The 72,089-nt window shown below is 38.2% G+C and overlaps 3 long non-coding RNA genes across 6 annotated transcripts; all 3 read left to right on the top strand.

The window, feature by feature from the left end:
- The first annotated feature begins 6,247 nt into the window (after positions 1-6,247).
- On the top strand, positions 6,248-8,244 carry LOC145822448 (uncharacterized). Its single transcript, XR_014363740.1, has 2 exons — positions 6,248-6,465; positions 7,783-8,244. It is a non-coding gene; the product is annotated as an uncharacterized LOC145822448 (long non-coding RNA).
- Positions 8,245-14,759: 6,515 nt separating this feature from the next.
- On the top strand, positions 14,760-30,248 carry LOC145820951 (uncharacterized). The gene is made up of 3 exons (XR_014362994.1): positions 14,760-14,945; positions 28,956-29,458; positions 30,123-30,248. It is a non-coding gene; the product is annotated as an uncharacterized LOC145820951 (long non-coding RNA).
- Positions 30,249-45,654: 15,406 nt separating this feature from the next.
- Positions 45,655-52,704, top strand: LOC145789412 (uncharacterized). Of its 4 annotated transcripts, none has more exons than XR_014363737.1 (7): positions 45,655-45,896; positions 45,983-46,132; positions 50,040-50,115; positions 50,231-50,308; positions 50,950-51,189; positions 51,277-51,398; positions 52,375-52,704. It is a non-coding gene; the product is annotated as an uncharacterized LOC145789412 (long non-coding RNA). The 4 variants fall into 4 exon arrangements; XR_014363736.1 differs by having other exon boundaries at positions 51,269-51,398; XR_014363739.1 differs by lacking the exon at positions 45,983-46,132 and having other exon boundaries at positions 45,673-45,896.
- The last annotated feature ends 19,385 nt before the right edge of the window (positions 52,705-72,089 follow it).

The following is a 72,089-nucleotide window of genomic DNA, read 5'->3' as shown; positions in this document are numbered from 1 at the left end:
CAAAATGTGTAAATTTTATAAAATAAATTATTTCATAAAAGGTGTAACTTTTCACAAAAGGTATAAGTATTTTCACGAAAAGGTGTAAGTTTTCACAAAAAGTGTAAGTTTTAACAAAATATGTAAACTCTATGAAAGAAATTTTTTAACAAAAGGTGTAACATTTTAGAAAATGTGTAAATTTTTTCACAAAAGGTGTAAGTAATTTCACAAAAGGTGTAAGTTTTGTTTTCACAAAAGGTGTAAGTTCCAACAAAATGTGTAAATTTTATGAAAAAAATTATTTCACAAAAGGTGTAAATTGTTTCACAAAAGGTGTAAGTAATTTCAAAAATTACACTTTTCGTGACTAAATTTGGTGACCAAAAGGAATTTAGTCGCCAAAAGTTATATTTTTTGTGACTAAAAAATTTATTAGTCGGCGTTGGTTCAATGTTTTACTACTATATTATTTTAGTTGATATATATTATTTATTGGCGACTAAAAAATGATTTTAGTTGCTATATATGATGTAAATAGGCGACTAAAAAATTTTTAGTGAGCATAAGTCAAAATTTTAGGCTACTAATTCTTATTTGCCAACAAAAGGAAGTTAAGTTGCCAAATAACAAGCTTATATTTTTCGGTTACTCTTTGCTGACCAAATAATTTTGTTAGCAAATATAAATTTTTGGTGACTAAGAAAATTTAGTCGTTGTATGTTCAATTTTTGCCGACGACAAAAAAATTTAATAGCCAAATTATACTTTTAGCTACACAAGATTAGTTATTATTGATTAATATTTATCGACAAATAATAGTTTAGTCGCTAAAGATTGAAAATTTTATTACCACTGGCGCCCCTCTTCTCTGGTTCACACCAACACTTTCTCTGTTCTCTCATATACACACACAGAACAGTCACCACCAAACCTCGAGTCCAGATCCTCTACCATAGTTTGCTGACGTGGTCCCTGCCGTGGTTCCAAAACGATGTCGTTTTGGCGTTAAATTCAATTTTTTTGTTTTTGTTTTTTTTTTCCCCCTCAATCGTTAAGATTGTAACGCCCTCAAAATAATACATAATTCCAACACCCAATAGTTCTATGTACATGATAGATAGATCACATTTCCAAACTTACATCAGAGTTAATATTACAAAATGGGTCTTTCATATAAATTACAAATGTTTACAAACAAAGTAAAATGCCCTGTGGGCTTACATCTTTCCAAGTTATTACTTGGTTACACAAAAGAGGAGTTCTAACTCTATTAAAAGTAAAGCTGTAATAATCCTCACCACTGTTTACCGCTAAACATTGATTACCGTTAAACTGAACTGATCATGACTGATAACTGAACTGATTAAAGTACTGAACTGACTGACTAAAAATTGGAACTGAATTGACTGAGTATGTATGTTAATCTGTAATCCATCTGTTTGACTGTTTGACTATTTGTTCATGTTTTAGTGTTTAACCTGCTAATTGAAGGCCTTATCGGCGGCCGAATCCGAAATTGATTAGTGTGCCTTGATCAGTAGAATTAATGTGAATTTATGGTATATTTATCTGAAAACTGATTAGGTATGATTAAATTAGATTGAAATGCGTCTAATTGCAATAGTCGGCTTAATTACAACCTTGCCATCCCTAGTGGATCACTTAGGCAACATTTGAGACTTGTGTTTATACATTGAATCAACATTTCTTCTCCCATTTCTTGTGCACAACCGACCTTGAGAGAGAGAGAGAGTTAGTTTCATCTCATTTGGTTTGGTTTGCTTGGAGATTGAGTAGATTGGGAGGAACCTTGCATAATTGAAGTTCTAGACTTGCCTTTCAAGCTTTAGGTAAGGAATTCAACCTTTTGATTGTGGAATTTAAGTTCATTCTTGCATGATTCATGATTAATTGTAGAGTTGAGTCAAGTTTTGATCTTAAAGTATGGTATTAGAGCTCATTCTTTGCATGCATGTTAGTATTGTTGGATTTTGAGTTGAGTTCTTGGCAATCGTCACATGCATGTCCATGTTTTGAGTGTAGGCCATGTTTTCATCATGTTTGTGAACCAATTGGCTCATTAGAGCATGTTTTGAAGCTTGAAAGTTATTTAAAGATCATGCATGTCATGTTTGAGGATTGTTCTTGGAAAATGGTTTGAAATTGGATTTGAATTAAACACCCTTGGGCTTTGATTTCTCAAATTGAGCTTTGAACCATGTTATTCTATGTGTTTACAAATGTTTTCTGGAAATTCAGCCCAAGAGGTCGAGTTTTGAGTTATTAAAACTTGGTTTGAGCTTGGAGGTGCAATCTGGGTTTTCCAGATTCTGCACTCCCGCTTGAGTGGGGGCTAGTGACGCTCGAGCGTGGAATCCGAGCATCCAGTATCTCTGCACTGTTTTACAGTCCGCTCGAGCGGAGGATTGGGCGCTCGAGTGGAGTCATGTGTCTCAAGCTCAAGTGGGCGTCGAGCGTCCGTCGAGCGGAGATTTCACCCATCCAGTACTTTTACATTACGCTCGAGCGGGATATTTGACGCTCGAGCGTGTACCTTTGTTTCATGACCGCTCGAGCGGGGAAACCTGAGCTCGAGCGGGACTCTGTTTTTCTGAAAACTCCTGAAACTGTTTTCTGATCACATCTTTGCATCCTCATCTCATCCTAGGCATTCTTAGGCCTAGTTTAAGACATCTTATTGAGGGCATAGATGGAGAACACACCGAGGCAAACTAGGGATTAAGTTATTATCTTTCCCAGCTGTGTAGCTTAGTGTGTTCAATCTGTTAACTGTGTAGGGTTGGCGACTGGGGAGACATGCTCTAGCATACTATAGCCCAAACTCTGTGAGTAACGATTGTGTAAAGATATGTTCAAAATGATTATCTTTTGACAATTGAACTGTACTGCTTTCTGAACTAATTACTGTTAACTGAATGAATGTATGTCCTATATTCTGAACTGTATTGTGGCATCCTTAGCACCTACTATTTACTGTTACTGTGACAGAAATCTCTGTCGGTTCCCTTGTTGGAACCACTACTGTTTACTGACTGATGGCCATCATTTACTGCTCGGTCTTTTAAGACCTACTGTTTACTGTACTGTTATGCTAATGGGTGTACCACATATGACTGTACTGACTGAATGACTGAAATACTGTTTAAATGAACTGTTTTCATACTGTAAGGACATTCATTCTTAACCTCTTTACGCATTATGTTATTCACTGGGCTTTAGCTCACTGCTCATATATATATGTAGGTGTGCAGGCACCAGACCGCGGCTAGGAGCGTCAGGGTTACTCCAGTTTTGTCAAGCCAACTACCGTGCCTCACTGCGAGGTTCCAAGCCTATCATGCTAAGGCTTAGGGGTGTTTTAGGACTCCCCCTTCTGTACTGTCTTGCTGTTTTGTAATAACCAATGGATTGTATAGACTGAATGTTTACTGCACCGTTACATAGGGATTGAGTCCCTATTCCGAATGATTGTATATATTGTGTATACCTTTCCACTGAATGTATATATGTTTGGAAAGTCCTTTTGCATTCAGACTGTCACAGCTCATTGGGCATTATTTAATTACTGTATTGGCTTCCGCCAGGCCCTGTACTCTGTTTTACTGTACTACTATTAAGCAGGCCTTCGGTAATCTCGGATTACTGGCCGGTTACGGTGCTAAACCCATAGGGCCGGGTTTGGGTCGTGACAAAAGCCCTCGGCTTGTGTTTACATGTGATCAATAAAACAAATGACAAAGTAGAGTCTTCAACTCCGAAAACCCCCGAAGCAAAGATCTGGAACTTAATACGCCTCCTGTACCTGAAAATGGTGTCCCAAGTAGGGTGAGCCAAAGCCCAGTAGAGATATACTAAACCCCGTATGAGAAATAACTAAAACATTAACATTCGACAAATGAATAACATATGTACACCGATTAACGTCCTTCTCATAATCCGACAACAATTACAGCCATGCTACCACCCACTTCTCTTAGTTAGCTGATTCAATTTCTAAACATGGTTCATTATCTAACCAAACAATTTAAGTGAGATAGCGCTCGGCCTACTAACACATCCGTTATCCTTAATTCAACATGGGACTACAACTTATGTAACTAATACTCCACTTGACAACTTTGTTCATGCATCTAAATTCATAAGGTTTCAGAACTCTCACCCCGGACAATCCGGCCCGCTTAATTATCTATGGAGCCCATCCCCAACCTATTCCCAAACCAGGATACATAAATAATGTGTTAAAGTAAATGAACACATACGGAGTACATGCCCTATCTCCTCCCAAACAAAGATACATAAATAATGTGTTAAAGTATATGAACACATATGGAGTACATCCCCTATCTCCTCCCAAACAAAGATACATAGATAATGTGTTAAAGTATATGAACACATATGGAGTACATCCCCTATCTCCTCCCAAACAAAGATACATAGATAATGTGTTAAAGTATGTGAACACATATGGAGTACATCCCTTATCTCCTCCCAAACAAAGGTACATAGATAATGTGTTAAAGTATATGAACACATATGTGTGTGTATGGAGTACATCCCCTATCTCCTCCAACACACTGGAGTACATCCCCTATCTCCTCCCTAACAAATATACATAAATAATGTATTTAAGCGCTTCATCACATACAATGATCAATCAATGCACTTATTTGCTGTATTATTCCAACCATCACATTCAATGACATAACCCGTTCGATTAGTTTCAGTTTTCCCTAATCAACATACAGTGTCTACAACAATCAAGACTATGCTCCACCGATAGCCCAAAGCAGTTATCTCTAAACGGATAATAAATTCATCAACAGATAAAATATTGACAATCTCATAGGTGAGTGATTAAATTATCCAACTACACCATTTACTCCCACAATTTCCCAAATTAATTATTCAACATAAATAGGGCATTTTCCCCCTTTTCTCATTATCAACCCTAAGGTTCAATTTCATCAATTTGACAATAATAATACCATTTTCCAAGGTCTCTCATACACATAGAGTTTAACATTTGAAAACTCCCTTTTTATAACCACCAAACAAACCCCAACTTTTCCTAAAATTACCCAAGAACACCAATTAATCAAAATGAATAACATTTATGTCAAAACCCATAAGGTGGAGTAGGATATCCCTATCTCAAAAGATGAGACCAAAAAAATGATGAAGAAAATCGAAAATGCTCCAAACTTCAAGATTCTCAGATGGAAAGGTAACCCAAGCCAAGCTCTACACTTTTTACAAGGGGGCAAGGGTGGAAGATCACTCAAACTAGATCAAACCCTAGAGAGAAGTTGAAACCTAGAGAGAGGAGCTCTCAAAATAGGGTTTTGAAAAGTAAGGGAGAGAAAAAAAGAGTGAAAAGTGATTTAAAATAACACAGTCCGGATCTGATATACGACTAGTCCGCTCGAGCGTCAAGCACAAAAACATGACCCACTCGAGCGCAATAATACCCGCTCGAGCGCCAAGACACAACTGCAAAACGCACCCGCTCGAGCGTAAAGGGAAACCCGCTCGAGCGTAGATTAACCTCTTCCAGTATTTTTTTCAAACATTGAACACCTGCTCGAGCGCAACCCGCTCAAGCGTAAGAAAATCCGCTCGAGCGTGAAAAACACATCTGCAGTACTTTTGCAGATGAACAAACTACCGAAGGTATGCAAACTCCGCTCGAGCGCAAGAAGACCCGCTCGAGCAGATCACCAAAAACCTGGGCAACAAGAATGGGGACCAAAGCTTAACCAACCTGTTTCAAACTTGCCCAACACAACCTAAAACTCAAATACCAAGAGTAAAGGATGGGAATAAGAATACGACGACAACACAATCACGGAACCGAGTCCGGAATACAATAAACAAAGATAGGGAAAACCGGGATCGCTATAAAGATAGCCCTAACCCTTCAAGAGAGAGCCGACTCGAATGGTTCCTCTGACGCAGAGGAGGGTGGGCAACGATGACTCCGGAGGCGACAGCGGCTGCAGCTGGGCGAGGTGAGGCGACTGTGAGGTCTCCTCTTCTATCTTCATTCTCATGTGGTGCTTAAATATGTATGTATATATATATATGGTTTATATGTATATATATGTATATGATTTCTTTATTTGAATTTCTTTTTGATTTCTTAAATGGGTTTTGTTTAAGTGGTTTGATTTCTAAGATTTTATGGGTTTGTTTTCTAGGGGTTTTTTCCCCTATTTTCCCCTTTACAATTTCTCCTTCCAAAAAATAGGAATCCAAAGATCAAATTGTATGTATGATTTTTCATTTGAGCATCTTCCTAATTACATTTTGCTGGTATATTTTTATTGCAGGAAACACCTTTTTAACATGATAAATGATCTTCCAACAATATTTGAAGTTGTGACAGGGACGACCAAGAAACAAGTGAAGGAGAAGTCATCAATCTCAAATCACAACAATAACAAATCTAAGTCAAATTCTAAGGTAATAAAGTATTTCTACTTTTCTAATTTTTCAATCCCACTGCATAAACTGAAGTTGTTGGTTAGATAATTTTGGTTTGTTGTGCATTACTTAAACAAGATATGGTTTGTGTTGTCAAAATGGCACATATGATGTGTATGTAGTTAGGCCTCAATGAATTGTGTTAGTATAATATTGATTTCTTAGTTCACTGTTTGATTGAGCTGATTCACAATTGTTGTTTTTAATGAATGAAATTGTTATATGTCTCAAAACAGAGCAGTTCAATTTTTTCCACTTCACATAAGTGTGTGTGTGTGTCATTGGAAATTAATTTTGTTAATTCTATAATCATGGACATTTGGGTTGAAGCCATAGACACAATATTGATGAGTTTACTGTGATGTGTAAATTTGAGCTTTTTTTTTTTTTTCTTCTTTTTGTTCTTTTTGCGAAAAATTTTGTTAAATTTTCGTGGACATCTTTCTAGGACATTTTGTTAAATTTTCGTGGACATTTTGTTAAATTTGAGCTTGTTCTTTTTGCGAAAGATGTGTAAACTAGGAAGCCATGGACATCTTCCTAGTTGTTTAGGGCAAAAGATTTTGTCCCTAAATTTTCATGCCCCTATCCTAAAACACTAATAATTGTTAAATTATGTTAAAAATTATTGATATATGATTTATTGGTTAAAATTTTGGGAGGAAAGATCCCGTGCTGATTTTAAGAATTTTTTTATGCAAAGCCATGAAATTCTTAGACTAATTCAAACGAAAGGGATTTTTTTTTTTTTTTTTTTTTTGTAAGTTTTCTATTTGTCACACAATTGGATCTAAGCATGGGAAATAATATGCCATACACAAATATATTTATAAGCCATAAGTTTTCTATTTGGTTCTATTTGTCACACAAAAAAAAACTAAACTAAACTAAACTCTTAATAAATATGCAAGTGAAATAATAAGCCATACACAAATAGAGAGATTTTGTGGAAAAATATATGTAAAATAAGACATACACACAGAGAAATTCGAAAAAAATCTAGCCAACTTTAATTACATTGTTAACATTAGGTGAACCTCACGTGTACGACTTATCATTTATTTTATTTTTATGTTTTATTTTGTTAAAATGTTATGTGTTTATATCAAGCTGACTTTGATTTGGAAAAAATAAAAAAGTTTGGTTAGATGAATTAATGAATGAACATGATAAATTAGGTAGATGGGATAGATGTGTTTATATTAATTGATTGACTAAGAGACGGGTATGATTCGATATAAACCCGCTGAAAATTTTCATTTTTTGACTCATCTTCACTTCTATCATTGAATACAGGTGCCCAACCAAGGTAATTTGACAGTGGAACATACTCTATGCGGCCATGAAAACCCTGTTTCTTTTCTCTCTAGGGTCTTGACGACTCCGTGATAGCAACGAAATAGAGCATCTGCATATGGATTGCTGCTTCTCATATCAACTACGATTCATCGTCATCAATTCATTTCATGATCAAGCGTCGTCGTTGTTGATCTCCGAGCATGTTTCGTTCAAGTTACTAATGCTAACTAGTTGAAACAATCTTCTGATGATATTCATGTGAAACGAAGCAATTTTGGAAAATATCATTTTCATAGTTTTTATTTTTCTCATTTTTCTGCTTCTATTGTATTAATGGAATTGCAAATTTGAGTATGGTTATATTATATAGATCTAATCAGTCTTTTAAGAGATTGATAAAGTCATTTTGTATAGATCAAATGAATCCTAGGAAATTGTTTAATAAAAAAAAATTTAGTCTATCATATATTTTTATGCAATTTTGATTATGACTGAATGAGATTTGTAGAACAGGTTTGTTATATATCATTGTTTTATTAAAAAATTTAGTCTATCATATATCTTTGGCCTTTGCTTTATCTTTCTATCTTCATCTTTGCCTTGATATGAACAATTAATCGATTGAATGTTAATTAATTTCAGCCTTATTATGTTAATTGACAGAATGTTTCGGTTTAATTGCCTTGATGTTAATTGATTTCGACATTGTGTTAATTGACTGAATGATAAACTAAGGATGTAGAGTGCTCAAGTTTTCCAACATTAAACTGGACTGTTTGTTTTTTTCATTAAAATTCTCACCTGGAGTGAGCTTGGTTGTTTCTATAGCATTTCATCTATGTATTGGACAATCATCAAAAAGACTTAATATTTGTCAAGATGGCAAGAACAACACTGACATATATTCCCAACCATTTCAATAATAGCAACAACAACATTTCAAAATTAACAATTTTCAAAATTTCTAAATTCCCAACTGTTTCAATAATAGCAACAACATTTCAAATTTCACAATCTTCGAAAGTTCTACATTCCCAACCATTTCAAAAATCAAACTAGTCAATTACAACATTGAAACATAGTTACTTCATAATTAAAATAATAGCAATTACAAGTAACACCAATTACACATTCAAAGGTTTATTGCTTGTTGCATCTTCGCGGTCAAAAATCAAAGTTGTCCACTAACACTCTTCGTTTCTTACAAGTTCACTTTGCAATAGCACAACTCTTTCTCCTATAATTCCATCACTTCTTTGTGTTGCATTTGTAGGACACATTACTCATTGCTGGTACAGAAGGATCTCCACATTGATAAATAGTACACTTTGTTAGGCTGCAACCCTGCAAAAAGAAAAAGAAAAAAAAGAAAAAAAAAAGCTCAAATTTACACATCAGAGCAAACTCATCAGTATTGTCAAGTAATCTCCCCTTTCTTTCTGGAAAAGTTAAATGTCTTCCGAAAACAGAATCAATTTGTTGCAAGTTCTAGGTAAAGTTTCAATCTCAAAATACAGATTTGTTAATGTAATTGGCAATGAATTCCCAGATCTGTCGGTTCACAAAGCAATAATGTGAACACACATGCTTTATCATGTTTTATGCAAGGTAGTTAAGAAACAAAAAATTCATAAGTTCAGCCATCACTAAAATGGACCTAGAGATTGATAAGTGAATAGACAAGAAAGGAAATAATTACAAAAAATAAATAGATAAGAAGGTAAAAAAAAGCATCAGTTGGTACAAGAGTTTTATGCAAGCTGCATAGAAGACCAAATTTGTTGCCCATGTATTGAGAAATTAATTCAGCTGAAGGTGCTATGAGATATGTTGGGCCCCTTCATAGAGTGGAATGAGAACAAGAAGTTGTAGCCAAAGACAATTTTCAGGACAAGACTATAAATTTTGTATATACAATCTATTTTCATAGAGTGGAATGACAACAAGAAGTTGTAGCCAAAGAGAAATCTCACTAATATTTTGTATATACAATCTATTTTGTATAATATATCTCCTATGTATTGATTCCATTTCTCAAAGCTTCCACCCAAACCCAATTTCAATTCATATTCCACATCTTCTATATTTATCTCAACAAATTCAATCAGATGAAGATACACAAATAAATAAATAAATAAAAAAGAATACCAGTGATCCAAGAGGATCAAACCCTTTAAAATAAAACAAATCAAAACAAGCAATTAAACAATACCCACAAGTCAACGAGTGGCACAAATAAAAAAAACCAACATATACACAAATGGGTTTGAAGCTTCCTTGAGCGGAGTTGACATAACCCATTTTTGGGTGAGAGACAAGATCAACCCCATTAAGAGCTTGTTTTCTGATTGCTGATAACTCTTCTTTGAACAGGGCATTTTAGAGCTTGTTTTCTATGAGCAAAATCTGATTAGACTGTTTATACAAAGCATCGTGGTTCATACACTTGAAGCTATCAGAGTGGGTACCATTGGAACAATCAGTGCTCTGATTACCCATGAACTAGATGATTCATACACTTGATGATTCAGAGTGGGTACCATTCATACACTTAATGATTCATAGGCTTGAAATACCAATCTTAAAAGTCATGAATATTCCTTTTTCCAAACAATTTCATACCTATGTTATAGTTCAGTGCTTAAAATTGACTGCTTTAAATTGATTGTTGCAATATTATAACAAAAACTACTACTCTTTTTATCAACTAAGCATGATGATGGTGCTCCCGAACTAATGAGAGCACTAGTAATGGGGTTCAGTTCAGACCATTCTTCTGTTCTTGGAAATTGATTAGGGCTTTGAAACTGATGAGAGAGAAGGGAAAACCTCTAAAAATCAAACCCATTTACGAAATCAAGAAGAAATCAAACCTTAGAAATCAAGCCCATAAAACCCTAGAAATCAAACCACTTAACAAAACCCATTTAAGAAATCAACAAGAAATTCAAATCAAGAAATCATATATATACATACATATTTAAACACCACATGAGAATGAAGATGGAAAAGGAGACCTCACGGCCGCCTCACCTTGCCTAGCTGGAGCCGCTGTTGCCTTTGGAGTCGCCATTGCCCACTCTTCTCTGCGTCGGAAGAACCGTTCGAGTTCGCCTCTCTTTGAGAGTTATTGCTGTCTCAACGATTGAGAGAGAAAAGGAAAAAAAAAATTTGAATTTAACGCCAAAACGATGTCGTTTGGGCACCACGGCAGGAAACTATGGTAGAGGATCTGGACTCCCAAAGATCACCCCTGCTCACCACCCAACCGTCGTTGGCCACCATTGCTTACCGCCGTCGCTCGCCACCGTCGCACATCGCCACCCCCACCGCAGCAAATCACCACCGCCGTTGCCGCAAATCACAGTTTTTTTCTCTCTATCGATCTTGGTCTCTTCTCTGTCGATCCGTCTTTTCTTTATCGATCTCAGTCTCTCTCTGTCGATCTCTATTGATCTCGGTCTCTCGTTGTCGATCTCGGTCTTTCTCTCTCTCTGCCGATCTCTCTCTGTCGATCCCTGTCTATCTCGGTCTCTCTGTCTCTGTCTCTGTCGATCTCGGTCTCTCTCTCCCTTTCTCTATATTAAAAACAAGTTCTCTCTTACATTGAGATACTTGGTTGGATTTGGACTTGGACTGGTTATTCCAAGCCCTCCCAAACGCCTTTTCTCTCTCACATTGCCATTATTTGAACAATACAAATATAGTTTGATTCAATTTTAGGAGCTCTTCGCAATTTTTTCTCTTCTCTCTCTACCCGAAAGCATCAACAGATCTGGGCTTGGGTACCTTTTTGGCTCCAATTCGGTCAAGTTTGATATCTTCTTTTCTCTTTTAGATCTGGGTTTGCTTCAATTCCGAATTGTGGTGATTGATCGATTGTTTCAGATCTGGGTTTGATTCGTTCTTGGGTTTTGGATCTCAATTTTGTTGTTTTAACACAGATTGAGCTCCGAATCTATCTGAATTAGGGTCTTATGTTGTTTGATTCGTTCAAGAGGTTCGGCGGCAGTGCGTAGAGCCGCCTACAGTCTACCATTGCTAATCCTCTTGCATCAGGTAAACACGCTTTCTCTCTTTTTATCTCTCTCTCTCTCTCTCTCTCTCTCTCATTCCCCCAATTCCAAACCCTAACTATGATTTTCAACTTGTCAGATCTTTGCCCCTTCGTTGTTCAACCTCTCAAGAGTTTTTTCACCTTGAATTTGCTAAACTTGTAGTTGTTGCCTCCTGTAATTAATTTGATTGACGTGGATTGAAGAAAACCCCATTTCTTTATATAATTGAAATATGAAAACCCCCAAAAATGTGCTTAAAAATAAATAAATACATCAGTTTACACAAACCTAAGCCCATTGTTATTTGCTTTCTGTGTTTCATGAAAACCCAGAGACCACACATCTATTTTTTTCTTTATTATATTTTTTTAGTTTCCTTCTAATCTGATTTACTCTTTCATACAGAGGTTCTACAAGTCACCTAACTCAGTCGTGAACAAGGGAAGGACTCAAATCAGGAACAAACAGTGAATTTTGTCCCAGGTAATCTATTTTCAACCAAGATTAAATTCAACATATCTTTCACCTGCAGTTTTATAAATTATTTACCTGTTCAATGTACGAACGGAGGTATCTATATCAATTAAATGTGGTTTCTCTGTAAAATGTTACAGTTTGTCATATCATGCTATGCAAGACTTTTTGACAAATGGTTACTTTTTCTTAAATTTCTGTCAATGATATGGGTTCCCATACATTTGACCTCATCTTTATGGTGTTTGGAACCTATTTTTGTGGGCTGGTTATTTTTTATCCTATTTTCTAGTTCAAGGTGGCTTGATTGTCAACCGAGCTACCCATTGGCTAGCTTCTGCTCAATTTAAGGGAGTTTTACCTTTAGATTGGGTTCAGAATCCCCCTGCCTATCTTAAGGACTCGTTACTTTTTTATTTTCCTTTGTAGCTTGAGGGCATTTTCTAGTTCAAAAAAAAAAAAAAAAGTGGCTTGATTGGTAGAAATCTTCATGTCAACAATTTTTGGAGTAAAAGAAACAGCAACCCAAAAACAAATGCTTCCATTCTCTGCAACACTAACTACTGACATTGCCAGAATACTGTTGATTCCCATCTATTAAATCCATGCAATGTGTTGGTTTTCTAGTGCAAGGTAGGAACATTGGATTTGGTTGTTTGTCACATATCTTAAGGTCAAGTGGCAACTAAATTTGGTTGTTGAATGAAGCAGTGTGATTGGTTTTGATCCCTATTTACTGCTCTGGGACATTCCTTGTTGAATGCCCTTATGTTGTACTTTGTTGGTTGCAGGGGACTCATAGCTCATATTCATTGTATTTTGAGACTGAAAGAATATCCTGAGATGCTACTAACATGGTTTACTAACTAGATATTCGCATTCTTACAGTTTTCAAAGGAGAAAACAAATATATATATGAATGTTTGTTTTCCTTTTTTCCCCATTCTAGTAGTAACTGGAGAATTAATAATTAAAATTCAGAAAATATGTGTGCCCAAATTATAAGCCTGGAGGTGATAGGAAAAGATTTGAAATGCTTTTTTCTAGGTCTCAACCTGTTAATGGATTCCCAGTTCTCATGTATTATAAAAGTGGCATACCATTATTCACCTATTGTCATTGACAGAAAACAAAAAAAACCTAGTTCACTGAATTTTCTAGCACTCCGTGATGTTATTACACACTTCCCGTATGTAAATGAATCTTTAAGTTTGATCATTGTTGTTAACATAATTTGCTCTTGACAGAATGAATTACCTATCTCTTTATAAACAGAGTGTATGAATTATTTGTATGTAAATTTGATATGCAGATTGTTATATTTGTATTGTCATAATTGTTTACTTTATGTGGATATCCTTAGATCATATATCCTTGAGTTAACTTTTGATTCCAATTACAGATCCAAGCCAGATCTATTCCGCCACTTTTGGAAGGCAAAGATGTTCTTGGAGCTGCAAGGACAGGTTTTGGAAAGACCCTTGCTTTTCTGATACCTGCTGTGGAGTAGTTACATCAAATTCGAACAGGGGTAATTGTCATTTGCCCAACTAGGGAACTTGCCATACAGGTAAATATTCTGGTTTTTATTTTATTTTTATTTTTTTTACCAATGTCAATCTTTTCCCAAGATAGCCTGTGATGTTATTCCAATTATTAATCCTACACTCTAATCCTCTAAATTACAACTCTTTTTGTGATATATGTACTTTCTAAAAAAGCAAATTGAAATGACAAAATCATTATAGAATAAAGCCATCCCTATTGTATCCTTTTTTCTGCAAACATAATAAATCTAGAAGGTTAATATTGATTATAGAAGTATTTTTCCTTCATCATTTCAACTCTTCCTCAATCTTAGAGTGCATTTAGAATATTATTTTGTGGAAGTTACTTCTTGTTGTCTGTGTTAGATCATCTTCTAAGCTCTTCTCAAAAAATTTTTTTCATCATTTTCTACTAATTTTGGAAATCGTGTTTTACCTTCCATTGATTTAATTTCATTTGGTTTGAATCGTTAAGAAAAGAAAGATAAACCACTTCATCTTTTCTAATAACACTTCATTTGTTTTGGGGGTCTTGTTGCTTTCTATCTATACCCATCTGCCAAATTAGCTGCATTCAATTATAATGGATTGTCATTTTTCTAAGTAACGACCTGGACTAATCTTCCAATGGCCCTGTTTGGTAGAGCTGTGGGAAAGTGCTCATAGCTTATGCCTTAACAGCTTATAGCTTATAACTATAAACATAAGCTGATTTCTGACTTATAAATTAAGCATCTCCTGCCCCACTCAAGGAATAAGCTGATTTCTGACTTACAAAAAGCTATAAGCTGCATTGTTAAGCTAAACCAAACACATCAAAATGGCTTAAATTAAGCTGAAAGCTGAAATAAGCAGCTTTTAAGCTGCACCAAACAGACACAATGAAATGATGCAGACACATGTAGTGGCAAAGGACCTTCTTAATCATCATTCATAGACTCTTGGCTTGGTTATTGGTGGTGCAGCTCGCAGGGGAGAAGCAGAGCATATTGTGAAAGGAGTAAATCTATTAGTAGCAACCCCTGGCCAACTTCTTGACCACCTACAGAACACTAAGGGATTCATATATAAAAATCTAAAGGTATTTTTATTCACTTATACGTGTCTTCAATTTCTTCTATGCTCACCAATTATGTTTGCACAAACTTTATGTGGGACTTATGTAAAATGTACCTCCAACTGAACTTTCTTGATTGTTTTGTTACATATTCTAATGCAGTTAGTTGTGTTATTATCCCATGAATTTAAGTTGAAAGTCTAATTGAAATCAAGGTTGTTAAATTTATGTTCTGTCATTATTTGTTAAAGTGATTTCATATTGCATGTACTGTGGAGATGAATAACTATTGCAGGCTTTCTTGTAGGAAAAGAAGAGACTCGAAACCGATTGCCAGTTTTGAATCTAGAGTCTAATTCCCATTTGTGAAAATTTGTCATTTAGAAACTATTTTTCCGAACTGGTTGACACACTAAAATGGTCAAACGGCGTCGGATGTCAACGAAACTTGACACACACGATTAACTAGGCACAAATAACATGTAGGAAAAGACGGGACTTGAAATCAGTTCCCGATTTTGAATCTAGAGCATAATTCCCATTTGTGAAAACTTGTAATTTAAAAACTCTTTTTCGGAATCGGTTGACACACTAAATTGGTCAAAAGGCATCGAATGTCAACGAAACAAGACACACATGACCAACTAGGCACAAATGACTTGTAGGAAAAGACGGGACCGAAATCGATTTCCGATTTTGAATCTAGAGCCTAGTTCCCATTTGTGAAAACTTGTTTACAAACTATATTTTGAACCGGTTGACATACTAAAATGGTCAAACGGCGTCAGATGTCATCGAAACTTGACACACACGACTAACGATGTGACTCCTAGAGCCTAATCAAGGTTTTTTTCTTCCTGTAAACCTCTATTCAGATGTTACAAATACTTAACCTGTTGATGCCTTTATTTCAGCTATTTTTATTTTTTATTTTATTTTATAAACCAGTGTATTTTTTCTGATTTGTTGATCAGCTCACGTTGTAACTCCTATGTGTGTGTTGTTGTGGTTTTTGTTAAGAACAAAATACTTGTAATGTTGAAATTTTTTTCTTCCTTTAAACCTCTATTCAGATGTTACAAATACTTAACCTCTTGATGCCTTAATTTCAGTTGTTCTTATTTTTTATTTATTATCTATTTTATAAACCAGTGTATTGAACAAATTAAACCTTCATATGTAACAAATAGAATTCAAAATAAACATGAAATGGAAATTGGCTTATGATGATGATAATAGTACTACTTGCATCAAGTCCAAATCATGGTTAAAGTATCAAGACTTGCCACAAAGAATTATAATACAAAATAAAAATAAAACCAGGAACAAGAAGGGAAAAAAGAAAAAAAGAAAAACTAAGAAATGTTAGGTTAGGGTTTAGTTTCCTTTATTTATTTTGGGATTAATTTTGGTTATTTTATTTTCTAGCATATGATGTGGTGCTTAATGGACATGAGCTAGTCACAAGACCATTTAAGTGACTTAACAGATGGTAACGCTTTTCAAACTAATTCTATAAATATAGCGACCCCGGTCTTTTCCCATTTGATTATTGTATCCGGACTTAGGTTCCGTAGATTCTGTCATTATATAATTGTTGTTGTTGTCCCATATTTTCTTATTTGGAGTTATAGGATGTGTTGGGCAGGTTTGTTTCAGGTTGGTTGGGTTTAGAAACCAAGTGTTGCTGTCCAGAATTTTGGTTCTTCGCTCGAGCGAGGAGTTGGTCGCTCGAGCGAGCTGTTGTTTTTGGTTCTTCGCTCGAGCTGGGGTTTGGTCGCTCGAGCGAGAGATTGCATCCAGTATGGACCTGTAGCATTGCATTCTTGGCTCGAGCGAGATTTTCTTTGCTCGAGCGAGGATTTCTTGTTTCTGGTCGCTCGAGCGACCAAGTCTTCGCTTGAGCGAGCCTGTCCAGTTTATATACGCAGCAGCGGGTTTTGATCAGTCTTTTTCATCTTCTTTTTGATTCCAAACCCTAGGTCCGACTTCTCTCTCTCCCTACTCACTTTCTCTCTTAGGTTTGATCTATTTAGAGTGTGTTTCTACCCTAGTTGCTTAATTAAAAAGATAGAGGGAGTCGAGGGCTTTCATTTAATCTGAACATTTGGCGATTTGGAGCACATTGGTATTTGGGTATTCATCTCTGTCTTCTCCATTTGGGTTGTTTTCTTCGAGGTAGGGATTTCCTACTCCATTTTATAGGCTTTGTTCTAAGTTTTGGTATATTGATATGTTGGGGTTACTTTGATAATTTTGGGAAAAACTCTAGTTGTATTAATTAATTAATTTGTATAATTAATTTAAGGGAATTGGGGAATTTGGTTAAATTCATGAAATTGAGGAATTCATTGATTAAATGGTGTAGTTGGATAATTTAAATCACTCGCCTATTGAATTGTTGATATATTTATTTCCAAATCTAGAAATAATTGTTTTGGGCTTTCGGTGGAGGATAGTCGTGATTGTTGTAGACATTGCATGTGGATTAGGGATAACTAAAACTAATCACATTGGTTGAGTCATTCATTTTGATTGCTGAATTAATACAGACATTATGTGTATTGATTGTGTGTTATATGTTATGTGTTTACATACATTCTTTTGTGTGGGAGGAGATAGGGGATGTACTCCACGGTTTAGGGGAAGATAGGGGATGGACCTCTAAACCGGATTTTGTTTGGGAGGAGATAGGGGATGGACTCCATTAGCATCACTTTTATGTGTGCTTATTTATATTGAAGTGTTTTTATTGATACAGCACTAAAATGTGTATCAAACTGGAAGTATGAAGTGTTTTGATTTGAGCTTAAGTCTCATTTGTTTGTTGACATTGGAAGAATGTGAATTTGATATATATATATAGTTCACTGTTGTAAGTTTGGCCAGGTTCTGAGTCATATTGATAATGTTGGAAAGTAAAACGTGTCTTAGACATTAATGTCATGAAACTGTATAATGATGTAATTGATTATCTTGGTTAACCATCTATTGAATGCTATTGCTTTAATCAATGCTTATATTTGGTTTAGTATATTTCTACTGGGCTGTGGCTCACCCTATATGGGAACATCATTTTCAGGTTCAGGTGATAAGCTACCTCTAAGGACTTAGCTTGGAAGGGACTTGGATTTTGAAGACTATTTTCAGTTGTTTGTTTTTATTCGTTAGTACATGTAAACACTCAAGCCTAGGGCTTTATTTGGATTTGAGTTAGAACTCATACTTTGTTGTCCAAGTGTTGGCTTGGAAAGATGTAAGCCTGTAGGGCATTTAATTTGAGGTTACATGTAATGCTTTTATTTAGTAAGACTCTGATGAATATTATAATGAAATGTTTCATCTCTAACATTGCATGTTTATAGCGATCCCGAGTTTACCCTTGTTGTACAGTGATCCGGACATGTGTCCGTGGATGTTGGTAGTTGTTTATTATTTTGTTTACATCCTTTTTACTTCATAATTGAGTTATAGGATGTGTTGGGCAGGTTTGTTACAGGTTGGTTGAGTTTAGAAACCAAAACTAGTTGCCCAGGTTTTGGCCTGTACGCTCGAGCGGGGGTTTGGGCGCTCGAGCGGAGATTACACCCATCCAGTTTTTTTTCCTGTGCAGCGTTGTACGCTCGAGCGTGGTATTGGTCGCTCGAGCGAGGTTGTCTGAGTGACGCTCGAGCGTAGAGTTGGAAGCTCGAGCGGAGGCCTGGTTCTGTATAAATGCTGGGAGAGTGCATCCGGCGCTCGAGCGGGAGGTTGGCCGCTCGAGCGGAAGTCTGTGAGTGGCCGCTCGAGCGGGGTGTTTTACGCTCGAGCGGGAGACTGGGTTTAAGTCCCGAAATTTGTGACTTTTCAAATCACTTTTTACTTTCTCTTCTCTCTCTTACTTTTCCAAAATCACCATTGTTGAGCCTCTCACTCTAGACTCTACCTTCTCTCTAGGTTTTGATCTAGTAGGAGTGATTTGCTCACCTTTGGCCTTTACAAAAAAGTTGTTGATCGTCGAGGGCTTCATTTTAATCTGAAAATCTTGGGTTTTGGAGCACGTTGGGTTTTGTCGTCTTCTCCTTTGGGGCTCCGAATTTGAGGTAGGGATATCCTACTCCTCTCTATGGGTTTTGTCTTTAAATTTTGGTATTTTGAGATGTTGGGCTTGGTTTGGTAATTTTGTGAAAGTTTGGGGCTTTTGTGTAATTTTACAAAAGTTGGGGTTTTATTCATAATGAACCTAGACTGCATGTTTGGCATAGAAAAATGGAATGATTGTTGTATCATTGATGAAAATGGGACCTAAGGGTTGAAATGGTAATTATGGAAAATGGCCTAATTACATTGATTGATTAATTGGGATAATTAATGGTGAGGAAAAGAAATGTTGATTGAATATCCATTTGTGCATTTATTTTCTGTTTAGAAATAACTGCTTGGGCTATCGGTGGAGGATAGTCGTGAATGTTGTAGACAATGCATGATGATTAGGTAAACTGAAACTAATCAATGAAATGTGTCATGGAACTTGACGGTTAATTGAATACATTAATTGTATGTATTGTGTGATTGTATATAGAACCAATGTGTTTATATACGTTGTGTGTAAAGGAGGAGATAGGGGATGTACTCCGCGGTTTAGGGGAAGATAGGGGATGTACCTCTAAACCGGTTAATGTTGGGAGGAGATAGGGGATGAACTCCGTAGATACAGCTCATATGCTTGTCTAAAGAAGTGAAGATAGAGCTTATATGCTTATCTTTGTGATGTGTGGATATAGCTTTTATGCTTATCTGTGGATATTGTGGTTATACATATCTGTTGTAGAATGTGGATATAGCTTATTTGCTTATCTGAGAATGTAGATATTGTTGTTATACATATCTGTTGAGAATGTGGATATAGCTTTTATGCTTATCTGAATGTGAGATATAGTTTTTTATACATATCTGTGAAAATGATGATAGAGCTAGCATGCTTATCTGCTGAAAAAGAGAAAATGAAAGGTAACTTAGACTCATAAGTTGTATGACATAAATATGTGATTTATGTGGATGTATCAGTGTTGACCATCTATCAATTGCTAATATTTTAGTCATTGTCCATGGTTGGTTTAGTGTATTTCTACTGGGCTGTGGCTCACCCTATATGGGAATATCATTTTCAGGTGCAGGAAGCATGCCACCTCCAAGGACATAGCTGGGAGGCTAGTGGCGGACATACTTTTGTCGCTTAACTTTTGATGTATTACATGTAACTTCAAGCCTAGGGCTTAATGTGTAAACGAGTTAGTACTCTTTTGTTGTAACCAAGTGTTAACTTGGAAAGCTGTAAGCCCGTAGGGCATTTTGTTTATGATGTTAACATGTAATACTTATGTAATGGAACTCTAATGAATAAAGGAATGTGGTTAGTTTATATGTAAATGCATGTCTTATTTGATGGGTTTAATGTTATTATTTTGAGGGCGTTACAACTTGGTATCAGAGCGTACCGGGTTCGAATACTTTGGGTACGTGGGAAGTGATTAGGATCACAATGGGTTTGTCTCGCTTGATAGAGACTTAAATGTAGTATCATATGCTATGTGCTTAAGTGATAACATGCTTATGTGACTATGTGGGTATGGGATTTAATTTCTAGGATGTTGATTGGATCCTTGGGTTTCTGGGAGTCTTGTTGGAAAAGCACTTGATCAATGCTGTTTCTAACCGGAACTCTAGTAACGCCTCGGGACTATTATTATCCGGAAATGAAATTCGTATGTGCTTATGTGTTTATGTGTTTATGTGGAGTGAATTACAGTTGTCCATGTATTAGGACGTGAGTGTTTAGTTTCGGCACATTTATGAATGTGCTAACGTTCTGTGTTACCTTTATTAGGATGTCAGGACGAGGAAGAGGTGCTAGGCGTGGTAGGCCTGCGAGGCAGGGAGTACCGTTACAGGGAGAGATTCCGGCAGTACAGGAGGGAGTTGGTCAGGCCAATGTGGCCGAGCCAGTGGGTCAGCAGGCCATGGGTGCCTTGGCCAGAGAGATAGCAGGAGCTTTGGGTATTCTTAGAGCTGGGAATCAGGCAGCTGAGACGGGGCCTTCTTTCTTGAAGAGGGAGTTCTTCCGGTCTAATCCGGATGAGTTTATCGGGGATCCGAAGGAGCCACTGAAGGCTGATGAGTGGCTAGAACAGATGAGTAAGACGTTCGAGATGCTTGGCATTGAGGACGGAGCACTGAAAGTGACCTTGGCATCCTTCCAACTGAAGGGAGATGCGGGTCAATGGTGGAAGTACGAGAAGGCTCGTGTTGGTGGTACTTGGGAGGCGTTTATAAATGCTTTTCAGGAGAGGTTTTTGTCTGCAGCAGCTAGGGAGAAGCTGAGGGATCGGTTTAGCCGGCTTAAACAGCAGGGCTTGTCAGTGGCCGAGTTTGAGGCTACTTTTACCAGTCTGTCCAGGTTTGCACCGGAACTAGTGGCGTCTGAGGAACGCCGTTGCTATGAGTTTGAGCGAAAGTTGAGGCGAGGCCTCAAGTTGAGAGTTGGTGGGTCTTACATCCGAGAGTATAGACACCTAGTTGATGCTGCTGCTCATATGGAGATTACGATGCAGGAGGAGGAGGAAGAACAGAGGGGCTCCAAGAGGAGTCAGGATAGTCAGAATGATGGCAGGAGACAGAAGGGTTATAACCCTCAGCAGTCTCAGGGTGCAGTCTCTAGATCGACCTTTCCAGTGCCGAGTGTAGGCTCGGGGAGAGGCAGTCAGGGGGAGTTCACTTGTTACAAGTGTGGCCAGCTGGGTCACAAGGTTTCAGTTTGCCCGCAGAAGGGTGGGGGTCAGAAAGCTGCTTCTTCTTCAGCTAGACCGCAGAGTCAGAGTTTGGGCAGGGGGCAGCTCTTGACTTGTTATCAGTGTGGACAACCTGGGCACATGAAGAGGTTTTGCCTACAGTTGAGTGCCACTTCGGGAGCGTCTGGTTCTAGGCAGACGCAAGGTTTTCAGCCAGCTCAGTCTGTGTAGGCCTCGAGGGCTAATCCGGGAGTTTCGTCATCCCAGTCTGTGCAGCAGTCTTTTGCTCCGAGAGGTGAGCAGGTAGACCAGGGGCCTACAGGGCGCGTGTATGCTGTTACCGCGCAGGATTTAGTACCGGCTCCATCAGTAGTGAGAGGTACTTTTCTGTTTTGCAACTCAGTTGCTAATGTGTTGATAGACACGGGTGCATCTCATTCTTTTGTATCTGCTGCATTTGCATCTGTTTTGGAATTGGAGTTAGCACAGTTAGCATCTCCTATTTGTGTGGTATCGCCTTTGGGTGGTGAGTTGATTCTGAAACAGGGTGTCAGAGGATGTGATATAGAGGTCGCCGACTATAGGCTTCCTTTTCCGTTTGTTGTCATGCCCATGAAGGGCTTTGATGTTATTTTGGGTATGGACTGGCTATCGTCATACCGGGCTGTTATTGATTGCTACCGCCAGAGGGTTACGTTATGTACCTTGAGTGGGGAGTGGTTCCATTTCTTGGGAGACCGGATTGGTAGTGTTTTGCCACCGGGGTATGATTCGCGAGGGCGAAGTGAGCTTAGTAGTCTACTTGCTAGCTTTGAGAGTGGTGAGAGTGGTGAGACCCAGCATGTATTGCCGAGGGTGGTTTGTGAGTATTCGGATGTTTTTCCCGAAGATCTCGTTAGTTTGCCACCTCACCGAGAGATAGAGTTCTCTATTGATTTAGTGCCTGGTACGGCGCCGATTTCTATGGCACCTTACCGTTTTGCTCCAGCAGAGTTGGTTGAGTTGAAAGTTCAGCTCCAGGAATTGCTAGATAAGGGTTTTGTTCGCCCTAGTGTTTCACCGTGGGGAGCACCGGCTCTCTTTGTTAAAAAGAAAGATGGTGCCTTGAGATTGTGTATTGACTACCGGAAGTTGAATCGGGCTACGGTTAAGAATAAGTATCCTATGCCCTGTATAGATGATTTGTTTGACCAATTGAAGGGTTCCCGTTGTTTCTCTAAGATAGGCTTGAGATCGGGTTACCACCAGTTGAGGGTCAGGGATGAGGATATTCCGAAGACGGCATTCCGTACGCGGTATGGCCATTATGAGTTTCTGGTGATGCCATTTGGGCTTACCAATGCACCGGCAGTCTTTATGGACTTGATAAACCGGATTTTCCGGGAGTTCTTAGACCGATTTGTGGTCGTCTTCGTGGACGACATTCTTATCTATTCGTCTTCTGAGGAGGAGCACGAGGCACACTTGAGAGTGGTGCTTGAGTTGCTTAGAACCCATAGGCTGTATGCCAAGTTTGGGAAGTGTGAGTTCTGGCTGAGGGAAGTCAAATTCTTAGGCCATGTGGTTTCCGGGGAAGGGGTGTCTGTTGATACATCCAAGATTGAGGCAGTGCAGGATTGGGCACAGCCTAAGAGTGTGTTTGAGATCCGCAGTTTTCTGGGATTAGCTGGGTATTACCGTCGGTTTGTGAAAGATTTCTCCAGGTTAGCGTCACCGTTGACTAGACTGACTCGGAAGGGAGTTAAGTTTGTGTGGAGTGAGACTTGTGAAAAGTCGTTCCAAGAATTGAAAGTTAGATTGACCACCGCTCCGGTTTTGAGTATTCCGGAGAGAGGGTTGGGTTATGCTGTTTATTGTGATGCCTCACGAGAGGGTTTGGGTTGTGTGTTGATGCAAGAGGGGAAAGTGGTAGCTTATGGCTCACGTCAGTTGAAAATACACGAGAAGAATTACCCCACACACGACCTAGAGTTGGCAGCAGTGATCTTTGCCTTGAAAATCTGGGGCACTACCTTTATGGTGAGAGGTTCGAGGTATTCTCGGATCATAAGAGTTTGAAGTATCTGTTTACACAGAGAGACTTGAATTTGAGGCAGAGGAGGTGGATGGAGTTCATCGAAGATTATGATTTTGAGTTGCACTATCATCCGGGAAAGGCCAATGTTGTGGCCGATGCCCTTAGTAGGAAAACCATTAGTGATATAGCTTGTATAGCCATCCGGGAATGGGAGATGTTGGGAGCACTTGGCGAGTTTGATTTGCTACTGGGCGAATCTGTTGAGGCTGCGGCCTTGTTTTCTGTTGTTGCGCAGCCTATACTTGTGATTAGAGTGTTAGAGGCACAGAGAGGTGACCTTGAGGTAGAATCCCTCCGAGAGAAGATCTCCAGTGGGAAAGTTGAGAAGGGTTTGACGGTGTATCCCGACCTGAGTGTGAGATACCGAGACCGTTTGTTTGTACCGGAGTCTTGCCGAGAGGAAGTACTCCGAGAGTTTCACCATTCGCGCCTTGCGGTGCATCCGGGAGGTACTAAGATGTATCAGGATTGGGTCGCCAATTTTGGTGGCGGGGTATGAAGAGAGATGTGGCGGTTTTCGTATCGAAGTGCCTTACTTGCCAGCAAGTGAAGGCCGAGCATCAGAGGCCAGCGGGTTTGTTGCAACCCTTGCCTATTGCCGAGTGGAAGTGGGAGCATGTCACTATGGACTTCGTTGTAGGTCTTCCAAGGACTCAGCGGGGTAGTGATGCTATTTGGGTGGTTGTAGACCGGTTGACTAAGTCGGCGCACTTTATTCCTATGCGCGTGAGAGATTCGGTAGATCATCTCGCCGATTTGTATATTCGGGACGTAGTGAGATTGCACGGGGTCCCAGTGACGATCGTCTCAGATAGAGATCCTCGTTTTACTGCTAGGTTGTGGCAGAGTTTGCAGAGTGCCTTGGGCACTAAGTTGACCTTTAGTACGGCTTATCATCCTCAGACTGACGGGCAGTCCGAGCGTACTATTCAGATCCTCGAGGATATGCTTCGGGGTTGTGTCATGGACTTCAGTGGGACGTGGGAGAGGCACTTGCCGTTGGTAGAGTTTGCCTACAACAACAGTTTTCAGTCTAGCATCGGTATGGCACCGTTTGAGGCCTTGTATGGCCGACCGTGTAGGTCTCCAGTTTGTTGGGCCGAGGTGGGTGATGCACCTTTGTTGGGTCCGGAGTTGGTTAGGGAGACGACGGAGAAAGTTGAGCTTATCCGTAGGAGGCTTGTTACAGCCAAGAGTCGACAAAAGAGTTATGCCGACCGTAGGAGGAGGCCTTTGGCGTTTGAGGTAGGTGATCATGTCTTTTTGAAGATATCACCTAGACGAGGCCTGATGAGGTTTGGAAAGAGTGGGAAGTTATCCCCTCGGTTTATTGGTCCTTTTGAGATTCTTGAGAGGATAGGTGTGGTTACCTATCGGTTAGCCTTACCGCCGCAGTTGTCCGGCGTGCATGACGTGTTTCATGTGAGTATGCTTCGGAAGTATGAGCCAGATCCATCACATGTGCTGGATTGGACCGATTTAGAGGTAGATGAGGATGCCTCGTATGAGGAGAGACCGGTTCGGGTCTTGGATAGGCGGGATCAGGTCCTGCGTGGCAAGACCATTCCTTTGGTGAAAATCTTGTGGAAACATCACGGAGTGGAGGAGGCCACTTGGGAACGTGAGTTGGAAGTCCGAGAGAAATATCCGGACTTGTTTGTTGATATGTTATTTTGTGTTTAAATTTTGAACAATTGTTGAACTTAAGAGCTTTCATATATGTCTTAAGTTGTGAAACATTGAAAATGTTTTGGTTTATTGGATGTATGTTTTGGAACTTGCCTCGTATGGAAGTTGAATGTGACATTGTATATGTTGAATATACTGTTGAAATTAGAAAGATAATGCATAATGTTGATGCATGTTGAACATACATATGTGATTTACATATTGTGAGATGCCTCTTGTTAAAAGGAGGGGATGACCGGTAATGGGTCGAATTGTTGAATGTTAATATAACATTGATTAAAATGGAGGAAAACTTGTTTTTGAAAACTTGTGCTTAATTTCGAGGACGAAATTCTTTAAGGGGGGGAGGTTATAGCGATCCCGGGTTTACCCTTGTTGTACAGTGATCCGGACATGTGTCCGTGGATGTTGGTAGTTGTTTATTATTTTGTTTACATCATTTTTACTTCATAATTGAATTATAGGATGTGTTGGGCAGGTTTGTTACAGGTTGGTTGAGTTTAGAAACCAAAACTAGTTGCCCAGGTTTTGGCCTGTACGCTCGAGCGGGGGTTTGGGCGCTCGAGCGGAGATTACACCCATCCAGTTTTTTTTCCTGTGCAGCGTTGTACGCTCGAGCGTGGTATTGGTCGCTCGAGCGGGGTTGTCTGAGTGACGCTCGAGCGTAGAGTTGGAAGCTCGAGCGGAGGCCTGGTTCTGTATAAATGCTGGGAGAGTGCATCCGGCGCTCGAGCGGGAGGTTGGCCGCTCGAGCGGAAGTCTGTGAGTGGCCGCTCGAGCGGGGTGTTTTACGCTCGAGCGGGAGACTGGGTTTAAGTCCCGAAATTTGTGACTTTTCAAATCACTTTTTACTTTCTCTTCTCTCTCTTACTTTTCCAAAATCACCATTGTTGAGCCTCTCACTCTAGACTCTACCTTCTCTCTAGGTTTTGATCTAGTAGGAGTGATTTGCTCACCTTTGGCCTTTACAAAAAAGTTGTTGATCGTCGAGGGCTTCATTTTAATCTGAAAATCTTGGGTTTTGGAGCACGTTGGGTTTTGTCGTCTTCTCCTTTGGGGCTCCGAATTTGAGGTAGGGATATCCTACTCCTCTCTATGGGTTTTGTCTTTAAATTTTGGTATTTTGAGATGTTGGGCTTGGTTTGGTAATTTTGTGAAAGTTTGGGGCTTTTGTGTAATTTTACAAAAGTTGGGGTTTTATTCATAATGAACCTAGACTGCATGTTTGGCATAGAAAAATGGAATGATTGTTGTATCATTGATGAAAATGGGACCTAAGGGTTGAAATGGTAATTATGGAAAATGGCCTAATTACATTGATTGATTAATTGGGATAATTAATGGTGAGGAAAAGAAATGTTGATTGAATATCCATTTGTGCATTTATTTTCTGTTTAGAAATAACTGCTTGGGCTATCGGTGGAGGATAGTCGTGAATGTTGTAGACAATGCATGATGATTAGGTAAACTGAAACTAATCAATGAAATGTGTCATGGAACTTGACGGTTAATTGAATACATTAATTGTATGTATTGTGTGATTGTATATAGAACCAATGTGTTTATATACGTTGTGTGTAAAGGAGGAGATAGGGGATGTACTCCGCGGTTTAGGGGAAGATAGGGGATGTACCTCTAAACCGGTTAATGTTGGGAGGAGATAGGGGATGAACTCCGTAGATACAGCTCATATGCTTGTCTAAAGAAGTGAAGATAGAGCTTATATGCTTATCTTTGTGATGTGTGGATATAGCTTTTATGCTTATCTGTGGATATTGTGGTTATACATATCTGTTGTAGAATGTGGATATAGCTTATTTGCTTATCTGAGAATGTAGATATTGTTGTTATACATATCTGTTGAGAATGTGGATATAGCTTTTATGCTTATCTGAATGTGAGATATAGTTTTTTATACATATCTGTGAAAATGATGATAGAGCTAGCATGCTTATCTGCTGAAAAAGAGAAAATGAAAGGTAACTTAGACTCATAAGTTGTATGACATAAATATGTGATTTATGTGGATGTATCAGTGTTGACCATCTATCAATTGCTAATATTTTAGTCATTGTCCATGGTTGGTTTAGTGTATTTCTACTGGGCTGTGGCTCACCCTATATGGGAATATCATTTTCAGGTGCAGGAAGCATGCCACCTCCAAGGACATAGCTGGGAGGCTAGTGGCGGACATACTTTTGTCGCTTAACTTTTGATGTATTACATGTAACTTCAAGCCTAGGGCTTAATGTGTAAACGAGTTAGTACTCTTTTGTTGTAACCAAGTGTTAACTTGGAAAGCTGTAAGCCCGTAGGGCATTTTGTTTATGATGTTAACATGTAATACTTATGTAATGGAACTCTAATGAATAAAGGAATGTGGTTAGTTTATATGTAAATGCATGTCTTATTTGATGGGTTTAATGTTATTATTTTGAGGGCGTTACAATGTTAATGATACATATAATTAATGGGTTTATTTTTGAGGACGTTACAATAAACATTTCTCTATGGAGGTTGGCTGTTGTCCAACAAATGGTCTTATGAATTGTCCAGCTTCTCCTTAGAGTATCTTTTATCCTTCACATTTTCTATTCCTTTCATCAAATCAAGGGAATCATTTTTTTAATCAAATTAAAATAAAAGTTGGAAATGGTCTTATGAAATGTCCATCCCCTTAATTTACAATGTATTTTCCATTAGTAGCGTGAATTCACCTCTGCAACTTACGAACGTTGTGCTGAATCGGCAACGTTTTCTATTTCTCTTACTACTTTCTTTCTCTATTATGTCATATATGTAGAGTGTTGTTGTTGGAAATCTAAAGGTGCAATATAGAGGGCAGGTAGAAAGAATGGATGCATTAGGGTTCTTTGGATTTTTATATTTAACAATAAAAAAATATATGTAAAAGAGTTTCGTATTGTTAAGTGATAGAGTTAGGTTTGGTTTCAATAGGCGACATGGTGAGAGAAGAGGCACGGTATACTAAGTCAGGATAGAGAATTGGTACAGGGGATCCGCAGCTAATATTTTAAACATTAGACCGTTATTCAACAATAAAATGATTACAATCAAGAACTTTGTCAAAACATATCTTCATAGAGACAGAGCCTATGAAAACCCCAAGGGGTTGATTTCAAAATGGTATGAATGCAATAAATGAACATAAGAGTTGTGGTGGTGTTTGGCTACAAGTACTCCTGAATCATAAGTATTGCCAGGGCTCTGTAAACATTCTTTAATTACGATTATAGGGTTTGTTGTTCATGTTGTATTTGATCATTAGTATTGCCAAAAGGTATTTTCATTATTATGGACAATTGCTACGTCAGCAAAATATGCTATAGGATTATGTGAGGACAGTTATATCACTGAGCTTTGATTTGTTGTTTCCTGATCTTGTTGTAGGTGTTCGTCTTGTCAAATGCATGTCTATACTGAGTAGTTATAGATCACAAGGTGCATGTGTGAGTGACATGATAAACATGCTTGTTTCAGGAACTTATTATGCTGCAGTCATTGAGAATTGCACTGATTTTGTTGGTCGTGTGGTTGTGGATGTTGGTGCTGGTAGTGGTATTCTGCCATTATTTGTAGCTCAGGTTGTCTAAGTTTTATCTGTGTTTGCGCATGAAAATATACTGACATAATGGATTTATCTTTGTCTGTTGGTCTTCTAGAATTCTATCCCACCTTCACCCTCTCCTTTTCTCTGCCTCACTTTTTTTCGCTTATCAGGTTGGTGCTAAACATGTTTATGTAGTGGAAGCATCTGAAATGGCAGGATATGCCCGCAGACTTATTGCTGGGAACCCATTGTTGGCTCAAAGAATTATGGCGCAATTTTTTGTTTTCTTACATTTCAGTTTTAATGTTAACGGAGCTAGTACACTGTTTCTTATTCTTTTTGGGGCAAGTTTTCACCTAAATTACCGCCAAGGGTAAAATTGAAGAAGTTGAATTGCCTGAGAAAGCAGATATTTTGATCTCGGAGCCAATGGGTAAGCTTATCATGGCATGTGTGTTATTGATAAATACTAGTTAACTATGCATTTTCTGTGATATTATTACTATGCAATTTAGTCACACCATCAATGTTATGTTATCAAGTGTTTGTTTTTTAACCCTCTTTTCTGGTTAAGTAATGGAGACACTTTTGTAACATTATAGAATTGGCATGAAATTAGTATATGCTTGGACACAAGTGAAAATTGGGAAAGATAACTTTTAAAATAGTGACAATCAGCATTTTAGAATGGCCCTCCGCCTAGTCTGTATTTTAGAATGGCACTCCGCCCAGTCTGCATGTTGGACAATCTATTATTGTATATGTTTTTTTTTAAATAATTTTAAATATGCCAATATTTAGTCAATAGTAATGATTAATTTTATTTGTACACATGGTTTTTGGCGTGGAATTGTGGATACGACTTTCTTTGATAAGTACGAAAGACATTGTTTTTAGTCTATGGATTAGTATTGTTCGTACATATTAGTTTTAAACTACTAGAAAAGTGGCCTTTTGCGACTAATTTTTTTGCGACTAATTATTTAACCGTCGCAAAAAATAATATTTGCAACAACCTTAATATTTTTTTCTTTTATTTATTTTGCCCTTGCCCTTTTCTTATACCTATGCCCTAACAGTGACTGATTTCCCCTTAGACTCTCATTTCCCCTAAATCAAATTTCGCTCGATCATGTCTGAGTAAGAGAATCTGATTTCACTCGATCGTGTCTCGATTTCGCTCTATAGATCACCATGGCCGTCTGAAGAAGAGACCTCCAACGGTATGAACTCTCTCTCTCTCTCTGTGAGTCTCCTTGAATCATTCATTCGTATTTCAACTTCTTCGTCTCTCTACTTCGATCATTTGTTTCTTATCATCTGAACTCACTGTAGTGACAACCATAGATCACCTTTCGACGAAGCTTTGGTTTGAATCAATCCTTCCTCATCTGCTACAGGTACAAGCTGAACCATTCAATTCTTAATTGTGTATTTTGTGTGCTGCGAAAATGATGAACTTGCTCTGTACTTGCTTGATTTTAGTTCTGAATTCGAATTATTATTATTATTTTCTGTCATGTTAGATTGGAGCATGTGTGTGGATTTTAGCTTGTCGTATTTTGGTGAATTTCAGATGTGCTTTGTAAAAGACTAGAATTTGATCCAAGCATTGGTTTTTCTGTGCTGCGAAAATGAAGAATGTGTATTTTCTATATCCAAATTTTTGTCATCTCTTATGTAATTTGTGAAAGAACAACTTCTACTGATAGAAAACCAGGAAGCAGAGAAGAATAAGAAAGATAGAAAAATGAAGAACTAGATTTTATTACTAATTTCTTGAGAGAGAAAACAATACAACTCAAGTTTTATATATTCTGAGCCATATTGTGTTGATTTTGTGGAAACATATACAGTTGGATCCTGTTGGTTTTAAGAAAAAGATCTAAATAATACGAGAAGAAAAATTCTCGGACTAATTGTTACCTGAAATTGAGAAATGTAGAACCCATCTCCAAATTTTTTGGTGAAGAATTCAATTGGTTTCATAGGGAAATTTGGTCTGTAAGGAACACTCAAGTTAACAAGAGCTTTGACTCTCTCTGGTCTGAATAAGCAAAGGTACTAAGCAACTTGAGCACCCTAGTCATATCCTACCATAAATGCCTATATAAGAGCACAACAACACTCTGTTACATAAACTTCATATCCCAAATGATGTGCTTGTAGCACTGAACTGAACGTGAACTATATGACAACTAATCTAGATTTTTATGCCTTTAGTTGAACTATGGGGTCTGATTGTAGTACCCAATTTTGCATGGTGATAGAACTAGGGTCAGACTTCTCTATAATTACTTGACCACCTGCTATGAAAATTACGTTTTCTCTTACAAGTTACAAGTCCGTGGTAGATTGGATGATCACATAGATTGGACTGGATGATTCTGTGATTTAAAAAAAGTTGAACTCTGAAACTATTTCTTGTTCCAATTGGCCTGATTTGGTTTGAGTTGAAATAGTCTCTTTTTTTTTTTTTTTTTTTTTTTTTGGAGAAGGAGGCAGTGATTACTAAAAAAATCATTTGTCAAACCTCGCCTCATAGTATCAAAAGAAATTTATGGGAAAACATGAAGATATCATTATTATTTTACTTTTTGAATTCTATGCCAGAACATTTATTGTAACTTGTAAGTTAGAGTTTGTGAGAAAAATAACTTAAATAAATTAGTTATTCTAAAATTAGCAAATGGATACTTTGCTCAATTTAAACAAAGGTCTCATCTTGATTTTAGTTACATGAAACATTTTTATTCTTGGGTGAAGCATCATATTTGTGTTACCATTAGTTATGATTTTGTGACACTCAACCCCCATACGCCTATTAGATTACTGTATATGCATTTATCCTTGTGACATTTGCTAGATGATACCTTGAATTTAGCATTGCGTCATAGGCGCTTCAAGAAATTACAAGCAAATTGAATAGATTATTGCGTCATAGGCGTTATTAGTTTTTTTCTGTCACTTAGCTTTTTGACCTTAGGCTTTTTCACTAGATAACTAGTTCATGCAAGCTTTTGGTGGCTCCTAGGTGCAGTTTGGGTTCTTGTGTTGCAGTGTATTAAAAATAAAAATAAAAACTTACATTTTGTGGTTCTATTATATGACTAATTTGTTAGGGAAAGTCAAAGTTAATATTTAGAATACCCCTCAAGACATGATAGTTTATTGATAATTCTACCAGAATGCTTGAGGATTTTTTTATTTTAAATTTTTGCTAGGTAATGTAATGGGAACAACCGTTAGACCATATTTTGGGGAGTACTATTGACCAGTGGCTCCTTCATCAACCCTTTAGACCATATTGTATCTTGTGCACACACATGTAACACCCGCTAGGCAGAGTTGGTACTTTTGGTTTTGGGCGGGATTCTCTTGCTTTTTTTATTTCTTATGCGATCTAACTAATTCCATTGTGACAAGCCATGGAACTTTAGTTTGGTTATTGATGGATGCCATTTTCACATGCCATTTTGATATATAAAAGTTTGAGTCATTGAATGCTTTTAGTTTCCATTCCTTTCTTTCCATATTTTTGTGAGGCTACTCAAGGCTGAGAAACGGGTCATGAATGAGTTCATGAAGCAATCAAAGGTACTATTGTGTTACCATCTAGTTTTTGCTTCTATATGGTGTGATGTGATGGTTAGACTCACAAATTTTCCTTAATGAACATCTTACATACAAAGCAGGTCCAACAGTTTCTTGGTATTGTAAATTATATGGCCAATTTTCTTCCTAATATGTCCAAATACAGGACTCCTTTGCAGCCCAATTAAGGAAGAATGCTCCCTAGTGGGATGGAATATAAATTAACAATATTTTATGTGTCTATACGATCATTTATTTGTTGTGCATTTAATTATATGATCATTTTATGTGTCTAAATGATTATTTATCTGTTATGTATGGAATTATATTTTTGATGTTGGATTATACTTTGGTTTGTATGGAATTTGTATTTCATTTATAATTTGCCGTTAAATATTAATTTTTTTGATAGTTAAAAGTGAAATGTGTGTATGTTGTGGAATGGTTGCTAATTTGATCAATATATGGATTATTTTATTTATATACAGGGTACAGAGTGCACTAACAATGGAATAAATACAGGTGGTTGATAAATTAATTAAAAAAAAAATTATAAAGTTTTTGGCGACTAAATATTTTGATAGCAAAAAATGCAAACAATGGTTTCTCGTGTCTAAATATTTAGTAGTAAAGAAGATGGCACAAAAGACTTTCGGCGAAAATTTCTTGGTACTATGTGTTTGTGCGTGCAATTGTAACTAGTTTATTACTCTAATTAATTTCAATAGACTTGATTAACTAATAGTAATTTTAAAATTGAGTGGGAAAAAAATTTCATAATTCAGTAATTACTCCGTACGGGTATGACATGTTTGTCGACATACCTTGCTTTATAGTCTCGAGATAATTCTAAATGAGAATTTTTATATTTATTTGCAAAGTATATATTATTTAAAATCATTTTCATAATTTGGTAGTGTTGGTGTAAGAGGCGGTACCTTTTGTCCAATCCATTTGGATCCAATTATAATTGAGTTTGTATGATAAAAGTCATTCAAATTATGACGAATTTCTCACATAAAATTACATAATTATTTAATGCTAATTGAATTTATAAATATTTATACACAAGCATCAACATAAACCATTATAACCTTACAATTGCTACAATTATCACTAATATTGTTGCAACCATCATCACTGTCACCACCAACACCACCACTACCCCACCACCACCACCATTATGAAACCACCATTGCTATTACCACCACCTTCATCATTTTCATTGTTATCATAAAACATACCATTATTTCAACTAGTGAAATTTCATTCTCTTTAAATACTGGAATTTAACCTTAATATTTAGGTGAAATTATTAAAAAAATGAAATTTCTAGTAAAGAAGTAAAAATTATAAAATTAAAGGCAAAGATGTACTAGCGAGTAAATAGAAAACTTATGAGTTAGAGAGAGATGTTACTAGTGGTTTCGTCGGAGCAACAAGTGATTGTCACTATATTTTTTAATTAGCTAATGATAATTTATTTTTCTTAATTAATTTGTTGGCTAATTAATTCTATAATGTGTAATTAATTTTTTTTAATATTGTTTAATTAAAACTTGGTAGTAATAATTATTTCATTATCTTCAACTAGTGAAATTTCATTCTCTTCAAATAGTTAAATTTAGCCTTGATGTTTAGTTGTAATTTAACTATTAGCAAAGTGAAATTTCTAGTAAATGAGTAGAACTTATAAAATTAAATGCCAAAGATGGAATAATGAGTAAATTAGTATATTTATTGAACGGTTTAATTGTATCATTTTATAGTTTAGGTAGTCAAGTAATAGTTCGTGACAGTTTCAGAGAAGGGGATGTAAAGTGAGACTTTATGGTAGTTTCAGTGGAGATGAATAAATTGATACCTCATGAAAACTTTAGGAAGGTCAAATACTAAAGGGGGTATGGGACATTTTCATATGGCAGAAGAGAGGCCTACAAAGATGTAGAATTGCAAAAGAATCACAAGTTCAATTAGAAAAAAGTTATGTTTTGAACCCTTTGACAATTGCTTCTACAAATTGTAATTTTTTTATCGACAAAATAGAGAAAGAGAGATATAACGAGAAAGGTAGAAAAAATAAATAAATAAAGGCTTGTGATGGATCTACATGAGTGTCAGTAGATCTAAAATCTGATTGCCGCAATAGTGGTGATGGACAATCATAAGACAGAGTTTGTATGGTTACGGATAATCGTTATGGATATTCAATTATTTATTTATGACAATAAAAAATAATATATCTTTTTTGGGCTTGGCTTCTCTCTAGTCCGTGATCAAGCTGGAGGCAGCATTGGGCTCGTGAGGGCCTATCACGGGTCCCGTTTTGATAATTTGAGCCGTTCAATGTGTAGAATGTTTGTAAAAAATTACATTGATCGGATATCGATAGTTATCTCATCGGATCAAATTTATGTTAATCGTTTATTTTTTGACCTTTTATTTATTTTTATACAAAACTAATTTGATCACATAATTATCGATATCTGATTAATGTGATGTTTTACAAGCATATAGTACTTATAGCGACCCCGGTCTTCTCCCATTTGATTATTGTATCCGGACTTAGGTTCCGTAGATTCTGTCATTGTATAACGGTTGTTGTTGTCCTTTATTTCTCATTTGGAATTATAGGATGTGTTTGGCAGGTTTATTTCAGGTTGGTTGGGTTTAGAAATCATGTGTTGCTGTCCAGTATTTTGGATCTTCGCTCGAGCGAGGCGTTTGTCGCTCGAGCGAGCTGTTGTTTTTGGTTCTTCGCTCGAGCCGGGGTTTGGCAGCTCGAGCGAGAGTTTGTTTCTGGTTTGGACCTGTAGCTTTGCATTCTTGGCTCGAGCGAGCTTTTATTCGCTCGAGCGAGTTAGTTCGTTCTTCGCTCGAGCAATTGTTCTTTCGCTCGAGCGTGTGTCTGGTTACAGACCTGAGGGTTTGAGTTCTTCGCTCGATCGAGCTTTCTTTCGCTCGAGCGAGCTTTTGGCTTGTTGGCTCGAGCAAGGCTTCCTTGGCTCGAGCGTAGTTTCTCTGTGTCTGGTCGCTCGAGCGACCAAGTCTTCGCTCGAGCGAGCCTGTCCAGTTTATATACGCAACAGCGGGTTTTGATCAGTCTTTTTCACATTCTTTTTGATTCCAAACCCTAGGTCCGACTTCTCTCTCTCCCTATTCACCTTCTCTCTTAGATTTGATCCACTTAGGGTGTGTTTCTACCCTAGATCCTTCATTAGAAAGATAGAGGACGACTTGGGCTTCATTCTAATCTGAACATTTGGTGATTTGGAGCACATTGGAATTTGGGCATTTATCTCTATCTTCTCCATTCGGGTTATTTTCTTTGAGGTAGGGATTTCCTACTCCATTTTATAGGTTTTGTTCTAAGTTTTGGTATTTTGATATGTTGGGAATACTTGGGTAAATTTTGGGAAAAACCCTAGTTGTATTATTGAATTAATTTGTATAAGTAATTCATGGAATTGGGAAAAGAGGGTTAAATTCATGGAATTGGGGAATTTATTGATTAAATGGCATAATTGGGTAATTGGTATCATTTGTCCATTGAATTGTTGACATGGTTATTTTCAGTTTAGAAATAACTGTTTTGGGCTATCGGTGGAGGATAGTCGTGATTGTTGTAGACATTGCATGTGGATTAGGAATAACTGAAACTAATCACATTGGTTAAATCATTAATTTTGACTATGGCATTAATACAGAAAATATGTGTATTGATTGAGCATTGCATTTGCATACATTGTTTTGTGTGTGGGAGGAGATAGGGGATGTACTCCACGGTTTAGAGGAAGATAGGGGATGGACCTCTAAACCGGATTTTGTTTGGGAGGAGATAGGGGATGGACTCCATTAGCATCACTTTTATGTGTGCTTATTTATATAGAAGTGTTTTATTGATACAACACTAAAATGTGTATCAATCTGGAAGTATGAAGTGTTTGATATGAGCTTGAGTCTCATTTGTTGTTGATAATGGAAGAATGTGAATATGATATATGTGATTCACTGTTGTAAGTTTGGCCAGGTTCTGAGCCATATGGATAAAATTGGAAAGTAAAACGTATCTTTGTCAATAGTGTCATGAGACTGTAAAATGAAGTAATTGATTATTTTGGTTGACCATCTGTTGAATGCTATTGCTTTATTCATTGCTTATATGTGGTTTAGTATATCTCTACTGGGCTGTGGCTCACCCTTTATGGGAACATCATTTTCAGGTTCAGGCGATAAACTACCTCCAAGAACTTAGCTTGGGAGGGTTTGGCATCTGGATTGAAGAAGACTATCTTTAGTTAATAGTTGATATTTATTTGTACATGTAAACATTCAAGCCTAGGGCTTTTCTTGTATTGAGATTAGAACTCATATTTTTGAATCCAAGTGTTGGCTTGGAAAGATGTAAGCCTGTAGGGCATTTTATTCGATGTTACATGTAATGCTATATTTAGTAATACTCTGATGAATGAATTAATCAATTGTCTTCTTTAAATAAAGCATGTTTATGATATATATAATGGGTTAATTTTGAGGGCGTGACAACTTGGTATCAGAGCGTACCGGGTTTGAATACTTTGGGTACGTGGGACGTGATTAGTATCACATTGGGTTCGTCTCGTTTGATAGAGACTTAGTGTAATGTTATATGCTTATGTGTTAACATGTTTATGTGATTATATGGGTATGGAATGTAGTTTCTAGGATGTTGATTGGACCCTTGAGTTTCTAGTAGTCTTGTTGGAAAGGCACTTGATCACTGCTGCTTCCAACTGGAACTATAGTAACGCATTGGGACTATCATTATCCGGGAATGAAATTCGTAGGTGCTTATGTGATTATGTGCTTACGTGGAATGAATTATTGTTGTCCATTGCATTAGGACGCGAGTGTTTAGCTTCGGCACATTTATTAATGTGCTAATGTCTTTGTTTCCTTTATTAGGATGTCAGGACGAGGACGAGGACGCGGTAGGCGTGGTAGGCCGGGCAGGCAGGAGGTGCCTGTGCCAGAGGAGATTCCGGCAGTTGAAGAGGGAATTGGCCAGGCCAATGTGGCCGAGCCAGTAGGCCAGCAGGCTATGGGCGCTCTAGCCCGAGAGATAGCAGGGGCATTCAGGGAGTCAGTAGGCATTCTCAGAGCTGAGAATCAAGCTCAGGCTGGTATTGCGGATGCAGGACCTTCCTTTCTGAAGAGGGAGTTCTTCCGGTCTAACACGGATGAATTTGTGGGTGATCCTAAAGAGCCGCTTAAGGCAGATGAATGGCTCGAACAGACAACGAAGACGTTTGAGATGCTTGGCATCGAAGACGAGGGGTTGAAAGTGACCTTGGCATCTTTCCAGTTGAAGGGGGATGCAGGTCAGTGGTGGAAGTTTACTAAGGGGCGTATAGGAGGTACATGGGAGGCTTTTGTGAATGCTTTCCAGGAGAAGTTCTTATCTCCAGCAGTCAGGGAGAAGCTGCGAGACCAGTTTTGTCAGCTTAAGCAGGCGAGTTCTTCAGTGGCCGAATTTGAGGCTGCATTTACTAGTTTGTCCAGGTTTGCACCTGAGTTGGTGGCGTCTGAGGAACGCCGTTGTATTGAGTTTGAGAAGAAGTTGAGGCGTGGCCTCAAGCTGAGAGTTGGGGGAACTATGATTCGGGAGTATGGGCGTATGGTTGATGCTGCAGCCCACATGGAAATCATGATGCAGGAGGAGGAGGAAGGGCAGAAGGGCTCCAAGAGGAGTCAGGATGGTCAGAATGATGGTAGGAGACAGAAGGGTTTTAATCCCCAGCAGTCTCAGGGTAGCTTTTCTCGATCGACTTTTCCTGTACCGAGTGTTAGTTCGGGGAAAGGCAGCCAGGGAGACATTACCTGTTTCAAGTGTGGCCAGTTGGGCCACAAGTCTCCAGTTTGTCCTCAGAGGGGAGGAGTTCAGAGAGCAGCATCTTCTTTGGCTCGATCTCAGAGCCAGGGTCAGGGTAGAGGTCAGCCACTCTCGTGTTATCAGTGTGGTCAGCCAGGGCATATGAAGAGGTATTGCCCACAGTTGGGCGGCACACCTGGTGCATCTGGTTTGAGGCCGATTCAGGGTCAGCAGCCAGCTCAGTCGGGTCAGGCCTCGAGGGCCAATCAGGGGGCTTCATCGTCTCAGTCGGTGCAGCAATCTTATGCTCCTAGGGTTGAGCCGGTTGATCAGAGGTCGTCTGGGCGCGTGTATGCTGTTACCGCGCAGGATCTTGTGCCAGCACCATCAGTTGTGAGAGGTACCTTCTTGTTTTGCAACTCGGTTGCTAATGTTTTGATTGATACGGGTGCATCTCATTCCTTTGTGTCTGCTGCATTTGCATCTGTTTTGGAGTTGGAGTTAGCACAGTTAGCATCTCCTATTTGTGTAGTGTCACCTCTTGGGGGTGAATTGATCTTGAAACAAGGTCTTAGGGGTTGTGATATAGAGGTTGATTATCATAGAATCCCATTTTCCTTTGTAGTTATGCCTATGAGGGGTTTTGATGTTATTTTGGGTATGGACTGGTTATCGTCATACCGGGCAGTTATTGATTGCTACCGCCAGAGGGTCACTTGTTGTACTGTGAGCGGAGAGTATTTTCATTTTCTGGGGGACCGGGTTGGTGATGTGTTGCCACCGGGGTATGTTCCGCGAGGACGGAGTGAGCTTAGTGGTCTACTTGCTAACCTTTCGAATAGTGAGGATGTTGAGACTCAGATAGAGTTGCCAAGGGTGGTTTGTGAGTACTCGGACGTTTTTCCCGAGGATCTTGTTGGTTTGCCACCGCATCGAGAGATTGAGTTCTCTATTGACCTAGTGCCCGGCACGGCGCCGATTTCTATGGCACCTTATCGTTTTGCCCCAGCCGAGTTAGTTGAGTTGAAGATTCAGCTCCAGGAGTTGTTAGACAAGGGTTTTATACGTCCTAGTGTTTCGCCGTGGGGAGCACCAGCTCTCTTTGTTAAAAAGAAAGGTGGTGCTTTGAGACTGTGTATAGATTACCGAAAATTGAATCGGGCTACGGTTAAGAATAAGTACCCTATGCCTCGTATAGATGATCTGTTTGACCAGTTGAAGGGTTCCCGTTGTTTCTCTAAGATAGACTTGAGATCGGGTTACCACCAGTTGAGGGTCAGGGAAGAGGATATTCCGAAGACGGCATTCCGTACGCGGTATGGCCATTATGAGTTTTTGGTGATGCCATTCGGGCTCACCAATGCACCGGCAGTTTTTATGGATTTGATGAACCGGATCTTCCGGGAATTCTTGGATCGGTTTGTAGTCGTTTTTGTGGACGACATCCTTATCTATTCGTCTTCTGAGGAGGAGCACGAGGCACACTTGAGGGTGGTGCTTGAGTTACTTAGAGCCCATAGGCTGTATGCCAAGTTTGGGAAGTGTGAGTTCTGGCTGAGGGAAGTCAAATTCTTAGGCCATGTGGTATCCGGTGAAGGAGTGTCTGTTGATACATCCAAAGTAAAGGCAGTGCAGGATTGGGCACAGCCTAAGAGTGTATTTGAGATCCGCAGTTTTCTGGGATTAGCTGGGTATTACCATCGGTTTGTGAAAGATTTCTCCAGGTTAGCATCACCGTTGACTAGACTGACTCGGAAGGGAGTCAAATTTGTATGGAGTGAGTCTTGTGAAAAGTCGTTTCAGGAGTTGAAAGTTAGACTGACTACTGCCCCAGTACTGATTATTCCAGAGAGAGGGTTGGGTTATACAGTCTATTGTGACGCCTCACGAGAGGGTCTGTGTTGTGTGTTAATGCAAGAAGGGAAAGTGGTTGCCTTTGGCTCACGTCAGTTGAAAATTCACGAGCAGAATTATCCTACGCATGATCTAGAGTTAGCAGCTGTGATATTTGCCTTGAAGATTTGGAGGCATTATCTTTATGGTGAGAGGTTCGAGGTGTTCTCGGATCATAAGAGTCTGAAATATTTGTTTACACAGAAAGATTTGAACTTGAGGCAGAGGAGGTGGATGGAATTTATAGAGGATTATGACTTTGAGTTGCATTATCATCCGGGAAAGGCCAATGTGGTGGCCGATGCCCTTAGCAGGAAACCTGTTGGTGACATAGCTAGTATAGCCATTCGAGAATGGGAGATGTTGGGTGCACTTGGGGAGTTTGATTTATTTCTGGGCGAATCCGTTGAGGCTGCGGCCTTGTTTTCTGTTGTTGTTCAGCCTACGCTTGTGACTCAAGTGTTAGAGGCTCAGAGAGGTGACCTTGAGGTAGAATCTCTCCGCGAGAAGATTTCCGGTGGAAAGGTTGAGAAAGGTTTGGCGGTGTATCCCGACCTTAGTGTGAGATACCGAGACCGTCTGTTTGTGCCGGAGTCTTGCCGAGAGGAAGTACTCCGAGAGTTCCACCATTCACGCCTTGCGGTGCATCCGGGAGGCACTAAGATGTATCGGGATTTGGGTCGCCAGTTTTGGTGGCAGGGTATGAAGAGAGATGTGGCAGCTTTCGTATCTAAGTGCCTTACTTGCCAGCAAGTGAAGGCCGAGCATCAGAGGCCAGCGGGTTTGTTGCAACCCTTGCCTATTGCCGAGTGGAAGTGGGAGCATGTCACTATGGACTTCGTTGTAGGTCTTCCGAGGACTCAGCGGGGAAGTGATGCTATATGGGTGGTTGTAGACCGGTTGACTAAGTCGGCGCACTTTATTTCTATGCGCGTGAGAGATACGGTAGATCATCTTGCCGACTTGTATATTCGGGACATAGTGAGATTGCACGGGGTCCCAGTGACGATCGTCTCAGATAGAGATCCTCGTTTTACTGCCAGGTTGTGGCAGAGTTTGCAGAGTGCCTTAGGCACTAAGTTGACCTTTAGCACGGCTTATCATCCTCAGACTGATGGACAGTCCGAGCGTACTATTCAGATACTTGAGGATATGCTTCGGGGTTGTGTTCTAGACTTTAGTGGGTCGTGGGAGAGGCACTTGCCGTTGGTGGAGTTTGCCTACAATAACAGTTTCCAGTCTAGTATCGGGATGGCACCATTTGAGGCCTTGTATGGCCGACCGTGTAGATCTCCTGTGTGTTGGGCCGAGGTGGGTGATGCACCTCTGTTGGGTCCAGAGTTGGTGAGAGAAACAACGGAGAAAGTTAAGCTTATCCGTAAGAGGCTTGTTACAGCACAGAGTCGTCAGAAATCGTATGCCGACCGTAGGAGGAGACCTTTGGTGTTTGAGGTGGGTGATCATGTCTTTCTGAAGATATCACCTAGACGGGGTTTAATGAGGTTTGGGAAGAGTGGGAAGTTGTCCCCTCGGTTTATTGGTCCGTTTGAGATCCTTGAGAGGATTGGAGAGGCTGCTTATCGTTTAGCTTTGCCGCCGCAGTTGTCTGGAGTACATGACGTGTTTCATGTGAGTATGCTTCGGAAGTATGAGCCGGATCCATCACATGTGTTGGATTGGACCGATTTAGTGGTTGATGTGGACGTCTCGTATGAGGAGAGACCGGTTCGGGTATTGGATAGGCGGGATCAAGTTTTGCGAGGCAAGACCATTCCTTTGGTAAAAGTGTTGTGGAAACATCATGGAGTGGAGGAAGCCACTTGGGAGCGTGAATTGGAAGTCCGCGAAAAATACGCGGACATGTTTATTCATTTGTAATCTTGTATTTAGATTTTGTAATATTGTTGAACTTAAGGGCTTTACATATATCTTAAGTTGTAAAATGTTGAGTATGTTTTGGTGAATGGGTGTATCTTGAAACTTGCTTCTTTATAGAAGTTTAGTATAGCATTGCATATGTTGATTACATTGCTGAGTGTATTATATATATCATGCAATTGAATATGATATGGGGATTGTTAACATTGAAAGGAATAATGCATAATAATGATACAGGTTGAGATATATGTTGTGTTATATATTTAATGTGAGATGCCTCTTGATAAAGAGATGAGATGACCAGTTTTGGGTCAAGATGTTTACTAATGAATTGTTAAAAAAAAGGGAATCTGTTTTCAAAAAAAAAAAAAAACTTATGCTTAATTTCGGGGACGAAATTCTTTGAAGGGGGGGAGGTTATAGCGACCCCGGTCTTCTCCCATTTGATTATTGTATCCGAACTTAGGTTCCGTAGATTCTGTCATTGTATAACGGTTGTTGTTGTCCTTTATTTCTCATTTGGAATTATAGGATGTGTTGGGCAGGTTTATTTCAGGTTGGTTGGGTTTAGAAATCATGTGTTGCTGTCCAGTATTTTGGATCTTCGCTCGAGCGAGGCGTTTGTCGCTCGAGCGAGCTGTTGTTTTTGGTTCTTCGCTCGAGCCGGGGTTTGGTAGCTCGAGCGAGAGTTTGTTTCTGGTTTGGACCTGTAGCTTTGCATTCTTGGCTCGAGCGAGCTTTTATTCGCTCGAGCGAGTTAGTTCGTTCTTCGCTCGAGCAATTGTTCTTTCGCTCGAGCGTGTGTCTGGTTACAGACCTGAGGGTTTGAGTTCTTCGCTCGATCGAGCTTTCTTTCGCTCGAGCGAGTTTTTGGCTTGTTGGCTCGAGCAAGGCTTCCTTGGCTCGAGCGTAGTTTCTCTGTGTCTGGTCGCTCGAGCGACCAAGTCTTCGCTCGAGCGAGCCTGTCCAGTTTATATACGCAACAGCGGGTTTTGATCAGTCTTTTTCACATTCTTTTTGATTCCAAACCCTAGGTCCGACTTCTCTCTCTCCCTATTCACCTTCTCTCTTAGATTTGATCCACTTAGGGTGTGTTTCTACCCTAGATCCTTCATTAGAAAGATAGAGGACGGCTTGGGCTTCATTCTAATCTGAACATTTGGTGATTTTGAGCACATTGGAATTTGGGCATTTATCTCTATCTTCTCCATTCGGGTTATTTTCTTTGAGGTAGGGATTTCCTACTCCATTTTATAGGTTTTGTTATAAGTTTTGGTATTTTGATATGTTGGGAATACTTGGGTAAATTTTGGGAAAAACCCTAGTTGTATTATTGAATTAATTTGTATAAGTAATTCATGGAATTGGGAAAAGAGGGTTAAATTCATGGAATTGGGGAATTTATTGATTAAATGGCATAATTGGGTAATTGGTATTATTTGTCCATTGAATTGTTGACATGGTTATTTTCAGTTTAGAAATAACTGTTTTGGGCTATCGGTGGAGGATAGTCGTGATTGTTGTAGACATTGCATGTGGATTAGGAATAACTGAAACTAATCACATTGGTTAAATCATTAATTTTGACTATGGCATTAATACAGAAAATATGTGTATTGATTGAGCATTGCATTTGCATACATTGTTTTGTGTGTGGGAGGAGATAGGGGATGTACTCCACGGTTTAGGGGAAGATAGGGGATGGACCTCTAAACCGGATTTTGTTTGGGAGGAGATAGGGGATGGACTCCATTAGCATCACTTTTATGTGTGCTTATTTATATAGAAGTGTTTTATTGATACAACACTAAAATGTGTATCAATCTGGAAGTATGAAGTGTTTGATATGAGCTTGAGTCTCATTTGTTGTTGATAATGGAAGAATGTGAATATGATATATGTGATTCACTGTTGTAAGTTTGGCCAGGTTCTGAGCCATATGGATAAAATTGGAAAGTAAAACGTATCTTTGTCAATAGTGTCATGAGACTGTAAAATGAAGTAATTGATTATTTTGGTTGACCATCTGTTGAATGCTATTGCTTTATTCATTGCTTATATGTGGTTTAGTATATCTCTACTGGGCTGTGGCTCACCCTTTATAGGAACATCATTTTCAAGTTCAGGCGATAAACTACCTCCAAGAACTTAGCTTGGGAGGGTTTGGCATCTGGATTGAAGAAGACTATCTTTAGTTAATAGTTGATATTTATTTGTACATGTAAACATTCAAGCCTAGGGCTTTTCTTGTATTGAGATTAGAACTCATATTTTTGAATCCAAGTGTTGGCTTGGAAAGATGTAAGCCTGTAGGGCATTTTATTCGATGTTACATGTAATGCTATATTTAGTAATACTCTGATGAATGAATTAATCAATTGTCTTCTTTAAATAAAGCATGTTTATGATATATATAATAGGTTAATTTTGAGGGCGTGACAGTACTCGACGATTTCTAATGCCTCTTTCTCTCCCTCTCTCTCATGTCGTCGCAGCCGTAAATCACCACCGTATCTCTTGCAATTGGTTAGGCACGTAACTAACATGATATTTCTTTAATGTTAATATTACCAAGTTTTAATTTAATTTTATAATTATTAAATAAACAAAAAAAATTAAGATAAATTACTAATAGGTCTTACTTTTGGGACTTATTACCCATTAAGTCTTATTGATAAATTTATTAGTCTTGTAGGTGAACAAATCTAGTTAACAGGACTATTGGTAAGTCGGCTAAAAAAATTATTAACTAACTATAACAGTTCAAATAATTATTTTATTAAATTATTAATTTAAAATGTTAAATTACTTTAATGTTAATATTAATTAAATTTGTTACTATTTGTAATAACTATTAATTATTAAATAATAAATTATTAAGAACATAATACTAATTATTTTTAATATAATTATTATTTATGGATTAAAATCATAAAATTCCCTAAATTTATTTTTGCATTTAGAATATTAATTAAACTTTAATAAAAGTAAAATTACAAACATAAATAATAAAACTTAAAAAAAATGTATAATTAAGACCAATTTTGTTCTAAATTCAAATTTCTTCTTAATATTTGAAAGGGCAAATTACAAACACCCCCCTCGAGGTTTGGTGAAAATAAAAATTCCCCCCTGAGGTTTGAGAAATTACAAATTGCCCCCTGAGAGTCAAATTTTCATAACAAATTAGAAAAAATTAGGGGGGAATCTGTATGAAAATAAAAATCTCAGGGGGCAATTTGTTATGAAAATATAAACCTCAGGGGGTGGGATGTAATTTCTCAAACGTCAGGGGGGAATCTGTATTTTTACAAAACCTCGAGGGAGGTGTTTGTAATTTGCCCTATTTGGAACAAATCCTCCGAAATTTTACCTACATTCAAATTCCCTCCTAAAATTTGGCCTAAATTTCTACTCCCTCCCAACCAAAAAAAAAAAAATGAAGCAAAAACTAGCTGGAGAGAGAGACAGAGAGAGATGCGTTCGAGAGAGAAAGAGCGAAGACGAAGAAGAGAACACGAAGAGAAGATGGAGGGAAGAGGAGTCATTCGGAGCGACAGCTTTGCTTGCGACGGCCATTGCTCCATCCGGTCGATGAAGACCCACCCCTCCGGCCGGAGCTCTCGTACCTCTTCCTCGCACCGCCCAATTTCAGGTACATGTTCAGATATTACGGTTTTGAGTTATTATTTGAGGCTTTTCAATTTCAAAATTAGGGTTTAGGGTTTTTCAATTTCACAGGTCCCTCTCTGTCGGTCTTTCTCCTTCTCTGTCCATCTTAGTCTCTCTCTGTCGATCTCGGCCGCAAATCACAGGTTTCTCTCTCTTGGTCTTTATCCCTCTCTGTCGATCTCGGCCACAAATCACAGGCTTTTCTCTCTTTCTCTCTAGGTCTTTCTCACTCTCTGTCGATTTTTAGTAATTTATAGGGAAATTGTGATTTTTGCTTTTGGCTTAATTTGAAATTGACACTTTGAACAAATGAGTAAGGGCTTCAAGCTGATATGTGTACTCCCTAATGACTAAGCTTGTGGATTTGTATAAGGTTTTTTCACAAAACAGAACAAACTGAAAAGACTAAAATGCTTCGTTTAAGAAAATTACTCCTTTTTGTTAATGTAAATTGTAAATTGTGTAAATTACCACACCACCAACTCCACCTACCATCTCCACTACCACCCACCACCTCCACTACCATCCACTACCACCACTCACTTACCTCACCTACTCCCAAATCCTCTCCTATATAATAGCTTGTAATATACAAAATATAGACAACAATCTTGTAATCAACATCAATCAATAATACATACAATTTTTCTCTCTCTTTCAATTTATCTTACATGGTATCAGAGCTAAGTTAACAACCTAATCATTCTGCTTCACCGGCGGGCGGCAACCTCGCCTTGGCCGCCCGCCGGACCTCTACACATACCTTCATTCCGCTGCCACATTTCTTGCTGCCGTGAACCACCTCTTTCCCTCTCCCTCTCTCCTTCCGGCGACTTTTCCGACCCAACTCCAGCGGAGGAGAGGGGTTTCCGGTCTCTCTTCAACTTTCTCTCTCTAGAAATATTCAAAGAGTTACTTTAGGTGAAGGGATCTCAGCCTCCATTTCAGATTTCTCCAAAGTAAATGGAACATTCATCAAAGACCTCACGGATTTCTCAACTGGGCATCGATAAAACCCATTGCTCTGATCAATGGTGTCGTAAAGAATCTGAGCTTTCTTCATGTTCTTCTTCTCAACTTCCACCAATCCACCCTGAGCCAAGAGATCTTCAAACACCAATCCACACATGTAAATCCCATAACAAGGAGGGGTATTGTAGAGCGAATTGTTCTCAGCATGGATCTTGTAATCCAGCATCACTGGAGTAATTTCCTGAGCATTCCCAATCAAATCTTTCCTGATAATCACAATTGTAACCCCAGATGGACCAACGTTTTTCTGGGCACCCGCGTAGATCCGGCTTTGAGCAGAAATTGGAAGACATGTCGGCAATCAAAAGACTCTCTTTGTTATTGGGAATGGGGTGATTGATGATCTCTCTCTCCCTTCGGTTTACATCTCTCTTTCTCTCTTCGCCATTGTTGCCACAAGCTCCACCTCCCTCCCTCTCGGCATGCACACCCACACACTCCACACAGACACACGACTGCTACACAGGTTAACACACCCACACACCTACACACACCATTAACACTGATCTCTCTCTCTATCTGTGTTCCACCAAACACACCACAATTCTAAAATATTATCCCCACTCATCCATATCTGTGTTCCACCAAACACACCACAATTCTAAAATATTATCCCCACTTAAAATATTATCTCCACTCATCCACACCCCACTTTCCTTTGCTTTATTTTATTTTATTTTTCGTCATCAACCACCCCACACCAGCACTCACTTCCCTCTTTTATTTATTTGTTTTCCACCATTTTCCACGGAACGTGAGCCAGCTCTTTTCACTTACTTTTCCCTTACATTTTTTATTTTCCACCCATTTTTAATTTTCCACCCATTTAAAAAAAAAAAAAAAAAAAAAAAAACATTTCAAATTTGCACAACAACCCATATTTTATTTATCTCAGGGATCGCCTCGAGCACAATTTTACACAAAAAAAAAAAAAAAAAAAAAAAAAAAAAAAAAAAACAACAACAACAACAACAACAACAATCAACCAACCAAAACAGTGGCATTTTTTTCTTCTCTACTCTGCTGCCGGTCTTTTCTTCTTGCCTCCGTCCTGGACGGCCCTTGACCGTGCTGCCTCCGTATTTCCCACTCCACTGGGCACGATCACTACTCCCTGCTCCTCCACTGCAGCATATGGCGGCCCTCCAAATCGGAACATTACGGTGGCCTTCCGCTTCAGCTCCTTGTTTTCTGCCCTTAGCACGCTTATCTCTGCTCGCGCATCCTTATACATGCGTTGGAGCAGAGCCAGCTGGGCGTTTAATTGCTGCACCTCATTTGTCCTACTCTGCAGCCGGTGCGACAAGTTTGTGACCGCCGTCATGGACTCCACACATGCCTTCAAAGTATACTGATTCGCCTCCACATCCGTTTGCACTGCCATTTTTTGCTCCACCGACTGCATCGGAAAGTTCAACGGAGCAAACCCAGTGGTGTTTGGTTGCGGTTCACGGGACACCGCACCCGTTATCTCTCTTGTTGACTCGTTGAGGTCGGGAAAGAGAGTCAGCAGACCACGGGACGACGAAGCCATTTTCTCTCGCAACAGAGTGTTACAGACTCTCTCTCTCAGCACAACAGTGTTACAGCCTCTCTCTCTCAGCACAACGAAGAGTTTTACAGAGGATTTCGCAGGTTTTTTGCTTCTGCCTCGGACTCAGGCTCTGTCTTGGTTAAATAGCCGAGGCAGCCACGCGCATTGCGCGCCTCTGACGCCAGACAAACGGGCACGCCAGCCAAGGCACTCACGTGCCTCGCCATCATATCTGGCACGTCTTTTGATGAATCGGGCACGCCTTTTGATGGCACGCCTTTTGAGGGTGCGGGCACACCTTTTGAGGGCACGACTTTTGAGGGCTCGATATCTACATCCATGTATATTTTTTGGGCAGCCTATATACACCCTCATACAGTGTCTTCTACACCGGTCAGCTTTATCAATCCCTTTTCAACCTCAAATAGGTTTCTATCTTCACACCTATTTGAGTTTGAGGGGGGGTTATACACAGTATCATGTATAAGTCATCATGTATAAGTCGCCCATGGCGCACTCCCTAAGTCACCCCCTTGGTGCACCACCACAATTTTCTACAACGGTCTGACACGACCACACAGTGTCTGCTACAACGGTCCGACATGACCCCGTAAACTGTCCCGACATTTGATTCCGGTCAGCTTCTACAACGGTCCGACATGACCCCATAAACTGTCTTCTACATCGGTCCGACATGACCTCGTAAACTGTCCTGCTACAACGGTCCGACATGACCCCGTAAACTGTCTTCTACACCGGTCCGACATGACCCCGTAAACTGTCCTGCTACATCGGTCCGACATGACCCCGTAAACTGTCTTCTACATCGGTCCGACATGACCCCATAAACTGTCTTCTACATCGGTCTGACACGACCACACAGTGTCTGCTACAACGGTCCGACATGACCCCGTAAACTGTCTGCTACAACGGTCCGACATGACCCCATAAACTGTCTGCTACATCGGTCTGACACGACCATACCGTGTCTCCTATCCTGTTTTATTTATCAGTTTATTTTTCTGTTTTGTGACTCTCTCCAAACTCAAGTTGGCTAGTGCCTATCCTCCTTGAGTTTGAGGGGGGCTGTTAATGTAAATTGTAAATTGTGTAAATTACCACACCACCAACTCCACCTACCATCTCCACTACCACCCACCACCTCCACTACCATCCACTACCACCACTCACTTACCTCACCTACTCCCAAATCCTCTCCTATATAATAGCTTGTAATATACAAAATATAGACAACAATCTTGTAATCAACATCAATCAATAATACATACAATTTTTCTCTCTCTTTCAATTTATCTTACACTTTTAATGTTATCTTGTAAACTTTTTTTAGAGCTTTATTTGGTATGGATCGGACAATTATTTGTTATGTTGGATGAGGCAGTTTGTAATGGTGGTTTCTAGGTTTGGTTCTATGGATCCATTGTTGAACTTTTTGAAGGCATACATACTGTTGTAATTATTGAAGTTATAGCTACTTGGTATTTTTTTTTTTTTTTTTTTTTTTGTTTCTTTGAGATTCATATGTTTGTGGAATTGTAGGGAGTGGCTGATTGAGGCTGTCTAGTCTTTTGCCTACTAGTGAGGGTAGTTGGGTTACTGTTGCAAGGGCATTGAGGTATTTTTATCTGATTATTTTATAGTTCATACTTCTTGAGTTTTGCCTGTCCTCTTGTTGTGGAAATTGGATGAGTGATTCATCTCACAATCACTCTGTCAATCTACTTGTGTAGCATCTTTCACACATGGAAGCATTGTGGCGGTGCTCTGATGTGAAAATTGATAAAGCACAGCCAGCCATTAAAATCAGGGTATATGGATGCTTTTACTGAGTATGAGTGGCGTAATACATGAGTTTGAGTTTAGATTACTTATTATAGTTGGAGTTCTGGGGAGAATAAGTAGGAATATGGATTTTTCTAAAATTGAAAATGAAAATAAGGCAAGGATGGAAGGGTGTTAACTCAATAGAACAGGAAGGCTCACACTTCCAGGTCTTTTGAAACCTCATTAATAGTACTGAATATTCGCAAGTACTAAAGTTTTGAAAGGTTAAGTTTATCCGTTATAAATACAAGTCAAAATCACATATATCCTTTAGTGATGAGTCGAATCTCTTTGATGTAAAATTTTGTGTTTGAACGTGTTAACTAACAAACTTAATAGGTAACTAAAAGTTTTTAGATTTAAGCATTTAATGGGGTTGCCAAACAATCCCGTAGTCCCATCTCTTTTTGTTTCTTTATCTCCTAATAGATTCTCTTTTTTTCTATTCATGTAGTCCAGCATCAACTCATCAAGAAAACCCTTAATCTCTTTTCTGATATAATGATCTGGGTGGAATTTATTTATTTATTTTTCATTTGCTGCCAGTGATACCTGCATAGATTCATATGTTTGTATATAATGATTGGTTGTGATGAGAGTGAATTTGTATTGTTCTGTTCTGCAGCTAGGGACAAAGCTATGGTTGTCAACTTAGAGTTTATAAAGGCTATAGTTACAGCTGAAGAAGTGCTGTTGCTTGATCCTCTCTGCCAGGAGGTTCTTCCGTTTGTGGATCTGCTGCGGCAACAACTTCCTCATAAAAGCGTGTCCAAAAGTTAAGGAAGGGGTCAAATGGATGTACAAGATAATGAAATGCAATTATCATCTAGGGGACAATGGTTATCCGTTCCTAAAGCTGTTGAAGGTTTGTAGTGTGACCTCCCATTTGAGTTTCAAGTTGTTGAGATTGCATTGAAGGTTGTCTGTACATATTTGGACTCTAGTGTAGCAGACCTTGAGAGAAATGCTTACCCTGTATTGGATGAACTGGTGAGGAATGTTAGCACCAAGAATCTTGAGCACGTGAGGAGTTTGAAAAGCAATCTGGCCAGTTTACTTGTACGGGTACAAAAGGTATACATTATTGATTTCTTTTTTCTACTAGTTACAACAGATTACTTCATGGTGTTGGTGCACTTGCTAGTTATTTATTTATTTTTGTTTTATCAACTTTGATGTGGAAAACTTATACATGAGAAAAGAGGAAAGCCCATGTATATCCAGTAGTCTATTTTAAATTGTGTATCTTCTTTGCATGAAGTGTGAAACCAGGTTGGAGTGTAGATGTCAGTCGTCGGCTAAATTGGCGGCAATTGGGTCTTGTTGCATTCATTTTCCCTCTTTTGTTTATCTGCATGTAAAGAATTTATGGATGTGTTTGGTGTATCCTTCTAGTGGCTATTTGGTAAGATGAATGTCCATTGAAGTAGAACAGCGTGTTGAGATAATTTAGAAACTGGTTTGTACAACTTTTGTGCTGTTGGATGCTAATATCTAGTGGGAAATTTAGGGCTTCTAATGGTTCAAGGCTAATTGCACTCTCATACACTTTTTGTGCTCTAGTCTTGTAATTTAGTGGCATGCTTCATAATACATGTCAATTGTCATAGATTTCAGCACCCCCTTGTGGTGCCATTCCATGCAGGAGCTGTTAAATATACTGCAGAAAACTCTATTGAACTGTGCATGTATGAACATAGCAAAGAGTTCAGACATGGGTTTCTTTTGGCGGGATATGCTCTGATTCCCACAAGTAGTTTGCACATCTATCAAAATTGTGCAATAAATGCAACCGAAGGATCATCAATCATCATAAAATTGTGAAGGTGTAGCTAAAGTCCCTCAATTTTAATTGAGGCCTATTTCTTGTCATTATTGTCAATTGAGTCATTTCCTTGCATAGTTCAAATTAAGGAGGCATCTACTGATGGTGTTTTGGTTGCTTTTATACTAAATGTATATTGAGGTTGTTACATGTGATTGATTCTATGCCTTTTCATTTATTTGTTGTATTACTTTTAATGTGGAGCAAATGGTTGTTTGGTGTTAGGTGCGTGATGAAATTGAACATCTTTTAGATGACAATGAAGACATGGCACATTTATACTTAACAAGGAAATGGATTCAGAGTCAGCAATTTGAGGCTTAGTTAGCAGGTACAGCTTCTAACAACATTGTCAGTGCTAGACATCAACTTCGCCATCTTAGTTCTAATAGGAGCGGAAGTTTATTGTTGAGCAACCATTTTTGTACTCGACTAATTTCACAATACAAAATTAGACTACAACCATGAGAACACACATTCAAGTCAGAAACCATTTTGTTCCTCCCCTGTTTCTCTGATCTCTACTAATATGAATGAACCACTTTGATTATTTTCTTTCTTTTGTTTCGATTGCTAGATTTTTATAAATTAGTTTATAATATTTCATTTCCTCTTGCTGCAGTTCATCAATTTTGGTTGCAAGTGGTGTCTTGATATGACTGGATGGCAAGTGGTGTGTTGGTATGACTAGATGGCAAGTGGTGTCTTGATATGAATTGCATCATGTGGACAACAAACATTAGTTTGTAAATTGTCCACAAATGTTAAGCTCGAAACTTGTGTTCTTAGTAGGTGGTCATTATTATGTACATGGTTCCTTTGTCATGTCTTATGTTTGCTAGGTATATACTATGTTTGCTAGGATGTGTGATCCTTTTATTTGGTTTTAGTTTTTAGAAATTATTATCTTTTTTTATTTTTTATTTTTTTTCATTGATGCTTGTGACTATCAATAGTAACTTGGGTTATTTGCTCTCAAGGAATCATAAAACACACCGAGTCATTCAATGTCTCTCAACTACCAAAGCTTAAATTTTGTAGTAATCAGTGTCTTTATATTGTCGGAACTTATGTTTACAAACAAATGTTTCTTTGAGTGTTAAGTTCATGCATAGTTGATGGAATTGAACTTAAAACATAGGAAACCCAATTCAAATAGTTGAAATGATGATGATGATTTTCAATTGTGTAAAGAGATATTCCTTCCCCACATGTTTTTATTGATCCAAAGAAGACTCGCGCATCTAGGGAAGTGTTAAAACAATTCATGGACCACTCTCTAATCTTAGAATTGGAATCATTGGTGATTACAAAAATTTCTTTTTCCAGAGTCCAACCTATTACTTTCATGGCTAGCCTTTCCAAGAACTTAAGTGGCTGGAGATAATGGCTAAAAACCAATAGTTTCTCACCACTTGATTTGCACAAGTCTAACAGATTAAGGAAGAATTTTGCCTTCAGTCCTATAAGGGTCAAGTCTTTTTCATTCTTTTGAGACTTTTCTTTTGTTGACTATTTTAATTCAATATATGCTTGCTTGTGTCATGAAACTAGCTTATGCAAATCAGATGTATCTAATGCTCTACAAGATTTACCTATATGTGAGTTGTAGGTGAAATTGGTTATTGTTTACTGAGTGCATATCATGTCAATGTGGAGTGATATTGTAGAACATTTGATCACAAATCAATTGTGCGATTGAATGAAAATCAATATAAGTAGTTGACAATTTCATAACCAATTGATTGGAAGTAAAATTATAAGTCATTTTATCACCAATCAATTATGCAATTGAATGAGAATGAATCTAATAGATACTTGACAATTTCACATGCGAAGATTATTTACAATAGTTTCACTTGCACGTGTCGCAACATATATTCTTTTGCATTTTAATCAATCTGGATTGACATGCAAATATCATCAAGCTAGACATATATAGTTGGTACCAAAATATCATATACATAGATTGACATCCAAAATTAATTTACAATTTGGACATATATCAACTTGTACATAGACAGATTAGCAAAATCAAATTTACATAATCCAAATAGAAATCATCCCAGTGTACATTCATCCACACATAAAAACCATCCAAATTATATCAACCAAATATTGTGTAGAAACCAATTTTAAATCGTACATTAGGCTAATTGTTTAAAAAAAAAAATGCCACATTGTGTTTAGAGGCTCAACCATTCGTGTCCATTTCTCCTTACTATAGGAACCTCACATGTAAATTACTAGAAATCAAAGGAGACTGACATAGAGATTTACAAAAAAAGAAAAAAGAAAAAAAAGGAGATGAATTTATAGAATTGCCCACAAAAAGAAAATAGGGAATGCTTCCAAGCATAATGATCTTAAGATAGAGTCGAATATCCCAATGCCAACTACTAGAAGAGTTTGAACAGAATCCTCTATAATTGACACCACTATATATTTATAGAATCCTCTATAATTGACACCGCTAATGATCTTAAAATAGAAATCATACAAGTGTATGTTGATGTTTGTGTATAAATATTTATAAATTCAATTAGCATTAAATAATTATGTAAATTTATGTGAGAAATTCGTCATAATTTAAATGACTTTTATCCTACAAACTCAATTATAATTGGATTCAAATGGATTAGAGAAATGGTACCACCTCTTACACCAACACCACCAAATTATGAAAATGGCTTGTAAATAATATATACTTTGCAAAAAAAATATAAAAATTCTCATTTAGAATTATCTTGAAAATATGAAGAATGGGTATGTCGAAAAACATGTCATACCTGTACCGGGTAGTTACTGAATTATAAAAAAAAATTCACTCAATTTTAAAATTACAATTAGTTAATCAAGTCTATTGAAATTAATTAGGGTAATAAACTAATTACACACTACAAGAAATTGCACATTTGGAAACTAATTTTTTAGTCGTTAAAAATCATTTTTAGTCGATGAATGTAATTCCCAATTAAATTATTTAGTCACCCAGTTGGTCGTTGACTAATTTTCGGGAAAATTATTGGCGACTAAAATTATTTTAGTAGCCAATGAATACCATTCGACCACTAATAATTTAGTCGCCATAAATTTTTCTATAAATTTAGTTTGAACTTTTATCGACTAAATTTTTAGTCGTAGATAAATTATATCACTACTACGTTTTATTTACTGATTAAAATATATAGTTGCCAAATCTTTTTTCCATTATCAGCGACAAATTAATTTTGTAGCCAAACATCTAATTGATTCCTTTAGCTGGCAACCAAACTTTTTTGTAGGCAAAAGATTGTACCTTTTTTGGTGACTAAATGTTTAGTCATAAAAAATATCGACGGCTTTTTTGATGACCAAATTTTTTGTATGCAAAAACTTCAAATTTTTTGGGCTACTAAATATTTATGCACCAGATAAAATTTATTTTTCATCTTATTTTTTTTTTTTACTACAAACTATTTAGGCACCAAAAATATTTTCTTTCTTTTGGCTACCAAATATTTAATCGCGAAAAAGCCTTGATTTCTTTTTGGCTACTAAATGTTTAATTGTCAAAAACTTTCTTTAGTGTTTTTTTTTTTATACATTAATTTCGCCACAATCTATATTTATTCTGTGCAACCTGTACCTTGTATATAAAGAAAATAATAACTATCCAAGAAAATTTAACTTTTAACGTCAAATTTGAAATATAATAGAAATTCCAAACGCATCAAGCATAATCCAACTTTAAATAATAATTCTATACAAAATAGAGGATTATACAAAAATCATGTCTTCCGTACACAAAAAAAGAAATATCCACAATACCATGTCAAATGGTAATCTATATCATGCCAAAAGTAATATGTTCTATGCCAAAAGCAATTTGTACCACGCCAATAGTTATCTGTACGAATAATAGTAATCCAAAAAAAAAAAACAAAGGACAACATAATAACGAATTATAAAAAAAACAATGTCCTCCGCACATAAATAAGGAATATCCACTTTTCCACGCCAAAAACTATCTGTAAAAATAAAATTAACCATTAGTATTGATTGAATAACGTCATCATTTCAAATAATAAAAAAAAATTATATAAAACTCGAATGTATATAATCTTTTCAAAATTGTATAATTATAGTCGTAATCATATGTTGCATGTCCGGACAAGTTTCTCCCAAGTCTTCCCCTCCCGAAATGTAATTTTTCAGTTAAGTTTAAGGCATTTTCAGCTCTAACTCCCAACCTATGTGTCCTACTCACAGGCCGTATGTCCCCATATGTTCTATTAGGCACGAGGAAGCTACCCGCGCAATCCCCAGAGTGGTTCAAGATTGTTTTGCATTTTCGGCTCCCCAATGCACTTTTTCGACTAAGTTTAAGGCGTTTTTTTACTCTAACTCTCAACATACGTGTCCTAATTACATCCCATATGTCCCAACAGGTCGTACTTGTCACGAGCAAGCTGCCGGTGACATCCATAGAGTGGTTTAGGCATTGTTTTGTATTTTTGCCCCCCTATGCCTTTTTTCAACTAACTTTAAAGCGTTTTCAACTCTAACCCCCAACCTATGTGTCCTAATTACATGTTATCTATCCCCACAAGTTGTATTTATCACAAGCAAGCTTCCTGTGACATCCCCAGAGTGGTTCGCACGCTGTTTCGCATTTTTGCCCATCAGGCGCCCTTTTTTTGATGAAGTTTACATATTTTACTCTAACCTCCAACCGACGTGTCCTAATTACATGTCTTTTGTTCCCACAGGTCGTATTTGTCACGATCAATCTTCTCGTGACATCCCCAGAGTGGTTTAGGGGCTGTTTCACATTTTCACCCCCGAACGCCCTTTTTCGTCAAAGTTTAAGGAGTATTTTACTAACTTTCAACCTACATGTCCTAATTACATGCCGTTTGTCTCCATAGGCGTATTTTATTGTATAAACCAACCTTAACGAAGTAAAAATATGAAATTGTATCACAAAAAATGGATGATTATTATTGAAATTATATTTGTCGTCCATTATTTTAAAACAAATATGTGAGAGAGAAAAGGTTCCATCTTGGATGTCAATAACCCATTCCAACTATTTCTAGCCTTAAAAAAAGAATATTGGATCAAACTCATCAAAATGAAGAATAATTAAAAAGTAATACGAATGACAGTTGAAAGAAAAAAGAAGTTATTTGCAAAAAAATTATGCAAGGTTCCATGAGAATCAACAAAGTTGCATTTTGTAACATCCGTGACAAGAAGCTTCATGTCTTTTACCGAAGAAAAAACTACTTGAGAGTCAATATGAAGTTATACTAACTTGAATAAATCCAAAACCTTTGCAGTGTCCTGTCTCAGAGTCAGTAGGCAGTTGCACAAGCTCCACGGGCCCAAAAGCTTCAAAAATCTGACAAGTCCCCATGAAGGACACCAATTTGTTATACAAGAAGTTACCTTGTACACTAAATTAATAGATTAGTATTCAAAAGTCACTACGGTGAAGGACAAAAAATCCAGTAGGATACAAACCCATTGAAATTCCCTTACTAGTAGAATCTATACGCAATAAAAGTGCAAGGTAGGTCTGAGCAAAAAAACCACAAACGAGACCGATCCAAACCAAACCACACAGTTTGGTTTGGTTTTCTCAATGCACGGTACGGTCATAGTTCTTAAAATAGGCAAACCGTATTTTATGGTTCAGTCTGTCATTTTATAGTCATGGTTCCAATTTGGAATCAAACTGATCCGTTTAGCTATGTACACATAAATATTATATAATTTGTTACTTATAGTACACTCAAGCACCTTGTTAGTATCCCATATATATTCATAAGTTGTTAATCCTACTCTTTTTTTTTTTTGATCAACAACAAAATTAATCGATAAGTCAAAAAGAGAGTCGAGGATAAATCAAAATTAATCCTCCTTTTACAAATGTGCTCTTGTATAATTGTAGAACTAGTTCTAAACAATTATTTGTTTGTAAAATGATGGCATATTATTTAATGTTTGACCATGTTGTGATCATATTGTGAACGATGACAAGGTTTATAAAAATTGTGGTTCCAAATTGAACCAAACCGTGTTTTCATAGTTCAGTTTGATTCCAAGATTTTCATGGTTTGTTTGGTTCCAAATTTCATGGAACTGTAGGTTGTTGTGGTTTGGTCTTGGTTTACTTCAAAACCGGTCCAATCCGAGTTCTGAAAAGTACAAAATAGATACTTATCCCATGGTTGCAAAAATGAGGTTTACATATTACAAAACGATCAAGCAGAACGACGAGCTCAAGCACCAGAAAATACAACTTCTGAACACACGTTCTTGGGGAAGAATACAAATGTACAGAAAAGCAAGATTGAGCATTCCCGAGAGTTGATGTGACAAAAAAAATGACTGCCTCAAAGCAACAAAAAGGTGTCTACTAAATCTTAAACTCTCCAATGTCACCTTGGCTAAAGCTATCATCAACTACAAGCTTAGCAGCTATGATTAGCAGCTCCAAATCAGCAGCTATGATTGGCAACTCCAAATTAGAAATTATGACTACTCATTGCCACAACCAGTGAGTAGTCCCCTTCAATACTTAATCCTTCCCAACACAGTTCATCTCTATTAAAAGAAAAGCCCCTCAACATGAAAAGGACAACCAAAACCTGTTAAAGTCTGGACTCTGATAATATCATTTTCCCCACTTCCAACGGTGACAAACTCTCACCCAAACAATGACTTCCTGCCAACAAACCTCAAACCAAAGGCAAAGCAACAGGATCCCCTTTGACCTTCATGGTCCTCACATAGTAGTCTATCAAAGCTTGGCAAAGCTAGAAAACCTCGACTGGGAAAAGACGGAGCACGCTGGTGCATAGTGCTGACTAATCACATATACGCCACAACTCCTATACCACATCTCCCAGGCAGCACCACACTGGTATCATACTACCCAGATAGTTCCCCACAAGCATACTACAACTCCGACAACCACTTCCTAGCAATCCTGCAGTATCTCATGCACATCATAGACAAATGGCACTTCTCTCCCCAGCCACCAACGCCATTGATTTATTACCAGCACTTGGCAAGCACTCCTATCATTCTCAGCATGACAAGCTCAATTTACCTTTGAGAATAGTTTTGTTCAATTGTTCTATGTGTCAAGTCTGCATGAAACTATGAGGCATGGAAATTTGCCTTCTATGGCTAGGGAAATTGGAGGCCAAATAGTATGAAGCAAGCATCATAGAGGACAAAAGACCTCTCACCGTAGTGGTGGGCAGAGATGGACCGACAAAGGGGCTAGTAGGGACAGTGTCAACCCAAACCAAAAAACTCATTAAATATTATAATATGGCCCATGTCCACGTTCATGCTCATGCTTCTTAGCTAACAGTGATGGTAACTCAAAAAAAAAGTCTGCAGCACTGAGCATCGTTGCCCTAGCTCCTTATGGTACCCTCCATACATTGTTTACCCATTTTTAAAGCTCTACCTTCTTCGGCAACGACAAACCCGTTCTGCTAAACTTACCCACTTGACAATTCCATATGAAAGACATTGTACACTTACAAGATCCCTCATCCACCTTTACTCATATTCTGTCATCTGCTGCCCTTTCTTTACCCTCCCAAGAAGATTTTTGGCAGCCCGTCCTTCAACTTCTAACCTCCCCACTGAACTCCTTGAGCATTTCCCCCACCGCAAGCCAACCACCTCCACCTACATCTCTGGATTCTTAAGCAAACTCTACCTCCCTTTCTTAATAAATGGCCACTTCCAAATATTTCCCTAACATTACTGACAAGGCTTCGGCAAATGATGCATCTGTCGTCCATTACAGGCCACCAGAATGTCCGGAACACTGACCCATCTACAACTCCCTGTGAGGCATCACACATCATCTAGTACAACCATCACAACTCAACCTGTGTTATCTTTACAAAGCAGCTTGCTTGACTATTGTTGTCTTCGAGAACATAGATGGTATTCCCCTGGTCTTTGAAGATACTCTGTCTTACCGCGGAAATACAGTACATTACTATATTTTTACGTCATCTGTTAATAAGCACTCACCATTAGTTCTGCTTCTAAGAGCTCATTTTTTTCTTTCATTTTTGAGGTTTATTTATTTAATTTCCTATCCATCACACATGGCATTTTCCAGCAAATCTTACACCTTCTTCCTCCTTTAATAGCAATGGTAATATTTAAACAAGCAAAAATGGAAAACATTTAGTAGTGGAAGTTATATTACCTGTTTAAGCTAAAATTCTGTAATGTTGAAGTGTAAATTTCCCACATACAGTTTTCTATCAACTGCACCATAGGATCCCACGACTGAACCACCACCAGAAGCATTAGTTTGAACAAGGTTCTTTTCAGCTTCTGATGGTTTAACCATTACAGGTAGTCCGAAAAGTAGGTGGCCAGAGAGAGCTATAGCCATTGGCACAAACATTGCAATCATAAAATTCAATATACTTGTAGTATCACCCAAGGACTCACAATAAGTTTGCCAGAACATATGAGACAAAAATACAATTATAACTTACAAAGCATGTATCTACAGAAGGAAGGAAATCAAAAACTCTTTAAAGTGCATATATGCCGAGCTGAATTTCTTCTCTCGTATCTAAACCTCACAAAACACAACATGTCAGCTAATCATGATAAAATACAAATTGAGATAATCAAACATGTCAGTGATTCACAAAAAAAAAAAAATAATAATAATTAAAAGACTCAGACAGAATAGAAGGACAAAAACCAAGGGTTACAGCTACCCAAAAAAATCACATTAGGTCAATAAAATAAGGTAACTTTGTCAGGCCAGATTAATAAGTCCGCAAAGCATGATAGCAGTTAACATTTTCGTACAAATTTCCTTCGTAATGGTCTGGAAGAATTTAAGGACATAACCTCCAGAGTTGGGATATAGAAGCATGCAAAACACCAAGTACTACCTTCTAACCACATAGGCAAATTAAAGAGTTCAACCAACTTCTTTATCAATCAACCAAAAAGGTAAAATCAACTTAAATCAACTAAACTAGATAAATTCCTAGGGAGTTTTTTCTCCAACCAGGAAAGGATTATATCAATCAACATAATCTGCCTAGATAAACATGATCTGGGCTTGTAACATAAAGAAGCAGCAAACTTAATCGTGAATTGTGGAGAAACCACCTCAGGGCAAACAACCAATTGACAGCTCTATATATCTTCCAACTCCCACAAGCAATATTGATGCCAGAACAAAGGCAGATCAATGATCAAGACGCTCACAAGAATTGTGCCATATTTATTCTTAAACAATAACTGCCATGCCACCAAATAAACTCAACTGGATCTAATGTGAAATTCCAGTGCAGAGTTAGAACAACTATAAATTGCAGGAATCGAACAAGGAGAACACAAATACTGTTTGCTTTTGTCATTGGATGAAAACAGTAATGGTATACAGTGGGAAAAGAAAAGAAAAGAAAGGAGAAACTTAGGTTCATGTCATCTACCTTGAGAACGCAACATGAATTGTTTAAACATGAGTGCAAGGTAATCCCACCATTCATCATGGATTCATTATCGCAATGCTAGTGAATTTAAGAATAAAGCTATGTTTAATTTTTAAAAAGAATCAACAGTTACTTTCCGACAACACTGCACATAAATAAGATACTTTCTAGCAGAAACACACTTACCCAACTTCTTTCGAACGTCTTGAATTTCAGTCCATGATTAGACGAACATCCCTCACTTGGATATGAAACGGTGAATGATGTAACTAGAAAAAAGAAACTTGCAACAAACACAGATAATACATGTCATTCTGGACAATCGTCTATAACAACACCTACAAGGGGGTGTTTCATGAGATCAACAGTTTTAACTTGTTTGTACATTTTCACTCACTCCACATACACAGAATGTTGACACAAGAAAGAAATTATATTACTCGTAACGGAACGCAGAGGAGCATTTACTGCAACAGGAAAAAGATGTATCATAATGACATGTATTAATGTTCAAAGCAATGTCTCAAGTAACAAGAACATGAATTGATCCTATACATGTGCGGCAATGAAATATCCAAAGCATCACATGGCTTGCATTAGAAAATACATGGAGCACAATGCCTACTATAGCATACAATAGTGTAAAAATAGATCGTTCAGCATACAATAGTCTCAGATTGGTAATTGATGGTGTGTTTGACAGATAATTACTTGTCTTCCAGAGTTTTGGGCAGCACGGAAGGGAGCTCATTACATCTAAGCTTGCATTAAGGATGCTCTCCATCTTGAGTGGAGTGCAATTTCTACCCAACATGGATCCAATTTCTTTAACAACATGCTTGAGAGGCTTGTGATAAAGGTAGCCTTTAATCTTTTGGCTAGATCCTTCCTTGCTCGCTTTAACCTCTCTTTTTTTTTTGTAATAAAATGTAGTGTACATGATTATAGATATGGATGTCTATATCAGTAAACAAGTGTTATATGTATAATTCACATTCAATATAGTGCCTACTCTTGAGTCCAATGTGAGCTTACTCATGAAATCTATAGACATGCACGCAACTTTAAACTGATGGGACTGGCTTTTTTATTTTCTGATCTTCTTAAATAATTTTTTTTTTGTTTCTTTTTGCAGATACTATCCTTTTGAGTACATGATGATAGTTTCGCATATCGATATTTGTCACGACCCCAAACCGCCCCTAGTAGTTTGGTGCCGTGATGGCCAGCAATCCGTAATTACCGAAGGCCAACTTACAAAATTCACACACAATCAGAGTATTTATATAGGGGGCTCACAAATGCGGAAGCAATAATTCAAGATACAAGTGGTCCATAAGAGCAGTGCATAAGTCAAATGAAATGGCATACATCTTTATATAGCTTTAAAACTTGAATACAAGGTACAAAATACACATTACATCATAACAAAGGGCTTCCCAAGCCGACATGTTCAAAATACAAAAGCTTCAAGATTGCCGACGTCCTCACTGCCGACGTAACATGCATACAAAACACCTTGTAAAACACACATCTCGGCGTAGCCGACTTAAAGCTTGTTACCTACATATATACATAGGGAGGGTGAGCTTGGATACTCAGTGAATGGTACAAGTAATAAAGGGGTTAAATGAATGATTCCCGAGGTCTTTACAAAGCAATACATAATATATCAAGTCAAAACCATACTTATCATAACTTGTACAAAACATGAAATAAATCTTGTTCATCAAACTTGGTCTTGCAAAACTCACATACTTAACACGTGTCAAATCTCATAACATAACCTCGGCATAACCTTGGTCCTTCAAAACATACTTGTGTCACTTAGGCCCGTAGCCCGCTTTGACCATTACTTGTGTCACTTAGGCCCGTAGCCCGCTTTGACCATTACTTGTGTCACTTAGGCCCGTAGCCCGCTTTGACCATTACTTGTGTCACTTAGGCCCGTAGCCCGCTTTGACAAGGACCGTATCCTTTTATACTTAGTACTGCGAAAGTTTAGAGTCCTCCAGCACAAGGGACTTGTGTTACTTAGGCCCGTAGCCCGATTTAACAAGGACCGTATCCTTTTATACTTAGTACTGCGAAAGTTTAGAGTCCTCCAGCACAAGGGACTATGTTACATAGGCTTAACGTCCCCTAACACGAAAGGACGGCGTTACTTAGGCTTAACGTCCCCTAACACGAAAGGACGGTTCCAAGAATGCCATTCAAAACAAAGCTTATACTTGATACATAAAATAGGGGTGATCATTCGTGCTTAACAAATACTTTTATCAAAACAAGGCAAAGCTTTATCAAAACTTTAAGAACATAACTTTATTAAAAATACCACTCACCCTAGTTCTTGGGACGTCGGGGTCAAGGCAAAGGTCCAAGTCCTACAAACACATGGCAAAGCATACTGAACATACTTCTCAAAACAAGTCTCACATGCATGCAATGATCTCGGGAACACATGCTAGAAGTCAAAACACTGTTTTACATGTCAGGAAGACATGCTGGGTACCAACCAGGTCTAAGCCGAGGTCCTACACCTCCTGGCCGAGGTGCGGCTACCTAGGCTTCGGCATGCGGCTGCACGCCGAGGTGCGCACAAGACAGCCAAAGGTGTAAGTGATTATGCAAGGTAGGCCAAGGTGAGATACGATGCTTGGCCTAAGTGTGAGGTCTAGATGAGAGTGGTCTCGGCGACTACACCCCGGAAAGTGAAGTCTGGAGACCTGGGTTTCCACCCGTGAAGAACAGGAAGGACATGAATATGAAGATCATGAAGAACATGAATGCTAAAATCATAACTTGTTATTACGAGATCTGGGATTTCATGACATGAGTTCGAAAACATGGACCTGGGTACCCATACTTGAAAATTATGCAAGAACAAACACAAAAACATGGATCTAGACATGAGCCTTCGGATCAAAACGTGACTTTTCTTGAAGAACACATGAAAACCATTTTCTCTTTCTAAAACCGAACTTCAAAGCGATGCATGGCTTACAAATCATTTTCAATCATGCAATGCAATATCATAAACATATAGAACAACAAGAGCGGATCAAGAATCTAACCTTAGAACACGGATCTATCGGTTCGATCTCAAAGAATCAAGCTTGGAAATCCACTCTCTCTCAAGAACTCTTCTCCCTCTTCTAGAGCTTCTCTCTCTACTCTTCAAAACAAGATACAACAAATGAGGGGTTTCTCTCTCTGCCGGCTAACTTAACTCTCAGCTCGGACACGTGGCAACGGTTGGTTGGTTCTTCTTCAAAAAGGTGATAGATTGACAAGACAAGGCCCTGACAAGGCGTATTTAGCAAGCTACTCGGAATGGCACTCCGGCAAGGGGTGACATCGGCTAACCACAAGACTTCGGCAACTAGGGTGACAATGACCTCGGCTAGGAAGGACAACACTTGACTAAGCTGTGCCACACCTTGGCCTAGATGTGCCACACCTCGGTCTAGGTCATACCACTCCAGGACAAGGTCGCTCAGGTGCAAGGGTAACATCTCGGCCTAGATGATACACATCTCGGCCTTGGTGATTCATACCTCGGCCCAGATAATGACATCCCGGCCAATATGTCAAAGCAAAGGTGGAGGTCAAACGAAGGGGTTCCAAGATACTTCTATACTGAGGATGACCTCGGCTTGGAATGATCTAGGCTTAACATAACCTAGGCTTGGCATAACATCGGTTAAGATAACTTAGGCTTGGCGTGACCTAGGCTTCACATCAAGGAGGGAGCAAAGCAAGCACACAACACTTAGACAAATCACGAGGCATCAAAGCAAGGCATGGATCTTACTTAAGCAAAACAAGTCAAAATGTGCAAATGCAAGCTTAACAAAACAGAAACATGCAAATGTGCAGGAACATGACTAGGATATGAATGTGGGTTATTACAATATTGGAGCTTATTGTTGATACTAAAACAAGCTATAATATATATATATATATATGTTTTTTTATTTGTATTGGCGATATTTTTGTTTTGTTTTAGATACAAATTTGAGTTCTTGAATTATCAAATTTAGTATTGTTAGAGGATGTTTTATATATGTTTTGTAAGGAATGTTTGGTTGACACTGTATTGTTACATGGTACATATATATATATATATATATATATATATATATATATATATATATTATTTGTATATGATTTTGTGAATGTGAATGTGTGTGGATGTGGATGTATTTTATTTTACAAAATATTAATAATTTGCAAAGGGAATGAATTAATAAAATATACATTTATTTTATGAAAACAATTATTTTGCGACAGTAATAAATCATCGCTAATGTTATCATCATTTTCTTTCATTGTATTAGCGACGGGTAACCTGTCGCATATACATATTAGTGCCATCTTTAGCAACGGTTTAAATTGTTGCGAATACATTATTGATTTAATTCTCTCTTCTTCTTTTTTCTTTTTTTTCTGCGACGTTTAAGACCGTCGCTAGGAATACTTTTCATGACGTCAACTACCATCTCTAAAAAAATTTTTGGTGACGGCATCGTAAACCGTCGCTAAAAGTGGTATTTTTTTCGCTTTTTGCGTTCGGTTAAACCGTAGCAAAAATCATTGATTAATCGTCGCTACAACGAAACGACGGTTTGTAACCGTTACAAACACCTTTTGTCACGCCACCTTCCGCGACCCCCATTTCCCGTCGCTACTCCGTCGCAAAAAGTCTTTTACGACGATATGTGGACCTTTTGCGACGTTTGAGACCATCGCAAAAGGTCCGTTTTTTAGTAGTGAAAGAACAATTTTAACATTCCATGGATCAATCTAATTAAAGGAAAATAAAACATAGACTAGTTTCAACAGTTAAACAATTAATTCAATCAAAGAATTATTACATTTCATTAAAGCCCTTATGAACAAGCTAACTGCGAAGTTACTCGGGTCAATCCAACAATCTATTATTCTTAATCAAATCTTCTACAATGCTATGCTATATTCTTGATAACGAAAAATGATAAAGCAAGATGCCTCACAATGTTCTAGAGCGTGGAACCCCTTTTACAACATGAAAAATCTAGAAATCCCCTAGATATTGATTTGTGATTATGTATCAATTTTAAGCAGTATATAACAATTCCAATCAAACAATCAAGACAAATCGACACAACGATTTTACGTGAAAAAACCACAATTGGACACCTCCAATTGTGATAAAAAAACCACGGGCAACAGCTACAAAACAATCCACTAAGAAGATATAAAGGAATTACACAGGTATACTCTCAATTACCTAGTGAATCCACGCCCGAATTGAACCAACCTCTATGTGTCTCTTCCACCCCCGTCTTCACCTTGGAATTGTCTTGACGATGAGCTACTCTGGAATCCACCAAAGAACAACTCTCTCTTTTGTGTAGAACAAACAAATAATCCTTTGATGTATACTCTTTAAACCATGAGTTGAATACTCAATCAAAACATCAAAGAAAACTAGCAAAATATCCCCAGATATAAACCCTAGAACCCAGGAAGAAGATCTGGAGAAGTTAACCTAGATTTGGACTGAAACATGTATTTATAGAAATCTGTCCCGCGATCTCCGCTTGACCGTCGGATTGGCCGCTCGAGCGCGGAAAGTTCCGCTCGAGCAGGAAAAGACAATATCCAGTATTTTTGCAGGCGAATAAACTTTTGAAACCCAGCATTCTTCACTCGAGCGTGGGAATGTCCGCTCGAGCGGACAGGCAACTTGGAATGTATTTTTGCATTTTGCTTCGAGGGCGCTGCCCCTCGACCCCGCCGTGGCGCTGCCCCGGACCCGCCAAGGGGCGCTGCCCCCTCGACCCCCGTGAGCTGACCGAGCAGCTCGATCCCCGTCATAATCAGCGAAGTGGCAATCTTGAAAGAATTAACATCACAAACTTCTCTGCAAGGCACAATTCGGGTTGGATTCGCATCTAAACACTCATAGCCTCACTGAAATAAAAAGTGCAAAAACAAATACAACTTAAAGGAGTTTGGTCAAATGGGGTTGCCAAGAATAAAAACCTAACACAACATTTTCTGAAGTAAGACCAAACGTTTCAGTTGAAACATATAAACAAAAAAACAAAAAAATAAAAATACAAACAAAAACAAACTAAGAGGATGGTAGCCTTGCAAAATATGGAGTTCAAATCACACTGGTGTTAATTGAAGCAATGACAATGCAAACCACAAGGACCAAACAGTTTTTTGGAGAGTAGCATTTTTCAATTGTACTATGATTGACGCCTATATGAACATTATCATGTCCTCCCTGTATCACAATAATCAATGACAATGCAACCAATGCAGCTTCCTACAAATGGAAACTAACAACTAAGGACATTACAAATTGTATATGAATGAAACTACATGTAACGCCCTCAAAATAATAACAATAAACCCATCAAACAAGACATGCATTGATATGTAAAAGTTCCACATTCTTCCACTTATCATAGTTCCATTACAAAAGTATTACATGTTAACAACAAAAGCAAATGCCCTATGGGCTTACAGCTTTCCAAGTTAACACTTGGTTACAACAAAAGAGTGCTAACTCATACAGATTAAGCCCTTGGCTTGAATTTACATGTAATACATCAAAAGTAAAACGACAAAAGTATGTCCGCCTCTAGCCTCCCAAGCTATGTCCTTGGAGGTGGCATGCTACCTGTACCTGAAAATGATATTCCCATATAGGGTGAGCCACAGCCCAGTAAAAATACACTAAACCAACCATGAACAATGACTAAAATATTAGCAATTGATAGATGGCCAACACTGATACATTCACATAAATCACATATTTATGTCATACGACTTATGAGTCCAAGTTACCTTTCATTTTCCCTTTTTCAACGGATAGGCATATTAGCACCACCCACATTCTAAACAGATATGTATAACAACAATATCCACATTCTCAGATAAGCAAATAAGCTATATCCACATTCTACAACAGATATGTATAACAACAATATCCACAGATAAGCATATAAGCTATATCCACACTCTACAACAGATATGTATAACAACAATATCCACAGATAAGCATATAAGCTATATCCACACTTCACAAAGATAAGCATATGAGCTCTATCTTCACTTTACTAGACAAGCATATGAGCTGTATCTACGGAGTTCATCCCCTATCTTCTCCCAACGCTATCCGGTTTAGAGGTACATCCCCTATCTTCCCCTAAACCGCGGAGTACATCCCCCATCTCCTCCTCTACACATAACGTATACAAACACATTGGTTCTATATACAATCTCAATACATACAATTAATGTATTCTATCAACCGTCAAATCCATGACATATTCCATTGATTAGTTTCTGTTTGCCTAATCATCATGCATTGTCTACAACAATCACGACTATCCTCCACCGATAGCCCAAAGCAGTTATTTCTATACAGAAAATAAATGCACAAATGGATATTCAATCAACATTTCAATTCGGTGAGTGATAAATATTTCAACTACACCCTTTTACCCCATACATTCCCATTCTCAACATTTCCATTTCATAACCTCTTTTCTCACGATTAATTTACCCAATTAATCAAACAATGTAATTAGGTCATTTACCATAATTAACATTTCCACCCTTAAGGTCCCATTTTCAACAATGATTCAACATTTATACCATTTCTCTATGCCAAACATGCATCTAGGTTTATTATAAATAAAACCCCAACTTTTGTAAAATTACACAAAAGCCCCAAACTTTCACAAATTTACCAAACCAACCCCAACATCTCAAAATACTAAAATTTAAAGACAAGATTCATAGAGAGGAGTAGGATATCCCTACCTCAAATTCGGAGCTCCAAAGGAGAAGATGACAAAACCCAACGTGCTCCAAAACTCGAAATTTTCAGATTAAAATGTAGCCCTCGATGATCAACAACTTTTTTGTAAAGGCCAAAGGTGAGCAAATCACTCCTACTAGATCAAAACCTAGAGAGAAGGTAGAGTTCTAGAGTGAGAGGCTCAACAATGGTGTTTTTGGAAAAGTAGGAGAGAGAAGAGAAAGTGAAAAAGTGATTTGAAAAGACACAACTCGGGACTTAAACCCAGTCGCTCCGCTCGAGCGTAAAACACTCCGCTCGAGCGTCACTCACAGACTCCCGCTCAAGCGCCAACAATCCCGCTCGAGCGGCGAATACACACTACCAGAACTTCTGCAGAACCAGGTCTCCGCTCGAGCTCCCAACTCCCCGCTTGAGCGGCACTCACGTAACCCCGCTCGAGCGGCCAATACCACGCTCGAGCGTCCAACACTGCACGGAAAATACTGGATGGGTGCAATCCCCGCTCGAGCGCCAACACCCCCGCTCGAGCGAACAGGTCAAAATCTGGGCAACTGGTTTTGGTTTCTAAACTCAACCATCCTGTAACAAATCTGCCCAACACATCCTATAACTCAAATACAAAGTAAAGAGGATGTAAACAAGATAATAATCAACTACCAACATCCACGGACACATGTCCGGATCACTGTTCAACAAGGGTAAACCCGGGATCGCTATACTACATATAAAATTATTACCAGTTTAGCAAAAACCCTAAAAGTAAAATTATGGTTCCTAGATACTACATTAATTAATTAATGTTAACCCTATCGACAAAAATAGTATAAAGTTTTTACCAATTTTGGCAAAAACCCTAGAGTACTTGACCAAAAACTAATTCGTAGTTTGACTAACTCTTGTTCAAAATTCTGAGATAATCCAGAGAACTAGAGTGCCTAACCAAAAACATCTTCTTCTTCTTCTTCTTCTTCTTTTTTTTTTTGGCGTGTAAGTGTGCAATTGCACAATATTTAATTGTTTTCCCTTTAATCCATGAAGCACCCTCATAAACCAACCTAGCCACTATCTGACATAATACAAAGGGAATAGCAAAACCTATAAGAAGACTCAAAGGGAGGGAAAACTCTGAAAAAATTGCCATGTTTTCCTGCTAAGTCTACCATTTTTAAAACACTTACCACAAGTGCACGAGTCTATTCCCATAAATACATCTCTTAATTATCCTTCATAAAATTAGTAAGATAATCAAGTACTCTAAAACCTCCAACATTCTACCTTTTGCTAAATTTGAATTTTGATGCAAAAGGTGAGTCCCATCCTTAACTAAAAGTTGTGATCTTAACGAATCAATTCCCAAAACCTTGACTCTGAAATAGACATGAACCTATCATTCAAGAACCACTACTTCCTTAGAAAATTTATTTGTAACAGACATCCCTCATTCATACCTCTTCATTTTATTGGAAACCCATCAAACCCATTTCATAAAAACCCATCTATATAGTTAGACAAAAAAATTCATAGAATCATTTAATAGAAAGTGACCCATTTCATTTCATAGAAATCCATTTCAAAACCATTTCGCATAAATCAAAACTATTTTACAAGAGTCATCATGCCTATTATTTGAAGAATGCTCCAGGAGAAAGGCCATGCTAGTACCTTTAATAAAAAAAAGGCCACTATACAAAACAAAATGACAAAACACAGCTTCACATACACGTGCCTAACTGCGAATTCTTCAAATTTGGTTTTCGCATGAGTCACATAATTGGTGTTTTGTTTTGGTTTAAAACTGGCAAGTGGCAGCTAATTTAAGGTTATGTTCATAGTATATGTCACAATTAAAGAATGTTACTTAGAATCTAAATTATTATTTTTTAAGAACCATCTAAGTACGAGTGTAGGTTTCTTTCATAATGTTGATCATCAAAATCTACTTACTATTTTGTTGCTTATATTTTCTTGAGAATATGTTGCACTCAATCAAACATTGCAAAAGCAGCTCAAAAAAAAAAAAAATTATTTAGAGTCAAAGTTTCCATATATTAATTATCCAAAATGGATCCCTAAGCGAACTACAATTTTTTCAACCCACCAATACTTATTGGCCTCCTTCAAGCCTATCGAGCATATAGCGACCCCGGTCTTTTCCCATTTGTTTATTGTATCCGGACTTAAGTTCCGTAGCTCCTGTCATTGTATTATGGTTGTTACCGTCCTTTAATTTCCTATTTCTGAGTTAGGGGATGCAATGGGCAGGTTTGTAGCAGGTTGGTTGAGCTTGGGAGCAAAGGGTTGCTGCCCAGAATTTTGACCCTTCGCTTGAGCGAGAAGTTCTTCGCTCGAGCGAGCTCTTTGTTTTGGTCCGTCACTCGAGCGAGAGTTCCTTCGCTCGAGCGTGTATCTGGTTACAGACCTGAGGGTTTGAGTTCTTCGCTCGAGCGAGATTTCCTTCGCTCGAGCGAGCTTCTGGGTTGTTGGCTCAAGGCTTTCTTGGCTCGAGCGAAGCTTTTCTGTGTCTGGTCGCTCGAGCGACCAAGTCTTCGCTCTAGCGAGCCTGTCAGGTTTAAATAGGCAGCAACATGTTTCAGATCAGTTTTTCATCCACTTTCAGATTC

Source organism: Camellia sinensis, chromosome 3, assembly GCF_055761805.1.
Source record: "Camellia sinensis isolate YWXY chromosome 3, ASM5576180v1, whole genome shotgun sequence".
Taxonomy (NCBI): domain Eukaryota; kingdom Viridiplantae; phylum Streptophyta; class Magnoliopsida; order Ericales; family Theaceae; genus Camellia; species Camellia sinensis.
The sequence above is the reverse complement of the archived record's forward strand: the minus strand, read 5'-3'. Positions and strand labels throughout refer to the sequence as shown.